Here is a 72,089-nt window from a genome sequence, read left to right as displayed (position 1 = left end):
AATATCACTCATTATCAGAGAAACGCAAATCAAAACCACAATGAGGTGCCATTTCATGCAGGTCAGAATGGCTGCTATCCAAAAGTCTACAAGCAATAAATGCTGGAGAGGGTGTGGAGAAAAGGGAACACTCTTACACTGTTGGCTGGAATGCAAATTAGTACAGCCACTATGGAGAACAGTGTGGAGATTCCTTAAAAAACTGGAAATAGAACTGCCTTATGACCCAGCAATCCCACTACTGGGCATACACACCGAGGAAACCAGAATTGAAAGAGACATGTGTACCCCAATGTTCATCACAGCACTGTTTACAATAGCCAGGACATGGAAGCAACCTAGACGTCCATCAGCAAATGAATGGATAAGAAAGCAGTGGTACATATACACAATGGAATATTACTCAGCCATTCAAAAGAATGCATTTGAATCAGTTCTAATGAGGTGAATGAAACTGGAGCCTATTATACAGAGTGAAGTAAGCCAGAAAGAAAAACACCAATACAGTATAGTAACGCATATATATGGAATTTAGAAAGATGGTAACAATAACCCTGTATGCGAGACAGCGAAAGAGACACAGATGTATAGAACAGTCTTTTGGAGTCTATGAGAGAGGGCGAGGGTGGGATGATTTGGGAGAATGGCATTGAAACATGTATATTATCATATGTGAAACGGATCGCCAGTCCAGGTTTGATGCATGAGACAGGGTGCTCAGGGCTGGTACACTGGGATGACCCTGAGGGATGGAATGGGGAGGGAGGTGGGAGGGGGTTCAGGATGGGGAACACGTGTACACCCGTGGCTGATTAATGTCAATGTATGGCAAAACCACTTAGCCTCCAATTAAAATAAATAAATTTATATTTAAAAGAAAAAGTGGGTTCTTCTCTAGTGGAGCCTCATTCTGGCTGACACATTGAGAGACCCTGAACTGAGGGTCCAGCCAAGCTCTTCCCGGATTCCTGGCTCATAGAACTGAGAAAGTAAGGTTTTGCTTTCTGCTTGTTTGTTTGTTTTTGGCCTTACCGTGCAGCATGCAAAATCTTAGTTCCCCAGCCAGGAATGAAGCCCATGCCCGCTGCATTGGGAGGGCAGAATTTTAACCACTGGACCTTCAAGGAAGTCTCATAATGTTATTTTAAGCTGTTATATTGGATACTCGTTATGCAGCCATAGAAACTGACATGGCCCCCTGGTGTTGAGTTCCACCTCAGCCACAAGCCCACTGACCATGCACCATGCCAGGCCTCGAGTTCCTCCTCATCTCAGGGAGTGATGGTTTGTCTCATTCATCCACTCGACAGCTATTTACTGAGCATATACAAATACATATGCACTATATATATATACACACACGTGTATGTGTATATACGCACATAAACATGCATTTGTGTGTATATAGATGTACGTGTGTGTATGTCATGTCCTATCAGTTCTGTTTCTTTGGAGAAATGCAGCAGCAATGGCAGACACGTAAATGAGTCATATGGCAGGTTGCAAGAAGTGCTCTGGGGGGGGAAATAAAACTGAGGTTTGTGGATAAGGAATGCTGGGAGGTAGGAGGGAGATCACAGACGGCCTCAGTGAAGATAAGACATCTGAACAAGAGACCTGAAGGCAGTGAAGAAGCAAGAGCGGAAGGCGAGGGTGGGATGATTTGTGAGAACAGCACTGAAACATGTATATTACCATATGTGAAATAGATGCCCAGTCCAGGTTCGATGCATGAAACAGGGCACTCAAAGCCGGTGTACTGGGACATCCCAGAGGGATGGGATGGGGAGGGAGGTGGAGAGGGGTGTCCGGGATGGGGGACACGTGTACACCTGTGGCTGATTCATGTCAATGTAGGGCAGAAACCACCACAATATTGTAAAGTAATTAGCCTCCAATTAAAATAAATAAATTTTTTAAAAAAGAGCTGCAGCTATCTGGGGAAGAGCACTCCCAACAGAGGAAGCAGCAAGTGTTCCCTTTTCCTGAGCCAGGACAGGCAAGGGGGCAGTGTGACTACAGTGGAGAGAGGGAGTGAGAGGGGGCACACAAAGTCCTCCAGGTCCCACAGCTGACAGGTAATAGAATGAGACTGGGCGAACCTGAGTCCTGAGACTGTCTTCATCCGCATTGTTCCCTCCTTCTCCTTCTGTTGCAATACCCTGCAGGTAAGAGGTGTGTGACGATTATATTGCGGGGGTAGGGGAAGATTCCAGTCCTTCTTTATACATATACACAGACACTTTCTTCCCTGCCCTCCATTTAAGCCTCTGTTAACTGACTTGCCCAGGTCCAGTGTACAACTTATTTGTAGTGTCTGCCGGCCAGTTCAGAGCCAGTGGGGGGACTTTGAATTTTCCTCCTTGTGTGTTAAACAAGAGTCAATTCTTTAGTGCCAAGTTGCCTCACAGGTACCTTGATGTTTTTGCTTGATTTGAAAGACACAAATCTTGCAGTCAAAAGTGATGTCTAGGGACTTCCCTGGCTGCCCAGGGTCTAAGACTCCAGGCTCCCAGTGTGGGGAACTAGACCCCACATGCCACAACTAAAAATCCCACATGCTGCAACTAAGACCCAGCGCAGCCAAATAAATAACTATTTTTAAGTATTTATTTAACTTTGTTTATTTTTGGCTGTGCGTGGGCATTCACTAACTGTGGCGAGCAGGGGCTGCTCCTCATTGCGGTGCGCAGGCTTCTCATCGCAGTGGCTTCTCTAGAGCACAGGCTTTAGTACCTGTGGCACTTGGGCTTGCTTGCCCCACGGCATGTGGAATCTTTCCCGGCTAAGAATCAAACCTGTGTCCCTTGCATTGCAAGGCAGACTTCTAACCACTGGATCACCAAGGAAGTTTCTAAATATTTTTTTTAAGAGATTTCTAGTATGGTGAGTTTGTGCAAGAATAACAATGTAAAACTCCACTCAGGAATTTCATATTCAACAGAAAGCCCTGAGCCCCTCATCATGAAACCCACCCCATTGGACACATTTATTTATCTCTATCCTTCCCCTAGGAGGGCAAACAGACCTCCACCCTGCATCATTTTCTAACCGACCACCTTGAGGACTTAAGGTGTCGAATCTGCCTCCAAGTACAGAAAACTTCAACCCAAGTGACATTAACTGAATAAAAAAGCAGAAACCCACATGTACAATAGTGGAAGAAGAGCAAAAAGAGCCAAGAGATAGTGACACATATTTGGAACCTGACAATTTAATACAAGAACGGCACCAAGCAGAGTGGAAAAACCTGGAAATTATGTATCTAAGGAAAAGGCTGCCTGTGAGAAGCCCCCAGAAAAGCTCTGGAAAGAGATGTGCCAAGCACCCCAGGAGGCAGGACCAGGGGGCAAAGGTGTAAATGGGGGAGTTGGAGGTGTGTTGAGCAGTTTTTGGTCCCTCCAAGTACCCTCGAAGCTTGCACACAGTCAGCTGTGTGTGTGTGTGGTCAGAGGCTTCAGTTGCATCCGACTCTTTGTGACCCCATGGACTGTAGCCCACCAGGCTCTTCTGTCCATGGGATTCTCCAGGCAAGAATACTGGAGTGGGTAGCCTCTAGGGGATCTTCCCAACCCAGGGATCGAACTCGAGTTTCCTGCATCTTCTGCTTTGCAGGTGGATTCTTTATCACTGAGCCACCAGGGAAGCTTGCACACACTCAGCTGCATTTCTTCAAATCCCACACTGGTTTATTCTCTTCAAAAAAAAAAAAACAAAAACTGAGAAGTTGAGAGCATCCCATTCTGGGCAAGTGGGAGTGAGATACTATATTTAGAGAACTCCTTCATCCAATCCCCCTCCCCTATCACGGCTTTTCTCTCCCTGCAGCACTTAACTTGGCTCAGTGTATATCAATAGAATACATCACTGTGCAAAGAGGTGCTCTTGAACCTGGGTATCCCTTCTCTGTCGGTCTCTGCTCCCTGGCTCAGGCTCTCATGAAATTCCTTCTCCTTGGGCTGAAATACAGAGACCAAAACAAACCAACAACTACTGGCCAAGGAACAGGGCACAACTGCAGACAACTACAAGGAGAGGAGTGGGGGAAGGCGAGGGGAGGAACAAGGTGGGAAAGAGGGGAGAGGAGACGGAAGGAAGAGGAGCAATTGTGTTTGATTCATCTGTTTTCCTGGGTTGAAATTTCTGAAACTGTGGGGGTTACAACAGGGGAAATTTAAAAATCAATGAACTAATAATTGCACTCCTTGGTATTTACCCAAAGGAGTTGAAAACTTATGTTCACACAAAACCCTGTGCACCTAATGTTAATAGCAGCTTTATTCATGACTGCCCAAAGTTAGAAGCAACTGAAATGTCCTTCAGAAGGTGAACAGGACAAACAAAACCAGACAATGGAATATTATCCAGCACTGAATAAATGAGCCATCATGCCATGGAAAAAATGTGGAGGAAACTTAACCACATATTACTTGGTGAAAGAAGACAATTTGAAAGGCTACAAGCTGCATGAGTGAAGTCGCTCAGTCGTGTCTGACTCTTTGCAACCCCATTGACGGTGGCTACAAGGCTCCTCCGTCCATGGACTTTTCCAGGCAAGAGTACCAGAGTGGATTGCCATTTCCTTCTCCAGGGGATCTTCCCGATGCGGGGATCAAACCCAGGTCTCCCGCATTGCAGGCAGACGCTTTACCGTCTGAGCCACCAGGGAACACAAGCTGCATAATTCCAACTGTATGACATTCTGGAAAAGACAAAAAACTAAGGAGACAATAAACAGGTTGGTGATTGCCAGGGGTTGGGGGGTGGGGGAGGGAGTGGGGACAGCAGAGCACAGAGCATTTTTAGGGCAGTGCAACTGTTCTACCTGATACGATGATGGTGGATGCCTATCACTACACATTTGCCAAAATCCGTACGTGTCCAACACCAAGAGTGAACTCTAATGTAAACTATGAACTTTGGGTGATAATGTTGCATCATTGTAGGCTCATCGATTGTTTCAAACGGATCCCTCTGGTGTGGGACGTTGGTAGTGAGGGACGCTGGGCTAGTGTGGGGTCAGAGTGTAGACAGGAACTTGGTCCTTTCCACACAGCTTTGCTGTGGATCTAATACTGCTCTAAACATAAAATTCACACAGCAGAAATTAACATACCATTGTAAATCAACTATACTTCAACGTTTTTAAAGGTTATTAATTTTTCAAAAAAAATTAATGAACATTGGGAAATAACTTTAAGGGAAGAAAGTAAATGCAGAGATGGTTAGATAGCATCACCGACTCAATGGACATGAATTTGAGCAAACTCTGGGAGATAGTGGAGGACAGAGGAACTGGGTGTGCTCCCGTCCTTGGGGTCACAAAGAGTCAGACACAACTTAGTGACTGAACAACAACTTTTTAAATCATCTCGTATTCTCGCCAGTAGTGTAGAGCTTAATCAGAGCTCTAATTATCAGTGCAACTGGTGGGCAAGGACTAACCTGTTCATCACTGTATTTCATCATTTAAAGGCTCTCAATAAATGTTTGCTTTCTCCCATTTAACTGAGGAAGTTGAGGATTTGGGGGATGTTTTTGAGTCAAAAAGCCAGTCATTGGATTGTCATTTAGACTTGAAATAAGGGTGTGTTATCCACAGATGAGTCTGCAAACTGCCAAGGGGTGCAGGGAGGTTGGCAGTACCCAAGGATAGGTTAATGCATGCTGGCATTACCCACGGACATGTAGAGGCCTTGATATCTCCTAGAGCCACAACACCTGTCCTTTGTAAGATTCTGGCATTACCAGAGAACCCTGGTGAATGCAGCAGCAATCAGAAGCCATCTTACTTTGGATTTCTGGAAGTTAGGGCTTGGCCGTCAGGAGGAGAAATTCCTTAAGAAGGAGACAGCTGTTTCCTATGTGTGGCTGTCCCCAGGCCCCTGTGGCAGGGCAAGTTACTAACACAGAGAAATCAAATGCAACTGAACACACAGTTTGCAAATTCTCTGCCACCTGCAGTGCCTTCAAGTGCCTCTTAGAAGCTGTCCTGGGAAAGGGATCTGCCTGGCCAGGAGTGGTTTGGTGTACAACCTCGGTGCTCACTGAGCGGACTTTGGTTTTCTTGGAAAACTAAAAGACAAGCCTCTGACTGCTAACCATGTTATCTGTATAACTGGAGATGATTTCAGTGGTATTTCCCTCTTAAAAAAAGATAAATTGTGCCACTTGAGTGCAGCTGTCACTGATTGGGTCTATGTGAACAGGATAAAAGAGTTATGTTCCCCAGCAGCTCTGTGATAAATTGTTGAAGAGCCACAGCAATAAACAAGAAAAGCTGACCACAGGAATGTCCCAGACAGAAAGGAAAAGGCCAGCAAGGAGGCTCCCTAGGGGGCTGTCATGGTCTCTCGGGGACCATAGTCAGACTCTCTGCTGTGGTGCAGCCCACACACCAGCCCAGGACCACCATCCTCTGGTACCCTCCTACCAAGAGCACCCCAGACCCACCTTTTGCACTGAGCCATGAAAATCAGATTTCCTTTGGGAAAAGCAGGTGACTCCCACTATAAAATACTCTTAAAAATAGTAATAATAATCTTATTTATTTATTTTTGGCTTGCTGGGTCTGTTTCTGGGTGGGCTTTTCTCTAGTTGCAGCAAGTGGGGGCTACTCTCTCGTGGTGTGCGGCTTTTCACTGTGGTGGCTGCTCTTGTTGCAGGGCAGGGGCTCCAAGATGCATTTGGGCTTCAGCAGTTGCGGTTCCCAGGCTCTAGAGCACAGGCTCAATAGTTGTGGCACATGGGCTCAGTTGTTCCGAGGCATGTGGGATCTTCCTGGACCAGGGATGGAGCCCGTGTTTCCTGCATTAGCAGGCGGATTCCTCACCACTGAGCGACCAGGGAAGCCCTCCTTCCAAAGAATGTTCTTGAAATGAACCAAAGTTCACTCTGATATCTGGAGGAGGTGACCCCACACACCACACTCAGGTCTTTTCCAGGACTCCACATCCTTAAATACGAGAGGGTGAAGCCGCGAGCACCAGGGGCTGAGGTCGGAGAAGAAGATGGGAATCCAGGAAAGAAGCTTGTGCCCAGCACAGAGGAATTGGGGTTCCACCTGAGTCAACAGTGGACTCTGTGGGCTGCCCTCAGAGACTGCCCAGTGGAGGGCTTGGGGTGGGAAAAGCAGCAGGAGGCCCTTGCTGTAGCCAAGCTAGAGATAATGGTGGGGTCTGCTGGAGGTGGGGGCAAGACAGCAGCGGAGGGATTCTCAGAGGCAGAAACAACCAACTGAAAGGGAGAAATCTGGGCTACAGACCAGGCTTCTAGCTCTGGACAACTGGAAAGAAGGGGTGCCATTTTCCTCAATGGAAAAGGTCAGCCGGAGAAGGAGCAGCTATAGAGTGAGCTGAGAAACCAAGACATCCATTCTGGCCATGCCGAGTATGAGATGCCTGTGAGATAATCAGGTTAAGATGACAAATCGGTAGCTGGTTGTATGAGCCAGAAGTTCGGAAATCATTTTGGGCTAAAGACATTAACATTGGCATCAAAGACATAGTTTGTTGTTGTCGTTGTTTCTGTTTTGTTTTTTCTGTTTGTTTTCTCTCTTTTTTTTTTTTTTTGTAATTTGCCTGCACCAGGTCTTAGCTGCGGCACGTGAACTCTTAGCTACAGCATGTGGGATCTCATTCCCTGACCAGGGATTGGCCCCCTGCACTGGGAGCATGGAGTCCTAGCCCACTGGACCCCCAGGGCAGTCCCAAGGATGTAGTGTTTTTTAAAAAGATAAGACGGTACAAGAACACTTGAGAAGAAGAACCAGAAGAATGGAATGCCCAAGAGAAGAAAGGGAGCTTCATGAAACGGCCTGAGCAGAAATAGTCAAACAAGTAAGAAAAAGAAACCCACAAGAGTATGACATTCTGGGAATTGAGGAAAAGGGATTTTTCTAGAAGGAACTGGTCAGCTGTGTTGAAAGCTGGTAAGGTAAGTAAGATAAGGACAGGAGGTGTAATAGATGTAGTGGCCCAGAGGACATGTAGTAGACATGGTGGGGTACCTCCCAGTCCCTCCGTCAGGACAGAAGAGCTGAGGGGAGGGCTTTGTGCAAGCTCCCACCTCCCTCAGGGGAAGCCCACATGCCTTGGGGGAAGCCCACGTCCAATGTCTGCTTCAAGCAGGAGTGCAAACCCAGTCCTTGCCTCGACTCCAGCATCTCCAAAGTATCACCCCTCGGCAGAGCTCCCTGAGGGTTTGGCTGAGATGTGACCGAATCCGAGTTCAGCGGTTCCCTCTGCCCAGCCGTCCATTCCTCACCCCTTACAAAAGTTGTTCCCAAAATCATTTCCAGATGCCTTTCCCTTCTGGGTCCGACTAATAGGCAATTACAAGGCTTTACCTGGCAGGACCTGAGGAATGTTCCCTCCCTACCTGAGAACTGGTGACAGCCAGGCCTGAAGTCTCTGACCGGAGCTGCAGTCCGGGATTCGGGTCCCTGGCTGATCATGCTCTGACGCTCTGTGCTTGCAGCCCTGGCACCTTCATTCCTAGGTCTCTTGATCTGTGGCCTTCTTCAGGGGCCTCTGCTGAGGCCCCCTTATGAGGGAGGAGGAGAAAGCCTTGAGGTACGGTTGGCCACCGTGCCTTGCACCCAGTCGCCCTCCCCTCTCTCCAGGCCCAGATCCACAAAACTGCAGAAGCCTTTGATTCAGGCTCCCTCAACAGCGAGACAACCCCCACTGATCCATCTGACCTGGACCAGGGCATGTTCTACCGGAGGATATGGAAGGGGTGCCTCTGTGTATGCCATCGCTGTGAGAGATAGAAACCTCACTGGTACTCTCGTCTGGGGCTGTTGCTTTATCAGCTACCCCGATCCCTGGCAGCTGGATCTCCCTCTCCAGCTCAGCTGAGCCCTGGATGCAAACACTGATGATACCCATGGGAGCTGGGAGGATGCCCTTGGAAAGGACAGGAGAGGGTGGCAGGACCCAGAGCCCTGGTCCTGGCCTTGGGCAGGACAGACAGAAGAGAGCATGGGTCGTCACAGGCAGGCTCGCCGACTGGGGAGCAGGGAGGGAAATTCAGAAAGTCTGGCATCTCCTCCATTCCTAATAAATGTCATCAGCTAAAGGAGGGAGCAGAGGAGTTTGGGGGAGAAATAAGGAGACGTGAAATGATTCTCCGGGACAGTGATACAGTGAACTCACTCAGTGAGGGAGCAGGCTAACTGGGCAGTGCTGGGAGTGTACTTGAAAACCCAACTATCTGCAAAGTGCCTGGCTCTGCGATGGGCAAACAGCAGGTGCTTCGCTTCATTAGCTGGAAAAAGGGCTAGAAGAAGAGCCCTCCCGGGGGTGATGCTCACCTGTTGCTATGTTTCTTGTTTCCACAACAGTCCTGGGAGAAAATGATCCAGCAAGTAGAAGAAAGTGTGTCTGAAAGTGACTTAGAGGCACCCAGTTGAGCAGCCCACGTCCACAGGTGGGGAAATTCAAATATCAAATTGGTTTTCACAGTACAAGCAGTAAAACTGCCACACCTACTCACACATAACAGTTTGTATCAGAAAGTTCTCAAGTGTGAAATCTTGGGGTCTTTCTCTTCTTGACCCCCGGGCAGCTAATGAGACTCATCACTATGGTTGTTCTCTTGAAAGCCTGAAATTGCCCCAGGCAGGCTACCCTAAAAGGCCCTGTCATTTTGACCGTACTCGCCGCCCTGGAGGCTTCAGTTGTCCCTGAGGTCCTAAGCAGACGGAGAGGTAGAAAGGCCTCTTCTTGTCAGTCTTAATGATTACTGAGAAATAAAAATCATTGTCTATCCCATACATGCGGAGTCTAAAAAGAAGTGATAAAATGAACTTACAAAACAGAGACTCACAGACGTAGAGAAAAAAATGTATGGTTACCAGGGGGGAAGGATGGTGGAAAGGGCTTCTTAGGGAGTTTGGGATGGACATGGACAGGCTGCTATACTTAAAATGGGTAAGAAACAAAGACCTACTGCATAGGCACAGGGAACTCTGCTGTGTTATGTGGCAGCTTGGATAGGAGGGGAGTTTGGGGGAAAATGGATACATGTATGTTTGTCTGGGTCCCTTCACTGTTCACCTAAAACCATCACATTGTTAATCAGCTATCAAGTGCTCAAGTGTTAGTTGTTCAGTCGTGTCTGACTCTTTGCAACCCCGTGGACTATATCCCGCCAGGCTCCTCTGTTCTTGGAATTCTCCAGGCAAGAATACTGAAGTAGGTAGCCATTCCCTTCTCCAGGGGATCTTCCCAACCCAGGGATCACAGCACTGTTAAATCAGGTTAACAATGTTAACCTGTTAATGTTAATCATAACACAAATTTTTTTTTTAATTTGTAATTTTAAAATTAAAAAAAAATATCATTGTCTAGGTCCATTGAATTGACCATGATGAGTCAATCCAAACCAGGCACTTCTTGGAACAAGCAGTTGCAAAATGACTTCTATTGGATGCATCATAAAGACTTATGTAATTGGACATAGTCCATTATCAGCCTCTACTTTCAAGATAAGACCTCCAAACAGCATCATTTCTCAAGGAATTACAAGACTGAGGACATTAAAAAAATTGAACTGAAACTATTTAGAGCCAATAACCCGGGCACGGTCTCATGTAATAAATAAAGTCCATGCAAAAAAGATAAAGAGGCTCTTCTGCCTGGACACATCCCTTGGATGGCAGATCCAAGTCTCCTGTCCCTGGTTCTGAGCTATCAACTGATAATGCTGTATTGATTATCGCGGGCTTCCTATGTGGCACTAGGGATAAAGAACCTGCCTGCTAATGCAGGAGACATAAGAGACACAGTTTCAATCCCTGGGTCAGGAATATCCCCTGCAGGAGGGCACGGCAACCCACTCCAGTATTCTTGCCTGGAGAATCCCATGAGATTCTTGCCTGAGAATCCCACAGAGGCAGCTACTGGGCTAGGGTCCATATGGTTGCAAAGAGTCAGACATGACTGAATCGACTTAGCACACATGAATGCATTGAACAGCCTAACTGGTCAGCAAAGGTCACTCTGCTTTTGAAAGTTAGGCAACTGAAATTGTAACCTGATTATCAATCAGGGGTCTAAAAAGAAAGAGACATCACACTCCAACAGAGCAGTTGAAGAGCATCACAAGAGGGACTATCCTTAGCCGGGTGGACAGGGTAAGCGAAACCAACAGGAAGAATGCTGTAGCATGAGGGTGGTGGAGAGCTTACTAGCTCCAGGCCTGGAGGGGAATGGGAGGAACCATTATTCCAGAGAGAGTAAAGGGGTCGGCAGCAGGGTCTGTAGCCAACCCACGGAGACCCTCCAGGAAGGGATCTCACCTCAGTGTCCCCCATCCTCCAATCTCTGTCTGATGCCTCCCCCTGGCAGGACCCAACCAGAGTCATAAGGTAAAGGACTCCATTGCTGCATTTTATACAAGTGTATCCCAGGGCAGACCAGGGGGAGAGCGGATCTGGAGGGGCAAATGGAGGGCTCCAGTACCCCAGAAAAGCAATAGGAAAAAGAAGGAGCTCAGCTTGGTCCTCTGTGGTGACCCAGATGGATGGGATGAGGGTTGAGTGGGAGGGAGATTCAAGAGGGAAGGGACACAGGTACACATGTGGCTGATTCACTTTGTTGTACAGCAGATACTAGCACAACATTGTAAAGCAACTCTACCCCAATTTTAAAAAAGAAAATAAGAATAAGAACAGAGATAATAAAGGAGAAAATTTAGATATATGACAGTGGCATTTTTGCAACAAAGTTTTGTGGGCTGAATATTGAAAATTTCATAATCATTGCATTATATGTCAGATTTTTAAGATATTTAAGGCATTTTATACTATTATATGGGGACTTCCCTGGTGGCTCAGTAGTAAAGCCTGCCAACACAGGAGACCTGGGTTCCATCCCTGGGTTGGGAAGATCCCCTGGAGAAGGAGATGGCAACCCACTTCAGTATTCTTGCCTGGGAAATCCCATGAACAGAGGAGCCTTGTGGGCTACAGTCCAAGAGGTTGCAGAGTTGGACACAACTTAGCAATTAAAGCAGCAGCAGCAGATACTAACTCATAATTTGGCTTATAATTTTCATCAAGTTTTCATTTGGAATAGTTTAACTGATTAAGATAACTGTTAAAATGTTTGGGGAACACTTGTTTGTGAAATTCATGTTTTTGATATAATAATCATCTAGAGAGAATGTGAATATTTAGATAATTGTTAACTTTGAAAAAAAATAATTTAATGTGCATTCCTATCGGTATACAAGAATCCCTTGGACATTAAGATTTCTAAATGGGGTAAGTGCAATGTCATTATAAGCCAAGAAGGAGGTAAGTGTCAGGTGACCTTGAAAATCTCCTTTCCCAAGTTCCTAGCTGATTCTGTCCTGGGTTGGCCTTCAGAGCCCAGTTCCAGAGCCGTTTCTTAACCTGAGGTCTTATACAAGTTGTTCTAAGTAGAAGCACTGGGGCTTTCAAGAGCCTCACAGGGTAAAAAAAGACAAATAATCCAATTTAAACATGGGCAAAAATTCTGAACAGACATTCCTCCAAAGAAGAAACACAGATGGCCAAGATGCACGTGAGAAGTTGCTCAACATCATTAACCATCACAGCAACACCATCCAAACCACAGTGAGATACCACTTCACGTCCAATAGGATGGCCGTAATTTAAAAGACAGATGATAACAAGTGTTGGCAAGGATGTGGAGAAGTCAGAACTCCTGTTCCCTGCTGTTAGGATTGTAAAATGGTGCAGCCACTTCAGAGAAGAGTCCAGCTGTTCCCTAAACAGAATTGCCATTTGACCCAGCAATTCCACCCTTAGAGATATACCCAAGAGAAAGGAAGACGTGTGCCAATATAAAACTTTTACTCTTGCTACCCAAAAGAAAAAGAAGGCAGCTAGCAGTTGACCCTCAGGGCATGCTAGTGTTAACTATGACCTCACTTGCTCCTCACCACCAGCCTCAGATGGGTGCATTTCACAGATGAGCAAACTGAGGTTTGGTCCTTCCATTTCTGTGTATTGTCCAGTGTTCCTTAGAATCTTGGACTCTCAGTGCTGGAAGGAGTGTTAGACATGGCCTAGTCAAATCCCCCTCGCTTTAAATATGAAGAACCAAAGACTTACAGAGTCAAGGACCTGGCCAAAATGTTGGAGTCATCTTTTTCTCCTCTTTGTCTCTCACTCTTAAATACAATCTATCACCAGACTTGCATGGCTTACCTTCAGAACAGTCCAATGTGGAGCTTTTGGGGGAGGGAAGGGTGCTGTGCAGGGTCTTCGTTGCCTCTCATGGGCTTTCTCTAGTAGTAGCTAGCGCGGGCTACTCTTCGTTGTGGTACTCAGCCTTCTCCTTAAGGTGATTTCTCTTCTTGGGCTCCTTATGGTGGCTTCTCTTGTTGGGGGGCACAGTAGTTACAGCACACAGGCTCAGTAATTGCGACTCCAGAGCACAGGCTCAGTAGCTATGATGTATGGGCTTAGTTGCCTGGAGGCATGTGGGATCTTCCCAGACAGGGATTGAACCCATGTCCCCTGCATTGGCAGGCAGAATCTTAACCACTGGTCCACCAGGGAAGCCTTTTTTTTTTTTTTCCTTTTTTTGCTGCAATGTGCAGCAGTTCTGTCCACCCCAACCAGCTCTCCTTTAACCAATCACCTGGATTACTACAGGACCATCTCAACAGGTTTCTTTACTTCCTCTCCAGCCCACCACTCAATACTGTAATCAACATACAGAAACCAGAGTGATCCTTTTGAGACACAAGTTCATTCCTCTGCTGAAATCCCTATAATGGTCTCCATTTCACTCAGGACAAAACCCAAACCCTCCCCAGAGCCTGCAGGCCCTACAGACTACTTGCCTGGCTCCTTTCCTCTGCACCCCTCCCTCTCTGCACTCCAGCTCCTTCATCCTCCTTGCTGTGCCAACGACATGCCACACATGTATGTCTCAGAGGCTTCACACATGTTTCTCCTTATGCCCAGAACATTCTCTGTTTACACAGCCCTCTCTTCATGTCCTTGCATTTCTGCTGCAATGTCTCCTTTTTGGAGAGGTCTTACTTATCTCTGTCCCTTGTCTTGCTTGGTTCTTTCTCATAGCAGGTATCATTACTTGACCTTCAGTTCAGTTTAGTCGCTCAGTTGTGTCCAACTCTTTGCGACCCCATGGACTGCAGCATGCCAGGCTTCTCTGTCCATCACCAGCTCCCAGAGCTTTTACGTTATTTCAGTTCAGCTCAACAAATATTTGTTTACAGAGCTGTTTGTGTCCATGTTAAACTGCAGGCTCTGGGAGGTCAGAGACTGTGTGTCTTGTTCACTGCTAGATCCCCAGCCCTTAAGACAGAAAGCTTCGCGTTATAGTTGAATCCACTGCACCACAGGCAATGTTTTTTCTTTTTCCCCCACTGAAGTGAAATTCACATAACATAAGATTGACCTTGTGAAAGTGTACACTTGAGTTTCATTTAGTACATTCACAGTGTGGAACAATCACCACCCATATCAAGTTCCACTTTCATCACCCATACCTATTAAGTAATCACTCCCCATTCTCCCCACCCCCCAGTCAGCAACCACCAATCAGCTTTCTGTCTCTACAGATTGGCTTATTCTGACTGGAATGTGTATAAATGGGGTTACACAACATGTGCCCTTTTATGTCTGTCTTCTTTCACTTAATGTGAAGAATAATAGTCATATACACACATGCACACAGCACTTGCTCATTCACCCATTGATGAATATCTGGGTAGTTTCAGGCAATGCTTTTTGCAGGGGATCTGTAAAGATAAAGGTAAGACAGGAATTTAGTGCTTTCTAAGTAATGAAAGAATCTCGACCACAGTGAAGAATTAAAATAACACATCACTGGTTTAGCAGATCAGTTAGTTTTGGCATAGATTAGAGTGGTATGTTAAGTATGACTAGTGTGCTTATTTACCATCTTTGGAGCAAATTCCATTTCCAAAAACAAACAGACCTCATGTATTTGTCATCAAATACATTATATTTCTCCAGAAAGCCTCATTTCCTTTTTCATCTTAACTCTTGATAAACTTGAGAAGATTTGGCATGGCAGAATGGATACACGCGTATGCATGGCTGAGTCCCTTTGTTGTCCTTCTGAAACTATTGCAACATCATTAATCAGCCCTAGGCAATATAGAATGAAACATTTAAAAAAATAAAATAGCCTCTAACCTTTTCTGTATCTTGCTCTTCAACAGAGCGGTTGAAGCTTACAGTGTTTCTTATTACAGAAAATGGTAGCATATTTCCTGATGAGGGCCCTTCAGAGACAATTTCTGCTTAAGTCACACTGGTGGTGCGACAAGCAGCTGCATCTCTGCTGCTTCCAACTCGGGGAGTTCTTTTGGCTCCCCACCCCACCCCTGGGACCACTTTTCTCTCTCTCCTGCGTCTGTTCCTTGCTCCGCGCCTCCCTCCTCAGAGCCGCCTAGCCCCTGTTCCTTTGCTCCTCCTCTCCAACCTGCCCGCACCGTCTGGGTCCCCACGGTGCACCGGTAAGCTCTGCTGGTGGCATTCCTGTTTGCTGGCCACGCTTGCCAGGGCCTCGCAGCACGGGTCTTCCCTCTCCTCTCTCCACCCCATTCCTGGTACCAATTTTCTACCTTCCAGAAACACTGCAGTCCACAAACTCCTTAGGGGACTTTGTTCTTTATTCTGGGAAGTACAATACAAATTATTCAGACTTAGGAAAATCAAAGCTTTTCCTTCAAAGGCAATCACTTTATGCAGGTAAAGAGTGTCCTAAAAGATTGGAAACTTTGTACCTTTGACAGAAACTGAACTGCCTTTGCAATATATTTGGCTATATTCATTGTCACATCTGAGAATAACGAGATTTCCGATGGCATTTAAAAATCAACGCAGTAGGCTAATATTTTATTGGGACTAAAGAAATGCTAGTGGAAGAGGCTAGCCTGATATAGTAGAAAATTCTGAACATCCTATCATCCCTAATAAGAAACTTTGAATCCACTAGATGTTGGGTTAGCCAAAAAGTTCGTTCAAATTTCCCATCACATCTTATGGGTTAAAAAAAAAAAAACAAGCAAACTCTTTACCCAACCCAATACAATACAATCACGTGGAAAACTAGAAAGATTGTGTTAGAAAATTCCATGAAAGGAACAGAGGCTAAAAAAATATAATCACCAGTCTCAAAATTTCTTAAAGCAATGATTCTCCAAATGTGCTCATTGGACAGCAGCAATCACCAGAAAAACCTATCAGAAATGCAAACTCTCTGGTCCCAGCCTGACAGTACTGAATCAGAAGCTCTAGGAGTGAGACTTATAAATAACTCTCTGTCCTGACACAGGGACTCTGAGGCACACAAAAGGTGGAAGGATGCTCCCTTAAATGATGCAGCAATTGTTAATTTATTATGAAATTTGCAGATTTCTGTATTGTTGTGCCTTCTTATTTTGCAGGACTCACAAAGCACCCACTGTGGTGGAGATAGTGGATGTGAAACACCAACATCAGCAGAAGAGATTCTTTCTGACAGCTGAGGTCTGTGCTGCTGCCCGGCTGGCAGGTTTGTGTTCTTTGTGGTTTAACAGTCTTAGAGACAGATCTGCCGCATTCTGAGTACAGGCATTCTTCCTCCCATTAGCAGGGGTAGATACACCCTCGGAAGCACAAGAGTAGATATCTGTCCCTCCTCACCAGACTCTCTTTATGAATCTCCAGAGAGAAAGGACTGGGGCTTTTGGTAGAGGTAGAAATGGAGAAGGTGTCAGCTTTCGGTTCACATTACGCTCTATCTCAACTGGATTCCCCGCCGAAGAAGATCCTAAGGTGATGACTGACAGCATGTAGTTTTCCTGGCAGGTGCAAAGACAAGAGCAGGGAGAACATGACACAGGGAAAGGAAGATTTCCAGTGAACCAGCTTTCAAAGTGGATGAGCAAATCTTAATCCCATGGAGAAGCTCAAGAAAATGGTGTAGAACACATTCCTCAGAAGTATCCTGTCAAGGGATTAGGAAGCTGGGGTATTTGTACCCCCACGTATCATTCCTGACAACTTCTAGGCTGGATCCAACACAGGTATAGATGTGTTCCCCAATAGCAGATGTACACAGACAGGTCAAGGGATCCCCAAGGGTCATGGTTTACAACAGCATCGGTATACTCAAGACCAGGCAATAATGTCTGGTCCCAACTCTAAGATGGAAAAATAGGACTCAGGCCCTCTTAGGATGGAGTGCTATTTTAGTTTATTCCTGAAGCAGGAAATAAGCATTGCAAATGATCAAAATAAAAAACAGGTGGGTACACATGGCTCTCAGTGGCTTCCCTTATGAATCACTTTCATAATTCTGTGGTCTCAGCAGTTGCACCAAAAAGAGCCTACTGTTGTGGATTCATAACCTTTTATTACCTCCAACCCAGACACAACATATTCTATTAAATAATACATCAGTTATGATGCTCAACAACCATTTTTGGTGCGTTTTGAAAGAAAAAAACAACTTTTGATCAGTTAAATATATGCCCAAAGATTACCAGACAATGAGAAAAGCTAGTGGCATAAAAGAAAAGTATAAAGATAAGCAAATAGAGCAAATTGACTCGGGACAAAACAGACTATTGGAACAGAAAAGAATGTCACAAAAACCCAAGTTCAAAAGATTTGAGGTGCTTGTGGATCCATAAAACAAGAAAAGGTGCTACTTTAAAAAAAAAATCAGAATAATAACGTGCTTTCACAATTGCAGAAATAAAAATTTCATTAGAATTCAAATAAGTCCTCCAAAATCATGCGCAGAAGTACAAAGAAATTTAAAAATAGATAGAATAAGCAGATTGAGAGACACTGAGGGTCAATGAAGAAAGTAAAATGTCCTAGTAATAAGAAAGCAGAGAAAATGGAGAGGACAAAGTAGCTGAAAAACAGTACAATGGTGGGACTTCTGGTTCAGATGATCACAGAACTTCCGGTTCTGATCACAGTCAGGACAGCGATCCTTGAGAGAAGAGAAACAACTGAAATAAGCTCTGTGATTGCCCAAGCTGATTTTCCAGAGAGAACTGCCAGGCATCAGCAAAGAGAGGAGGAAGAGGAACCCAAAGCCCCTATGGGTTGAAGAGATGGAACTAGGAGCCCACAAAGACTGAGGCAGCTGGATTTCACAGGGCAGGATAACAGGGAGGAGAATTCTGACAGAGAGAAAGCTCTAGATATCTGCAAAGGGGCTCCCTCAAATGTTTGCTTAAGTACTGATCAGAGCATGTGTTATGAGAAAACTTGAGGCTATGGGAAGACCCACCCAAAGAAACAGTGAGGTCAATACCTCGGATTCATACAGAGTAGGGATAGTTCTCCCACCAGAGCAGAAAACCTGATGACTCATGGGACATCAGGCAGTCGGGCAAATTTAGGACATACTGAACACTTCTCCACTCCCACCTAAGAAAACCAAGCCTCAAAACAACCAAGCTCTTTCAAAATGCCTCAACTGCATCTCAGAAGAAAACTCAAGCATACTTACAGGAACACAGAAACTTCAAGCACCAAACAATATAAAATTTACAATATATGTCATCTGATCAAAAATTACCAGGCATGCAAAGAAGCAGGAAAATATAACCCATAATGAGGAAGGAAATCAATTTTTTAAAAAGCATGAATAGAATTCATAGGTTGGAACATTAAAACCATTCAAGAAAGTAGAAGGAAGCATTCTTATGTTAAAAAAAGAGATATGAAAGCTATAAAAATTCAGACTCATGACGATGAAAAATACAATGTCTGAGATGAAAAATATACTAAATTAACAGCATATTAGACTCTGCAGGAAAAAAAAAAGACCAGTGAACTTGATGACATAGCAACAGAAACTATCTAAAATGAGAGAAAGAGAGAGAAAAGATTGGGAGAAAAGTGAAAAGAATATCAGTATGCTGTGGCACAACTTCAAGCAACCTAATATATGTGTGTTTAGAAAGAGGGAGCAGTAAAGAAAAAAAATCTTTGAAAAAAATCATGCCTAATAATTTCCCAGGCTTGACGAAAATTATAAATACACAAAGATCTAGAAACTCAACAACTCTATTTCCTTAAGCCAAAGAGAGACACAGTTTTCAAATTGAAAGGGCCCAGTGAATTATGTCAAGCAATCAAAGTGTCCAGGTAGTCCATTAGGGCAAGAGCCAAACTGAAAGTAACAAGCAAGCCTTTATTCACTTAATTCTATGAGCCTGCCAAAGAGCCACCATGGAGGCTCTCCTGTGTTCCCTTTCCCCGCAGCACTGCTCAGGCCAGTCAGTTTCCCGACCCAGGGATCGAACCCAGGTCTCCTGCATGGCAGGTGGATTCTCTACCATCTGAGCCACCAGGGAAGTCCCAGATACAGCGCAGACAGGAGAAATGTCTCACTTCCAAGGACCCCTGAACAAAGGAGGTCAGGGAGGGAGAGAAAAGGTACTGAATCAAAGCAGAGAAAAGGTGACTTCCCAGGTAGTCCAGGGGCTAAGACTCCACACTCCCAATGCAGGGGGCCCAGGTTCAATGCCTGGTCAGGGAACTAGATCCTGCATGTCGCTACTCAGAGTTCCAGTGCTGCAACTAAAGATCGCGCGTGTCACAACTAAAAAGACCCCACGTGCCGGAACTAAAGAACCTGCATACTGACACAAGGGTCAAAGATCCATGTGCCGAAACTAAGACCCAGCACAGCCAAATCAATCAAACAAACAAAGTAGACGAAAGTACCTCAGCTGAGACCTCTGAACAGACATCCCTAGAATGTAGATATGCCTTTGAACTCAGCTAGCCTTGCTGAAGGTGGGGGGCTGGTATATGGAACTTAGCTTCCCTTTACTGAGGACCCCTGCCAGGCAAAGCTTTATTCTTGCCTGTGATCTGGACTGAAAAGTCACACTAGGATTTTGGCCTGGAAGCAGAATCCTCAAATGGGATGCAGAACGACTGAGAAATATTTCTGATATGCTGCTGGGTATCAAATCTGGAAATCAAGAGAGAGATCTAAGCTAATAACAATTTGGGGAGCTATCAGTGTATATGACAGTCAATAAAGTCATGGAGGGGAAGAGATCATGAGGGGAGATCGTTTAAAATGAGTAGAAAGAAGGCCCAGGACAAAGCAGTTGAGGACATTAATATTAACTAAAAAGCACTGGTGTGAGTTTGCAATGGAGATTGAGAGTGGCCAGAGGGATGGAAGAAACAGCAAAAGAGTGTGAAATGAAATGAGGCCTGAGAAGAAGGGAACAGGGAAAGATAGACAATGCTATTGAGAAGTCAGATAAGATAAAGCCTGGAAAGAGTCTTAATAGCTTTGAAGAAACTAGCTGGTGATCTTGCTGAGAACAAGGTAAGCACAATGGTAGAAGGGACAGCCAGACTTAGTATGTGGAGGAATACCTGGGAAGTAAGAAAACAAAGACAGTGTGGATAAATGTATCTAAGTTCAGTCCAGCCACTCAGTCCAGTCTGACTCTTTGTGACCATGGACTGCAGCACACCAGGCGTTCCCTATCCATCACCAACTCCCAGAGCCTGCTCAAACTCATGTCCATCCAGTCGGTGATGCCATCCAACCATCTCATCCTCGGTTGTCTCCTTATCCTCTCACCTTCAATCTTTCCCAGCATCAGGGTCTTTTCCAATGAGTCAGTTCTTCACACAGGTGGCCAAAGTATTGGAGTTTCAGCTTCAGCATCAGTCCTTCCAATGAACATTCAGGACTGATTTCCTTTAGGATGAACGGGTTGGATCTCCTTGCAGTCCAAGGGACCCTCAAGAGTCTTCTCCAACACCACAGTTCAAAATCATCAATACTTCAGCGCTCAGCCTTCTTCACAGTCCAACTCTCACATCCATACATGACTACTGGAAAAACCATAGCCTTGACTAGACGGACCTTTGTTGGCAAAGTAATGTCTCTGCTTCTCAATATGCTATCTAGGTTGGTCATAAGTTTTCTTCCAAGGAGCAAGTGTCTTTTAATTTTATGGCTACAGTCACCATCTGCAGTGATTTTGGAGTCTACGGAAATAAAGTCTGTCACTGTTTCTATTGTTTCCCCATCTATTTGCCATGAAGTGATGGGATTGGATGCCATGATCTTTGGTTTTTGAACGCAGAGTTTAAAGCCAGCTTTTTTACTCTCCTCTTTCACTTTCATCAAGAGGCTATTCAATTATTCTTAATTTTCTGCCATAAGGGTGGTGTCATCTGCATATCTGAGGTTATTGATATTTCTCCCGGAAATCTTGATTCTAGCTTGTGCTTCATCCAGCCCAGCGTTTCTCATGATGCACTCTGCATATAAGTTAAACAAGCAGGATGAAAATACACAGCTTTGCCCTACTCCTTTCTCAATTTGGAACCAATCCATGATCCCATGTCTGGTTCTAACCGCTGCTTCCTGACCTGCATACAGATTTCTCAAGAGGCAGGTAAGGTAGTCTGGTATTCCCATCTCTTGAAGAATTTCCCACAGTTTGTTGTGATCCACACAGTCACAGTCTTTGGCATAGTCAATAAAGCAGAAGTAGATGTTTTTCTGAAACTCTCTTGCTTTTTTGATGATCCAACAGATGCTGGCAATTTGATCTCTGGTCCCTTTGCCTTTCCTAAATCCAGCTTGCACATCTGGAAGTTCTTGGTTCACGTACTGTTGAAGTCTAGTTTGGAGAATTTTGAACATCACTTTGCATGTGAGATGAGTGCAATTGTGCAGTAGTCTGAGCATTCTTTGGCATTGGCTTTCTTTGGGATTGGAATGAAAACTGACCTTTTCCAGTCCTGTGGCCACTGCTGACTTTCCCAAATTTGCTGGCATATTGAGTGCAACACTTTCACAGCATCATCTTTTAGGATTTCAAATAGCTCAACTGGAATTCCATCACCTCCACTAGCTTTGTTCATAGTGGTGCTTCCTAAGGCCCACTTGACTTTGCATTCCAGGATGTCTGGCTCTGACTGAGTGATCACACTATTGTGGTTATCTGGGTCAAGAAGATATTTTTTTGTATAGTTCTTCTGTATATTCGTGCCACCCCTTCTTAATATCTTCTGCTTCTCTTAGGTCCATACCATTTCTGTTCTTTATTGTGCCCATCTTTGCACGAAATATTCCCTTGGCATCTCTAATTTTCTTGAAGAGATCTCTAGTCTTTCCCATTCTATTGTTTTCCTCTTTGCATTGATCACTGAGGAAGGCTTTCTTATCTCTCCTTGCTATTCTTTGGAACTCTGCATTACAATGGGTATAGCTTTCCTTTTCTCCTTTGCTTAGCTTCTCTTCTTTTCTCAGCTATTTGTAAGGCTTCCTCAGACAACCATTTTGCCTTTTTGCGTTTCTTTTTCTTGGGGATGCTCTTGACCCCTGCCTCCTGTACAATGTCACGAACCTCTGTCCATAGTTTTTCAGGTACTCTATCAAATCTAATCCTTTATATCTATTTGTCACTTCTACTGTATAATCTTAAGGGATTTGATTTAGGTCACACCTGAATGAAAACCCAGTAGTTTTCCCTACTTTCTTCAATGTAAGTCTGAATTTGGCAATAAGGAGTTCATGATCTGAGCCACAGTCAGCTTGCGGTCTTGTTTTTGCTTTATAGAGCTTCTCCATCTTCAAATAATGTAATCAATCTGATTTTAGTGTTAACCATCTGGTGATGTCCATGTGTAGAGTCTTCTCTTGTGTGGTTGGAAGAGGGTGTTTGCTATGACCAGTGCGTTCTCTTGGCCAAACTCTATTAGCCTTTGCCCTGCTTCATTTTGTACTCCAAGGCTAAATTTGCCTGTTACTCCAAGTGTCTCTTGACTTCCTACTTTTGCATTCCAGTCCCCTATGATGAAAATGACATCTTTTTTTGGGTGTTAGTTCTAGAAGGTCTTGTAGATCATCATAGAACCATTCAACTTCAGCTTCTTCAGCATTAGTGGTTGGGGCATAGACTTGTATTACTGTGATATTGAATGGTTTGCCTTGAAAACAAACAGAGATCATTCTGTCATTTTTGAGATTGCATCCAAGCACTGTATTTCTGACTTTTTTGTTGACTATGAGGGCTACTCCATTTCTTCTAAGTGATTCTTGCCCACAGTAGTAGATATAATGGTCATCTGAATTAAATTCACCCATTCCATTCCATTTTAGCTCACTGATTCCTAAAATATTGATATTCACTCTTGCCATCTCCTGTTTGATCACTTCCAATTTACCTTGATTCATGGACCTAACATTCCAGGTTTCTATGCAGTATTGTTTTTTACAGCATCAGACTTTACTTCTATCACCAGCCACATCCACAGCTGGGCATTGTTTTCGTTTTGGCTCAGCCTCTTCATTCTTCTCTGAGCTACTTCTCCAGTTTTCTCCAGTAGTGTATCGGGCACCTACCCATCTGGGGAATTCATCTTTCAGTGTCATATCTTTTTGTCTTTTCATACTGTTCATGGGTAGCTAAACTTGGCTGTAAATGACAGGAAAGAAAAACTACTTCTGGGGAAGTAAAGGATACATACTTTTTGAAGATGGGAGAGACCTGGGAATGTTTTATTGTTGATGAGAAGGAGTGAAGGAGAGAAAATGGAAGTCACGGAACTGTTTTTGTTCAGTTGTTATGTTGTGTCTGACTCTTTGCGACCTCGTGGATGGTAGCATATTGGGCTCCTCTGTCCTCCACTGTCTCCTGGAGTTTGCTCAAATTCATGTCCACTGAGTCAGTGATGCTATCTAACCATCTCATCCTCTCAAATAAGCCCCAAATTTCTTACTTTTCTTACTAGAAACTCAGCCTGATTTAAATTTATTTGAGGAAGATAAATCTTGAAAATATATCCAAGTTAGTCTCCGGGCCATACATGCAAATAAAGTTGGATTAATACTCAGTGCAGACATGAAAAGATGCTCAACATTGCTAAATATTAGGGGAAATGCAGGTTAAAATTATAATTAGGTTTTTCCCCTCACACCAGTCAGAATGGCCATCATTTAAAGCTCTTCAAATAAGAGATGCTAGAGCTTATGTGGAGAAAAGAGACCTCTCCTATAGTATTGGTGGAGATTAAGTTGGTGCAGCCAGCACGGAAAACAGTATGGGGTTTCCTCAGAAAACTAAAAATGCCAATCTCACTTCTGGGCATATATCCAGACAAAACTATTGGGCTGATCACAAAGTTCATTTTTCACTAAGACTAATCTTATGGAAAAACCTGAACAAACTTTTTGGCTGATGTTGGGAAAGATTGAAGGCAAGAGGAGGAGGGGACAACCAAGGATGAAATGGCTGGACGGCATCACCAACTCAATGGACATGAGTTTGAGCAAGCTCAGGAGTTGGTGATGGACAGGGAAACCTGGTGTGCTGCAGTCCATGGGGTGTCAAGGAGTGGGACACAACTGAGCGAGTGAACTGAACTGAATATAATCCCAAAAGATTCATGCACCCCTAGGTTTATAACTGTGAGGTAGAAATTACTAGGCAGTTAGTGTAGAACTCTGAGTCTTGTTTTCAGTAAGCATCCTGCTCCATTGTCCTGAATTCCTAGAAAGTGTCTTTCAGTTCAGTTCAGTTCAGTCGCTCAGTCGTGTCTGACTCATTGTGACCCCATGAATCGCAGCATGCCAGGCCTCCCTGTCCATCACCAACTACCGGAGTTCACTCAGACTCACGTCCATCGAGTCAGTGATGCCATCCAGCCATCTCATCCTCTGTCGTCCCCTTCTCCTCCTGCCCCCAATCCCTCCCAGCATCAGAGTCTTTTCCAATGAGTCAACTCTGCATGAGATGGCCAAAGTACTGGAGTTTCAGCTTTAGCATCATTCCTTCCAAAGAACACCCAGGGCTGATCTCCTTTAGGATGGACTGGTTGGATCTCCTTGCAGTCCAAGGGACTCTCAAGAGTCTTCTCCAACACCACAGTTCAAAAGCATCAATTCTTCAGCACTCAGCTTTCTTCACAGTCCAACTCTCATATCCATATGTGACCACTGGAAAAACCGTAGCCTTGACTAGATGGACCTTTGTTGGCAAAGTAATGTCTCTGCTTTTCAATATGGTATCTAGGAAAGTGTCTTTAGTCTGATAAATTATCAGCACTCAGATCCAGGGAAGGGCAGTAATTAAATTCTGTTCCACATGCTTGAGGGAAAAACAACTTGTGATCATTAACCTTAAGCCCATACATCAGGTTCATGGCAAAATGGCCAGAGGTCATGAAAAAGGGTGGCGACTTAATTCAAGGATCAAGAGAAAATGTTAAGTATCTTGACCTTTAAAAAATTGATTGGTTAGGAATAATGTGATTTAAGGAAGGATATAAAAACTGCTGTAAGTCCCACCATGGGGGGACCCTTTACCCCCTCTCAGTGTCCATGCTGAGAGTTTTGTACTTTCCTCCTCTTTAATAAATCCTATTCACTTGCTACTGTGAGTGTTTGCATGTTCATGGATTCCATTCTTCAGCACCTCAGACAAGATCTCAGATTCCCATCTCAATAGCATTATTCACAATAGCTAAGACAGCCTAAATATCCATCAACAGAGGAGTGGGTAAAGAAGATGTGGCATGTACATACAATGGAATGTTACTCAGCCATAAAAAAAAAATAAATAATGCCATTTGCAGCAACCAGGATGGACCTAAAGATTATCGCACTAAGTGAACCAAGTCAGAGGAAGACAAATATTGTATATCACTCATATGTGGAATACAATTTTTAAATTATGCAAATGAACTTATTTACAAAAATAGAAACAGACTTACACATGCAGAAAACAAACTTATGGACACATGGTGGGAAGGGATGAATCAGGAGCTTGGGATAAATGTGCACACACTGCTGTACAGAAGATAGAAAACTAACGAGGACCTACAGTATAGCAGGGAATCCTACTCAGTATTCTGTGGTAGCCTATATGGGGAAAGAATATGAAAAAGAATGAACGTATGTTTATGTATGACTGAATCACTTTGCCGTACACCTGAAACTAACATATTGTTAAAAATTGTTCATCTGAAGCATATAACATTCTACATCAACTATACCTCAATTTTTTAAAAAATATAACAAATAAGTAAAAGGAAAGAAAGACTATGCCACTCCCTTGGTTTCTCTTTTTTCTCTGGTTAGCCCTTCTGGGACGCATTTGCAGATTTTCTTTTCCTTTCTGATTTTACATGCCTGTTCCTCAGTTTTCTGTCATTCTCATTCTATAAGCCTTCCCTCTTAGGGACCTCATACACATGCATGGATTCATTTAGTAAAATATAAGGCGGATGACTATGAAATCTATTTTTCCAACTCAGACTTCTATATACAGCCATTACCTGCTCTAACAGGTCTCAACATAAACTCATGTTTTCCACCTTTTTCTTTATTCCTTTTCTATTTTATGTCTTGGTTATGGGCTCACCATAAAGTCATTCCTCAAGGTGGAAACTTAGGAGTCATCCTTACTGACAGAAATAAACAGTCTATAATTGGAATAGAAAATAGTTTTATTTGAGCCAAACTGAGAACTGGAAATGGAACAACAGACTGGTTCCAAATAGAAAAATGAGTACATCAAGGCTGTATACGATCACCTTGCTTATTTAACTTATATGCAAAGTACATCATGAGAAACACTGGGCTGGAGGAAGCACAAGCCGGAATCAAGATTTCCAGGAGAAATATCAATAACCTCAGATATGCAGATGACACCACCCTTATGGCAGAAAGTGAAGAAGAACTAAAGAGCCTCTTGATGAAAGTGAAAGAGCAGAGTGAAAAAGTTGGCTTAAAGCTCAACATTCAGAAAACTAAGATCATGGCATCTGGTCCCATCACGTCATGGCAAATAGATGGGGAAACAGTGGAAACAGTGGCTGACTTTATTTTGGGGGGCTCCAAAATCACTGCAGATGGTGATTTCAGCCATGAAATTAAAAGATGCTTACTCCTTGGAAAGAAAGTTATGACCAACCTAGATGGCATATTCAAAAGCAGAGACATTACTTTACCAACAAAGGTCCATCTAGTCAAGGCTATGGTTTTTCCAGTGGTCATGTATGGATGTGAGAGTTGGACTGTGAAGAAAGCTGAGCGCCAAAGAATTGATGCTTTTGAACTGTGGTGTTGGATAAGACTCTTGAGAGTCCCTTGGACTGCAAGGAGATCAAACCAGTCCATCCTAAAGGAAATCAGTCCTGGGTGTTCATTGGAAAGACTGATGTTGAAGCTGAAACTCCAATACCTTGGCCACCTGATGTGAAGAGCTGACTCATTTGAAGAGACCCTGATGCTATGAAAGATTGCGGGCAGGAGGAGAAGGGGAAAACAGAGGATGAGATGGTTGGATGGCATCACCGACTCAATGGACATGGGTTTGGGTAGACTCCAGGAATTGGTGATGGACAGGGAGACCTGGTGTGCTGCGGTTCATGGGATCACAAAGAGTCGGACACGACTGAGCGACTGAACTGAACTGACTGAGGACTATAGCCTGGAAGATGCAGATTCAAGAAGTACTTGAACTGTGCTCTGCTGGATGACAAGATAGGGGAGGCTTATAGAGGCAAAACCCACAAAATTATATAAGTTTGTTAAGAATTATAATTGGAACTGACAAAAAATATGGGTGCTTGTCAAGCAAGGATTGGTTGGGTCTGAAACGGTTGCCTGGTTACAGAGAAGAAGTTGAGACCAGAAGGCTCCAGCTGGCAGCTGCTGGCAGATAATTGTTTTGAGAATGGTCTGATGGTGTCTTCAAGTTAAGAAAATTCAAGTTCCCAGTAATGCTGGAACATGTCTGAAACCACATCCACAGGGACTAACCAGTTCCATTTTCAATGCTTGAAGTATAGCTACTCCATATTGAGTTTTAAATGCATTCTTTCCTTTAATGGTTAAAGCAGATGTACAATGCATGTTTAATAGGCCACAAAACAAGCTGTTCTGGTTAGCATAAATTTAAATCATGTGTAAGCTAGAATGACTTCCGCATTCCTCAATATGTGAACATTTCTTCCATCATCCTCAACTACAACCTCTTCTACAACTAATTAGCAAAAGAAGATGCTACTCCATGATATTCACTAGCTCCTTCCCTTATCCCTGACTCCAGTTCTGCCTTTAAAGGCCAACCCTTTCATCCAAGCCTTATTGTAACTGTATTTTTTTGAACTCTTTATTTTATATTGGAACAAAGCTGACTCACAATGTTGTGATAGCTACAGGCTCTGGTTTCTCTTCAGATCCTCTAAATCTTTCAGCTTTTTAAACATGTTGTGATAGTTTCAGGTGTACAGCAAAGTGACTCAGTTATACATATACACATATCCATTCTTTTTCAAATGGTATTCCCGTTTAGGTTGTTACATATGGAGAGCAGTATGGAGGTCCCCTAAGAACCTACAAATAGAGCTACCATATGATCCTGCAATCCCACTCCTGGGCATATATCTGAAGAAGAACGTGATCCAAAAGGATGCATGCAATCATACTTTAAGAAACCTTTCCTTCTCCCACTGTTCTCTCTAACTCATTCTCCACCCTGCTGCCAGAATGTTTCTACATGGAAAGTTGGAGCAAGTTATTTCTCCTTTTGAAGAACGCCTTTCGGATAATCTCCATAGCCTTCAGTCTAAAAATCAAACCTCTCAACTTAATAAAGGGCTAAAAAGAGAGAGAGAGAGAAGGGCTGCAGTTTCAGGTGTGTGTGAGATTTTGGTGGTGAGAAACTGCAGTCTGATCTGTTGGCTGCTTGAATTTTCGAAGAAGGTAGGAGTTGGGTGGGACATCTGTTGGAAGTGGGAAGCAGGGGGGCAGAGATGTGCAGTGAGGGCAGAAGGTTTAAATTTCAGCCCAGCTGAGGTTAGACAAAGAAGTTTCGATCTCTGGGGCTGTGTGATCCTTCAGAATAGCAGACTTGGGTGCACCCCCTGAGCCAAAAGAGAGGTAGCCAATGCAAGAAAAAACTGACCCTCCTCTGTCCCCTTGAAAAGCAGGAAATAAGTCTCCCATGTGAAAAATAGAAGTAGGACACCTTTATCAGGAGAGATGGGGAATTCAGAAGACAGGGAATCCAACCTTGTTATTTCTTTAATTTACTACCCAAGCCCAAATTCTGTTTAGATTAGTCACTAACTAAGCACCTAAAACCAAGTTTCTTTGTCCTGTTATTCCTCAGAGATTTATTTCTTTATTGAAAAAGTACAGAAGCTGCCTGCTTTGGCCACTTCTTAGAGTACATTTCTATGAGAACTCCGTGTGCATGAATTTATGTTTGTTTCTCTTCTCCTGTTAACCTGTCTGTGTCTATTTCATTAGTAATCCACCTGCAAGAACTCAAGAGGAGGATGTTTCCTCCTCCCTGACAGTTGGTAAGCCAGCCAGGAGACTGGCCAGACTGCCACCCTAAGACTGCTACAGCTGAGAAATCCTGGGACACATAACAAAGACCAGCTTGTGGCTCAGAGGGTAAAGAATCTGCCCGAAAGGCAGGAGACCTGGGTTCAATTCCTGCGTTGGGAAGATATCCTGGGGGAGGAAATGGCAACCCGCTCCAGTATTCTTGCCTGGAGAATTCCATGGACAGAGGAGCCTGGGTACAGTCTATGGGATCACAAAGAGTCAGACATACTGAGCAACTAACACACACGCACCCAGGTCTCTGCCTACAAGGTCTGGTTGAGGGGAAAGTTGTGGGAGTTCCCTTTCTCTCTTCTGTTTAGATTTGCAGGAGGTTTTTGAGCCAGTTCCTTATGACATAGAGCCTCCACCATTTGGTAAATGAGTATTCTTGCTTTATATTGATTCCTTCCTCCCAGATGGTCACTGTTTTCCCTTGTCTCTCTCTGTTGTGTCATTTGTCAGAAGGAAGAAGAAATACCGGCCAGAACATATGCATAGGACCCGTAAGTCTGCTGTTTAAGCAATACTAGAGGTCTTTCCCCCAGAATTACTTGGTCTGAGGTGGAATTATACACTCAGAAGAATGGAAAGCATCCAAAGTGTTTGTTAAATGTTTTATACAAACTTTTCAAGGGCACACAGCACTGAAGCTGAAAGCCTTAGGACACAGGGATCTCCTCATGTCTGCTTTAGTGGGAAATGTTTTCCCTATTATTAAAAGCAAATTAAAAATAGTGTGGTCAGGGACTTCCCTGGTGGTCCTTTGGCTAAGACGCCACCTTCTTACTGCAGGGGGCCCAGGTTCCATTCCTGGTCAGGGAATGAGAACTCTGCAACTAAGGGTTCACGTGCCACCACTAAAGATCTCACAAGCCTCCAAGGAAGATAGCAGATCCTGCATGCCACAGCCAAACAAATAAATAAATAAAATGTATTTAAAAAAAAAAACACATGGCACTAAAAAAAGATGGTGTGATTGGTTTGTCTGGGCAACCACTAAGCTAATAATGGAAGCTGCAGCCAATTCTTTGAAAATAGTCTGCAGGAATAAATGCTGCAGGGGGAAAAGAGTTATTAATAAAAGAAACAGTTCTTGCTTTGCAACTGGAATCTTCAGAAAAACAAAAGCAAGACCCTAAGAGCAACTCCAAGACTACTCAGAGATCTTCCTATTTGCCTCCAGACAATTGCAGATATTGTAAGAAATCCAGACATTGGAAGAGAAATTGTCCTGCACTTAAGAGGAAGGAAGGTTTAAGACCCCTCTAGGCCCCAGTACTCCCACGTTCATTTTTCTCCTCCTGAGGGACAAAAATTCCCTCAAATGACAGTGTCAGCTGATCCTCAATTCAACCCCGAAAGCCTACCATTAAGCTTAGAATAGAGGCTCCTAATTGGATTTCTTAATTGACACTGGTGAGACTTTCTCCCATCCACTCAAAAGCCTTCTCTCTACCTGTCACTTCTGAATCTATTCAGCAGCTGGAGTCTGCGGGCATTGCCTCATCGCCCATGTCTCAGCCCACCCTAATATCTTCAGGGCCTCACCAGCAAGCCTTTTGCTACTTTTCTGGCAGCCTCCAGATAGACTGTGGCTACACCTCCAGCTGTTGGCTTACCTCCTTTTGACAGACCTTTTCATCATGCTGCCATGAAAGCAATAGAGTGGCTACAGGCATTACAGGACAGCCTTTTGCCTCTTGGATGAGTCTGTAGCTTATCTCTCATGCCAAAAAGACCCTGTAGCATTAGGTAAGGCCCCACGCTGACCTGCGTGGGCACAGCTGCCACCTGGATTGACAAAGCTAGTACTCTAACCCTGCCAGGCTCCTCTGTCCATGGGAGTCTCCAGGCAAGAATAGTGGAGTGGCTTGCCATGCCCTCCTCCAAGAGATCTTCCCAACCCAGGGAAGATCAGACACAGACACACAGGTTCAATGCGTCTCTTACATCTCTTATGTTGGCAGGCAGGTTCTTTACGACTAGTGCTCCCTGGGAAGCCCCAGTACTCTAAGAAGAGGCTCCCAAATGCAGGTTTCTGTTGCCCACTCTGTGTCCTCTACCTTACAGATCATAGTGCGCAGCATCTCCCTACAGAGGGAACAAACCACCCATGAGCAGGCTCTTTTAACTCCCCCTTCCTTCATCTTCCATCTTCGTAATACTCAAAATTCAGCTATTTCATGCCCCTCCCTGGTGACGGAGAGCCCAGTTCATTCCACATGATTGCCTTGCAGCCACGAAACAGTCTCAAAGCCACAAGAAGACCTCTCAGACATCCCTCCAGACAACCCAGACTTCTCTTTTGTGATGCCTCGTACAAGTGAAATTTTCACAGAAACATAATAGCTAGTTATGCCATAGTCTCTCCACAAGAAACACTTGAAGCCACTGTAAAGCCAGTCCAGGCTGCTGAACTCATAGCCTTTACTAGAGTGTGCGCATTAGCGAAAGGGAAAACCGTCGCTTTCATCAGAGTCTGCCCTGCTGTTGGCTCAACTTGGAAATCCCCCGGATTCTTAATCTGTGCAGGCACTCCTACTGCTAAAGGGCATGTAATTGCTGCCCTATGACAAACCACCCACTTCCCTTCTAAAACTGCTACCAGTCACTGTTCAGCCCATACTAAGAAAACAGATTCTACATCTTTAGGGAACAGTTGAAGAAGGAAATGACAACCCACTCCAGTGTTCTTGCCTGGAGAATCCCAGGGATGGGGGAGCCTGGTGGGCTGCTGCCTATGGGGTCGCACAGAGTCGGACACGACTGAAGCAACTTAGCAGCAGCAGCAGCAGCAGAGTCCACCTGCAATGCGGGAGACCACCTGCAATGCAGGAGACCTGGGTTTGATCCCTGGGTCGGGATGGTCCCCTGAAGAAATATGGCAACCCACTCCAGTATTCTTGCCTGGGAAATTCCATGGACAGAGGAGCCTCATGGGCTACAGTCCACGGGGTCTCAAGACTCAGACATGACTTAGCGACTAAACTAGCACAGAGTTGACAGAGTAAAATGGACTTCCTTATCCTTTATCCACCCAATTTTTAAGCCTACCTTTATCCTTGACTGATATTATTATCAGTCAAATGTTCCACAGTCTGGAAAAAAAAAAAAAAGAAACAAAATGGTGCTAAATGGTTATCTGCTGGATTAGACACTAGGCCAAACAGACTTCCTTAGCTCATTTCCTTTTGACTTTGTGATTTGCATTTCTGTAATTAAAACCAAAGTTTCAGGGCCCTGATCTTGGTTTCTAAATACTATAACCCACTAAAAGAAGCCTGGGTCCCTTGGAGAGATGGCTAATTTCAGGGCTGGGGCAGGAAAAGTATAAGATGAGCCTAGAACATCTTATCCCTGAAAGTAAAGAAATGATTAAAAAAAAAAAAAAAGAGGTAGAAAAAAGGTAGATTGTATCCAAAGAAACAGGAGCCAGCTTGAAATGGCTCTCACTGGTCAAAACTGGGACAATCTGAGCACTAATAATGAAGAGGGTGAAGGGATTTCCCTGGTGGTCCAGTGGTTAACCGTCTGTCTTCCGATGCAGGGTATGTGGGTTCGATCCCTGGTCAAGGGAACTAGATCCCACATGCTGCAACAAAAGAGCCCATGTGCCACAACTAAGACCCAATGCAGCCAAAAAAAAGAAAAACAAAAAGTTTTCTTCGTGTAAAAAATAAATAAATAAATAGGGTGAATAGCTGGAGTACAGGGGATTTTTGGAGCAGTAAAACTATTCTGTATATTACTGCAGTAGTGGATAAATGACATTAACCATTTGGCAAAGCCCATACAACTATACAATACAGAGAGAGAATCCAAATATAAATGATGCACTTTATTATTTTTTTTTTAATTTTATTTTTAAACTTTACAATATTGTATTGGTTCTGCCATATCTCGAAATGAATCCGCCACAGGCATACATGTGTTCCCCATCCTGAACCCTCCTCCTTCCTCCCTCCCCATACCATCCCCCTGGGTCGTCCCAGTGCACCAGCCCCAAGCATCCAGTATCGTGCATCAAACCTGGACTGGCGACTCGTTTCATATATGATATTATACATGTTTCAATGTCATTCTCCCAAATCATCTCACCCTCTCCCTCTCCCACAGAGTCCAAAAGACTGTTCTATACATCTGTGTCTCTTTTGCTGTCTCGTATACAGGGTTATTGTTACCATCTTTCTAAATTCCATATATGTGCGTTAGTATACTGTATTGGTGTTTTTCTTTCTGGCTTACTTCACTCTGTATAATAGGCTCCAGTTTCATCCACCTCATTAGAACTGATTCAAATGTATTCTTTTTAATGGCTGAGTAATACTCCATTGTGTATATGTACCACAGCTTTCTTATCCATTCATCTGCTGATGGACATCTAGGTTGCTTCCATGTCCTGGCTATTATAAACAGTGCTGTGATGAACATTGGGGTACACGTGTCTCTTTCCCTTCTGGTTTCCTCAGTGTGTATGCCCAGCAGTGGGATTGCTGGATCATAAGGCAGTTCTATTTCCAGTTTTTTAAGGAATCTCCACACTGTTCTCCATAGTGGCTGTATTAGTTTGCATTCCCACCAACAGTGTAGGAGGGTTCCCTTTTCTCCACATCCTCTCCAGCATTTATTACTTGTAGACTTTGGATCGCAGCCATTCTGACTGGTGTGAAATGGTACCTCATAGTGGTTTTGATTTGCAGTTCTCTGATAATGAGTGATGTTGAGCATCTTTTCATGTGTTTGTTAGCCATCTGTATGTCTTCTTTGGAGAAATGTCTGTTTAGTTCTTTGGCCCATTTTTTGATTGGGTCATTTATTTTTCTGGAATTGAGCTGTAGGAGTTGCTTGTATATTTTTGAGATTAGTTGTTTGTCAGTTGCTTCATTTGCTATTATGTTCTCCCATTCTGAAGGCTGTCTTTTCACCTTGCTTATAGTTTCCTTTGTTGTGCAGAAGCTTTTAAGTTTAATTAGGTCCCATTTGTTTATTTTTGCTTTTATTTCCAATATTCTGGGAGGTGGGTCATAGAGGATCCTGCTGTGATGTATGTCGGAGAGTGTTTTGCCTATGTTCTCCTCTAGGAGTTTTATAGTTTCCGGTCTTACGTTTAGATCTTTTATCCATTTTGAGTTTATTTTTGTGTATGGTGTTAGAAAGTGGTCTAGTTTCATTCTTTTACAAGTGGTTGACCAGTTTTCAAATGATGCACTATAGTTAATAATAATGTGTCAATGGCTTCCCACGTGGCTCAGATGGTAAAGAATCTCCCTGCAATGCTGGAGACCTGGGTTTGATCCCTGGGTCAGGAAGATGCCCTGGAGTAGGGAATGGCAACCCACTCCAGTATTCTTGCTTGGAGAATCCCATGGATAGAGAAGCCTGGTGGGCTACAGTCCATGGGGTTGCAAAGAGTCAGACACGACTGAGCAACTAACAGTTTACTTTATCTTGTAGAATCATTATTTGTAACAAGTGTACCATACAAGATATTAGCAACAAGGGAAACTGAGGTGGGACGGAAGGGGATGGAAGGGAACTGCCAGTACTTTCTGCTCAATTTTTCCAAAAATCTAAAACTGCTCCAAAAAGTGAAGTCTAATTAATTTTTAAAGTTTTTAAATAAATAAGGATAGTAATAAACTATAAACATTAAATAAAATAAGAATCTATAAATCCATGTTGTTGCTGTTGTTGTTGTTCAAGTCATGTCCGACTCTTCACTACCCCACGGATGGCAGCACACCAAGCCTCCCTGTCCACTATCTCCCAGAGTCAGCTCAAGTTCATGTCCATTGAGTCAATGATGCTATCTAACCATATTGTCCTCTGCCACTCTCTTCTTTTGCCTTCAATCTTCCCCAGCATCAGAATATTTTCCATAAGTCAGCTCTTTGCACCAGGTGGCCAAATTATTGGAGCTTCAGCATCGGTCCTTCCAATGAATATTCAGGGTTGATTTCCTTTAGGATTGCCTGGTATGATCTTCCTGCAGTCCAAGGGACTCTCAAGAGTATTCTCCAGCACCACAGTTTGAAAGCATCAATTCTTTGGCACTTAGCCTTCTTTAAGGGCCAACTCTCCCATCCATACATGACTACTGGAAAAACCATAGCTTTGACTATCCAGACCTTTGTTGGGAAAGTGATATCTTTGTTTTTTATGCACTATCTAGGCTTGTCATAGCTTTCCTCCCAAGAAGCAAGTGTTTTCTAATTTCATGGCTGCAGTCACCATCCACAGTGATTTTGGAGCCCAAGAAAAGACAAGCTGTCACTGCTTCTACTTTTCCCCGATCTATTTGCCATGAAGTGATAGGACCAGACACCATGATGTTAGTTTTCTGAATGTTGAGTTTTAACCAGCTTTGCCACTCTACTCTTTCACCTTCATCAAGAGACTCTTTAGTTCCTTTTCACTTTCTACTGTTAGAAAGTGAAGTATTATCTACTTGAATGAGATGGTTGGATGACATCACCAACTCAATGGACATGAGTTTGAGCAAACTCTGGGAGATGGTTAAGGACAGGGAAGCCTGGTGTGCTGTAGTCCATGGGGTCGAAAAGAGTCAGACATGACTTAGCAACTGAACGACAACAATCAGTATATCTGAGGTTGTTGATATTTCTCCAGGCAATCTTGATTCCAGCTTGTGAGTCATCCAGCCTGGCATTTCTCATGATATACTCTGCATATAAGTTAAATAGGGTGACAATGTACAACCTTGCTGTACTCTTTTCCCAGTGGATCCATACTGATAATAAATGGAAAGAAGAGAAATCTCTCTCCGACAATGTGTCAACCAGTACTTGCATTTGGAGAGACAGTTGAAAACGACCATTTCCCAGCCATCAGAGTAGACTGGCTCAGGCAGAGATCATCAAAGGATGTTCTTTCTAGATGTAAAAATTTGCTAAGAGCTGAGTATTTGCAGGATCTCAGGGCATCTCTCCACAGATTATTGTGAGGAGGCAATAGGACATTGGATAACTTGACCATCTGCTTGACCAATACCTTGACCATCTGCTCAAAATTAGCATCACCAAACAGGCACTAAGGAACACAGTGTGGCTTCAGGTGAAACATCAGGTGACACAACACAATTTATGCAGTATTCCATTCAGGAATGCATTGTTATTACTGTTTAGTTGCTAAGTCATATCCGACTCATAACCCACCAGGCTCCTCTGGAGTGGGTTGCCATATACTTCTCCAGGAGACCTTCCCAAACTAGTGACTAAACAATAGATAAAATAATTAGTTGTATTTAAAAAAGTAAAGTAGGCGTTGTGAAAGACCAAGACCAGGTAACTGCTCCAGATTAAAGAAAGCTAAAGAAGTTCAAGGAAAAAGAAGTTTGTATGCATACTTGTGTGTGTAGCCAGAGATTACAAATATGGCAAAATATCAATTTGGTGAATCTGAGTAAAGGATGTACAGGAGTTCTTTTATTATTTTTGCAACTTTTCTCCAAGCTTGAAATTATTTCAAAAGTTAAAAAGACCATGCATGCATGCTAAGTCACTTCAATTGTGTCCAGCTCTTTGCAACTCGATGGACTGTAACCCACCAGGCTCCTCTGTCCATGGGATTCTCCAGCCAAGAATACTGAAGTGGGTTGCCATGCCCTTCTCCAGAGGATCTTCCCAACTCAGGGATTGAACTGGAGTCTCTTAAGTCTCCTGCATTGGCAGACACATTCTTTACCATTAGAGCCACCTGGGAAGCTCCAAAATACTACGCTTTATAGAAAAACTGCAAGTGTCACTGATGCCAAATCTCAGCCTCTGTATACACTGGCACTGGATTACATTCTGGAGACAGAGTTTGCAATGAAATAGAAAGAAAGGGCTTTATTGCTTTGCAGGGCAAAGGGGGCCACAAAGACCTAAAGCCCTCAGACTCGGTGCCCCTCCCTGGTGGAGGGAGATGGTGAGGAGTCTTATGGTGTTCTAGGAGTGGGGTGTGATTGTGGACAATCTTCTGACTGGTTGGTGGTGAGGAAATCGGGGGTCAGCATCATCAACATTCAGTTCCAAAAGGTCTGTAATCTGTGTGCTTGTGGGCAGTTTACGGTTAACTTCTTCCACCCAGTGGGGCTTTCAGTATCTGCAAAACAGCTCCAAGGCCATGGCTCAGAATATTATCTATAGTCTCTGAGGAAGAACTAAAGGTCTTTGACTTTAATGGCTAAAGTATTAATACTACTATTTTGTTTTGCTTGACTGTTTTCCTTTCTTTCTGCATTTTCTCACTTCTCTGGCCAATTTTATTCTTTGACCAAAGTTCTTCTACAGACAAAGGGGAAGGTGGAGAATACAGACGTGGGGGCTCTATTCTGGGAAGGCCTCACAGGGTCCTGCTCAGTTATCTAACCTCAGATGGATTGTTTTGACTTGAATAAAAGGGGTAAGAGAGGTTCTAGGCTAAGGTTACAGAGCTAGCACCACACAGGAAATTAGTTAATGCTTCACCCAGAGACAAACTTTTACAGCAAGTAAGGAGAAAATGAAGTGCACAAAGTAATACAGGGTGTCATGCCTGTGGTCATGTTTTTTAATTCAATTTTATTAAAATACAATTCAAACTTTACAGTTATTGTATTAAGATGGGAAAGACCATGAAAGTCTTCCGTGCCATGCAAGTACTGTCAACTTAAAGGTGAATTGTAGTTTTATAAAATATGATTGACCTTTCTTTAACAAGTGGAAAACATTAGCATGTCATGTGGCAATACTGAAAAACAAAGCATTAAATCCCCTAAAATTGTTTTTATTGTATAAAAATGAAAATCAAAAGAAACTCTATAGGTATTCACTAAATATAATTCTTGCATTTAAAAATGTATTTGAAAATATTTCCATTTGAATGTGATTCTCATTGCCAAATGTTATGTGCATCTAAAAAACCTCTATCAGTTCAGTCACTCAGTTTTGTCCAACTTTGCGACCCCATGGACTGCAGCACACCAGCCTTCCCTGTCCATCAGCAACTCCCTAAGCTCGCTCAAACTCATGTCCATAGAGTCGGTGATGCCATCCAACCATCTCATCCTCTGTGGTCCCCTTCTCCTCCCACCTTCAGTCTTTCCCAGCAACAGGCTCTCTTCCAAGGAGTCAGTTCTTCACATCAGGTGGCCAAAGTATCGGAGTTTCAGCTTCAGCATCAGTCCTTCCAATGAATATTCAGGACTGATCTCCTTGCAGTCCAAGGGACTCTCAAGAGTCTTCCCCAATATCACAGTTCAAAAGCATCAATTCTTCAGTGCTTAGCTTTCTTTATAGCTTTATAAAAACCTCTAGCTGCCCACAAAAGTGGAGGGAAGTTTTTCAACATATTTTAAAAGACTTCAAATGAAATATTTCCGTTCATGAGATGTTTTGGGCCCACTGTTCTATTCCAACTAGTTTGTAAAAACAACTTTTGAACAGCAGGAAATAAAACTTTTAATGTAAACTGTAAGTCAAAGAGTCATTGTCATAGATTTCAATGAGAGTATGATTAATAAATGCAACCAAGAACTTCCTTCTTCCTTTTAGATCCACATGTTCTCACCGGGTATTTTTCCATCTACAACCTCACTGAAGCAAACACTGACATACTTGGAATCAAACCTAAAAATTTATGAATCACAGAGTACTAATACGAAGTTTTTAAAAAATAGGCCTAACAACTAGACAGATTCACTAAAAATCACTGTGCACTTGGAATGAGTGAATTTCATGGTATTTAAATTATGTGTTAGGACTTCGCAGGCAAGCACACTGGAGTGGCAGCCCCCACGGCTTGAACCCAGGTCTCCTGCATTGCTGGTGGTCTCCTAACTCTGAGTCACTAGGGAAGCCCCTCTAAATTATACCTGTTGTTTACAAGGCCACACTCAAGAGCAAAGTTCTTTACAAAAACTCATTTTACCTTAAAATTAAATTGATTGTTAGAATTAACAGCTACATCTTTGACTGCTTATTTCATCACTCATCCTTTATATTTTCCCTTTTATTTTTATAATGTGCATAATCTATTATTAAGGTACTTAATCTTGGATTAAAAGTTTGGTGCTGCAGTCCATGGGATCGCAACAAGCGGGACACGACTTATGGACTGAACTACGAGGGCAGACGACCAAAAGAGCTTACAGACCTCTGTTCCAGACAGCATCCCAAGGCCATCCTCTGGATCCTCGCCAGTAGGTAACCACGTTCGCACCCAGGTCGTCCCCCCAAAAACGAGCTCTTTACATCAGTTCAGTCGCTCAGTCGTGTCCGACTCTGTGACCCCATGGACTGCAGCACGCCAGGCCTCCCTGTCCATCACCAAATCCCAGAGTTTACTCAAACTCATGTCCATCCAGTCGGTGATGCCATCCAACCATCTCATCCTCTGTCATCCCCTTCTCCTCCCGCCTTCAATCTTTCCCAGCAGCAGGGTCTTTGCAAATGAGTCAGCTCTCTACGTGCCTAGTCTTAATTCTGGACACACCTACCCAGATGGCAAACGACTCCAGTAATTCTTGCTTGGGAAATCCCATGGACATAGGAAGAAGCCTGGTGGGCTACAGACCATGGGGTCGCTGAAGAGTTGGACACGACTTAGCAACTAAATATCAACAAGCCTTGGCTCACAGAAAGAGAAAGTGAAGTCGCTCAGTCGTGTCCGACTCTTTGCGGCCCCATGGACTGTACCATTCTACCAGGCTCCTCCATCCACGGAATTTTCCAAAGCAAGAGCACGGGAGTGGGAAGCCGTTCCCTTTTCCAGAGGATCTTCCCGACCTGGAGATCGAACCCCGGTCTCCCGCATTGGAGGCAGACGCTTTCCCGTCTGCGCCACCAGGCAAGCTCTGCACAAAGGAAATGGCTTGACCCGCTAGAAGAGTCTTCATTCCTTCCCCACTTAGCCTCCCCGACACCGTTCCCCCAGGCTCCCCAGTCCGTGACGTGGCCTCCAGCCCCCCAGCCCGCCCCCAGGGCCAAGAGCGCCCAGAGTGCCCTCCCACTGCCGCTAAGAGGAAGGGCGGACAGCGGGCCTCGAGGTTTGCGCAGGCGCCCTGGCGACCTCCGCGTTCCCGCCCGGGGTCAAGGCCTCCAGTGAGGCGCGGTCTTCCCGGAACCCGGTGTTGCAAGGCTTAGTAAGCAGTCAATGCCGAGAACCAGGGGGCGGGCGGCGGAGGCGGGGCCGCCCCTCCCCCCTCGACACCACCACCCCTTCCCCCGACACCACCCGCCTCCGACACCACCCCCTCCAACACCGCTGTCCCGCGCGCGTGCGCGGACCGGGACACACGAGGTGAAGGCACGGCGCGTGCGCAGGTCGGAGGGCTGAGGGAAGGGCCGACGCGGAGTGGGCGGGGCCGGAGCGGCTGGAGGGGACACGGCGAACTAGGGGCGCTGGCCTTGGCGGGACGGCCTGGGTGCCTCAGTCTCCGTCGCGCCGCCGCGCGGTGCCTGCCGCGGTAGTGGGTGGCCGAAAGATGTGACTGGAGGGCTACCGGCGGCCCGCGGACGATGCTCGCTCTCCTGGGCGCGACGACCCTGATGCTGGTCGCTGGGAGATGGGTGCTGCCCGCCGCCTCAGGTGAGAGAGAGAGGGATCCCGGCGCTGCCGCGTCAGCTGGACTGCGGTGGCGGCGCGGGAAACGTCGGCCCCGGGGACGGGGGTGGAGGGACAGACGCCCTCATTGGGAGACCTCTGGTTGTCCGCGGTCGCAGTGCCTCATTGAAACGGACTCAAATCAAACTTCAGTTTCAGTCGCTCATTCGTGTCCGACTCTCTGCGACCCCATGGACCGCAGCACACCAGGCCTCCCTGTCCATCACCAACTCCCGGAGCTTACTCAAACTCTTGTCCATCGAGTCGGTGATGCCATCCAACCATCTGTCGTCCCCTTCTCCTCCAGCCCTCAATCTTTCCCAGCATCAGGGTCTTTTCCAAGGAGTCAGGTGGCCAAAGGATTGGAGTTTCAGCGTCGGTCCTTCCAAAGATGAAACAACAGAAAGTGATGTTCGAGATTCTTCCCCAGCCGCTTGCTCGGGGGCGCCCTCGCCTGTGCCTGCTGCCTGCCCCCACCTTCCACCCCCGCAGGGCTGGGTGTGCACTGCTTTGGTGACCAGTTTGTTTCCTTCCTAAAAGTCAGGCAGCTCCACTGCACAGTTAAATAATAAACAAGGCTTAGAGCTGTGCTGCTGGTTTCCTCTATTCAGTAGAGAGTTCTTGATCCCACGGGTAAATGCCCAGTAGGGTGTGCAAGGATTTCTGTGCCCTCAGGATTCAATCAGTCTAATAATAATAGTAAGACCAAGTGAAGTCTCTCAGTCGTGTCCGACTCTTTGCGACCCCATGGACTGTAGCCCACCACGCTCCTCCATCCATGGTATTTTCCAGGCAAGAATACTGGAGTGGATTGTCATTTCCTTTTCCAGGGGACCTTCCCGACCCAGGGATCGAACCCAGGTCTTCTGCATTGTAGGCAGACGCTTTACCGTCTGAGCCACAAGGGAAGTCCTAACAACAAAATCCCCCAACCAGAGATGGAACCCTCCTCCCCTGCATTGCAAGGCAGACTCTTAACCACCGGACCACCAGGCAGGGCCAAATAGGAAGGCTGGGAGCCACCAAGCTAATTTGCCACCTTTCTTAATTTAGGGGGGATACATGGGGGAAATAGCTATTGGAAGATTGACGTGGTAGTAAGAAGATATACCAAAGACAAACAGGGCCTCGCAACAGAGCAGAAATCTGGGAGTTGGTGAGGCCACCTGCATGCTTGCTAAGTCACTTCAGTCCTGTTTGACTCTTTGCAACCCCATGGACCGTAGCCCACCAGGCTCCTCTGTCTCTGGGTTTCTCCAGGCAAGAATACTGGAATGGGTTACCATGCCCTCCTCCAGGGGATCTTCCCAACTCAGTACCTTTACCTACATTGGCAGGTAGGTTCTTTACCACTAGTGACACCTGGTAAGCCTAGTGGCTTAAATGCTTATTTGCTTTGAAAATCATACTCTGATTTTCTGGGGTACATGATATCCTATCTATCTTGTCCTAAAAATATGTTGTTTTTACCAACAAAATGGGTTTATTCCAGAATAGCAGAGGAATTGCAATTTAGGGCAACCAAGTTTATAGCAAGGGCTTCCCAGATAGCTCACTGGTAAAGAATCCACTTGCCAGTACAGGAGACATGAGTTTGATCCCTGGGTGGAGAAGATTCCCTGGAGAAGGAAATGGCAACCCTCTCCAGTGTTCTTGCCTGGGAAATGCCATGGACAGACGAGCCTGGTGGGCTACAGTCCATCTAATCGCCAAGAGTCAGACACAACTTAGTGACTACAACAACAAGCTACAGCAAAAACCATAGCCAAGTCCAACAAGGAAAGGAGAACATTACTTTATAGAGCAAAAGAAGGAAGTTGGTGGGGTTTTAAAAGAAATTCCGTTGGTTGAAGGTGAGAGTTCGGGGTGGTGCTACTCTTCGCATTGTCTGTGTTGGTTGCTGGGAGAGGAGAGTTTTTCCTTTTGGGGTCTGGAATTGCTGGTGAGTGAACATACATGAGGGCTCCGGCTTCTGGCCTCCTGACTTCATTTTAAATGAGGTTTCCTTTATTATGTTTCACACCTACTTTTCAGACTGTCCCACAAATATTGTATATAATATATGGGTACTAGGGTCCTGGTGTAACCCCTAATAATTGCTTTGGAGTCTTTTGTTCATGAAAATTTTGCATTAACTTATGTTTGCTTTCATATCAAAAGAATTTCCCCAGAATTTTCATGTAAAATTAACATTCCAGGAAGCTGTTCATTAAGATCATAATTGTAATCTGTATTAGAGGAGAGCTAAAATAAACTTCATACACAACTGGCATTTTTTGCTCTCTTAACTACGTACCAGACACTACTCTGAGTGTTTTAAAGGTACAAACTCATTTAGCTTTCAAAATAAAGCTGAGCACCGTTATCCTCATTTTATAGAGAAGCAGGCTGAGGCCATATAGCTAGCCTGTGCTTTAGGGAGAAATCAGACCCTGAAAATCTGGCCCCAAAGCCCTGGGGCTTACAGGCTAGCTGTTTTCTGAAGACCACACAATTTAGTTCTTGATTATCCACCTATATGTTAAGGACTTAGTTCTCTTTCAATTAACTAATCTAGTTTTTTTCACAAAGGAAGAGTAATGTTCAAAACTAAATGTAATGTTAACTCTGACCTGAGATCATAATATTGCTCTGTGTTTCAAAGTAATCAAAATGTTTGTACTTTCAAACCTAGTAAATGCAGCTCTGAGATCGATCCTAGTCTAAGAAAACTGTCCAAAATATAGTAGGAAATTTATATTTGTATAGATGTTATGTGTTTGGGTTTACGTCAGACTTGAAAATGCAGTAAACTGTTTCTAGTCATCATTATGAATCTGAAGGGCTGGAAACAACCAATTGTATAAAAAGTATTGGATTACATACCCATTTAGGGCTTCCCTGGTAGCTCAGTACATAAAGAATCTGCCTGCAGTTCGGGAAACTCAGAGTTGAGTTCGATTCCTGGGTCAGAAAGATCCCCTGGAGCAGGGCATGGCAACCCACTCCAGTATTCTTGCCTGGGAAATTCCATGGACAGAGGAGCCTAGCAGGCTGCATGGGGTCACAAAGAGTCAAACACAACTGAAGCAACTGAGCACGCACGCATGCAGCTACCCATTAATATATTTTACATGCTAAAGGTTGAAGTAAATTATTATTAAAGGGCTATTGCTAATACTTTACTGTCTGAGCCACCAGGGAAGTCCAACAGAACAAAATCTATGAACTCTAAAAGCTTATTTAATAACTATTTCCAAGTCCCTGTCCACGCCTGATAGCTCAACTAGTAAAAAATCTGCCTGTAGTACAGGAGACCCCAGGTCGATTCCTGGGTTGGGAAGATCCTCTGGAGAAGGGAATGGCTACCCGCTCCAGTATTCTTCACTGGAGAATCCCATGGACATTTGTTGGTCTCATAAAAGCCAAGATGCCTGTAATTCCAGGGTCTCCTTCCATTAGAACAGAAGGATTTCATCCCAAAGGAAATGCCTGGCTGTACCCTGGGTATCAGATTTCCTTATCCTCTCTCAAGGCTGTAGACTAAAAATGCCATCAAACCTTTTATTAATGCCATAAACCCAGTCGCTCTCTTTTGGCTGCATAGAATCTAAAATTCCAACAGCTTGGCATGGGAATTAAGTTTAGAGTGGGATAAAGGGAAGTAATTCTATTTGGTAATGAAGTCTCAGAGAATACAAGTGTAAAATAGGTAATTGAGGGTGGAGAGACTCAATAAATACCTCCCCAAATTAAAAAAAATTCAGAAAATATTTTCTCAGGCATCTCCCTCTTTGACTCCGTACCATAATATCTCTAAATGGAAACCAGAGGCAGCAATCCATTTTTTTAAAGTTCTTTTTTTCAGTTCAGTTCAGTCGCTCAATCACATCCAACTCTTGGCAACCCCATGGACTGCAGCGCACCGGGCCTCCCTGTCTATCACCAACTCCCCGAGTTTACTCAAACTCAAGTCCATTGAGTTGGTGATGCCATCCAACCATCTCATCCTCTATCATCCCCTTCTCCTCCTGCCCTCAATCTTTCCCAGCATCTGGGTCTTTTCCAATGAGTCAGTTCTTCACATCAGGTGGCCAAAGTATTGGAGTTTCAGCTTCAATATCAGTCCTTCCAATGAACATTCAGGACTGATTTCCTTTAGGATGAACTGGTTGGATCTCCTTGCCGTCCAAGGGACTCTCAAGAGTCTTCTCCAACACCACAGTTCAAGAACATCAATTCTTCGGCGCTCAGCTTTCTTTATAGTCCAACTCTCACATCCATACATGACTGGAACAATGTATTTCTGTATGTATATATTTATTTTCATGTTTAACACCAGAAACATTTTATATTAGGGTGTAGCCGATTAACAATGTTGTGATAGTTTCAGGTGAACAGCGAAGACATTCAGCCGTACATATTCCCGTTCTTCCCTAAACGCGCCCCCCCCCCCCCCACATCCAGGCCACCACGTAACATTGAGCAGTGTTCCGTGTGCTATACAATAGATCTTTGTTGGTTATCCACCCCTATAGTAGAAAGTCTGTAAGGAGATAGCATCCTTGTCCTATGGCAGAACTACCGTAGGAAAAAGAATAAACTTAAAAACTGGTCTTTTAAAAATTGCAATTTATCATAGTGAAAGATCAGTCTTCTCTGATGAGGAAAAAGTTCTTCTGAACTCAACATTAGTCTGAGGATGCTGAGAAATGCTGATTAAGTTTAAAGCTGTACAGACCCTGCCTTAAGGAACTTGTGTTCTGGTTGGAGGTTGTGTTTAACATAAGCAGTTTTTAAAAAGATGTCTTCACCTTCACACATCAAGTTTTTAAGCCTACTAGATGTCAGTACTGTGCTGAGTACATCTGCTTCAGTGTAAAATTGAGTGGTGCAGATTCATGGTGCAGAGTGTGAAAAGAGAGCAAGGTTGCATTTGCTGCAATATTTGAGAAAGGTTTTCTCTTGGAGGGCAAGCTTGAGCTGGGTCTTGGAAGGTTTGAGTGGTCAGGAAGAGAAACGCTTTTTGGGTGGGGGGCCAAAAAGGAAGAATCAGAAGAGACAGAGAGAGCATCCAGCTGGTGGAAGATTTGTACTAGAAGTAGAAATATAAATATGGACATATCACCAAATCACTTTGCTGTACACCTGAAACTAACACAATACGGTAAATCAACTATACTTCACATTTTTTAACAGTATAGGAAATGAAATAGGTCTCTAGATGGAAGTCTGTAAAATAAACAGAAGGGCTCAGACTTCATATGTTAAGCAGTCAAGACCTTTTCAGGGTGCTAAAGGACCTGGCTGACATGATGAACTTTCATATCTCTTATCAATTTTGTATGTGAATGTTTGGCTTCTATAAATAGTTGTCAGTTCTGAAACCACATCTGTTCAGTTCTGTGTCAGAGTATATCCCTGTCTGAACACAGTATATGAGAAAAACCAAGTTGAGGGTGTTAAACAGCCGAGCCCATGTCCTTTATGTCAGTATCACTTCTAAGACAAAAGAAAAATACTATTTTTATACACAGACTTTTCTTCCCAGTTAAAAGACAAGTACCTTTTTACAGTTCATTTTTTCCACCTTTATGGAGCTATAATTGACATATAATATTTGCTTTTTATAGATTTTAAAAACCTCAACCATTTTCCAGTTCTCTTGAATGCAGAGATAGAGGTAATTAGCAGTCTTCCCATGCTGAGAACAAGCACTAGGGTTTTTTTTAGATTTTTTTATTTACTTAATTTTGTTATATTTAAATGTATTCACTGTCCAGTCAGTGATGTCAAGGAAAGAATGATTTTTTAAAATATCTATAGCATGTATATACATATAACTGTATGGTATGTCTGTCTAACTGTCTTCTGTCTTATTATCTTGACAGGGGAAGCAAATCTGAAGCCTGAAAATGTCGAGATCCACATCATTGATGACAATTTTTTCCTGAAGTGGAACAGCAGCAGTGAGTCTGTCAAGAATGTGACTTTTTCAGCAGATTATCAAATGTACGTTACTCTATACTCAGGGATCTGCTGAATAATTTTTATCACTTTAACACCATAAATTTTCAAATTTGGGAAACATTTGGTGTTTCCTCTTTTTTTAAAGAAAATATATGGCAGTTTTGCATACTAAGTATAACTTCTTTGCTACAGTTAGAGACTTAGTCTAAGAGTGAGAGTTCAGATTTCATCTTTGGGTTTTGAAGCAAAAGATTTGGGGGATTGTGCTAGCCATACGCTCTCTGTTCTGGACGCTTCAGCTTCTTAAAGCAGAAATTAGGGTCTGACCTAGAGCATACCCTGAGAATATGGGAGACTGTCCCTAAAAGCCTAGCCACTGTCTTGGAATCAGCCACCAGGTCTTCTGTGGTCAGGTTTTCCTCTTTCCTCCATCACGCACAGTCTTAGTTCTGGACACCCTGGCTGAGTATCAGTGTGCTGGGCCCTGAACTTCCTCAGTGTTTCTGGAGGTTCTGCCTCCTCCCTAGGGCTAACTTTCCACCTAATGATTGCCAAGAGGGTAGGCAGACTGGGAGTTGACAGCGGAAAGGATTTCTGAAGCAAAGAGGAAGTATAGCACTTTGTTTTGGGTCCTAAGACCCTGTCTGCTCACTGTGACCCTTGTCCCAAGCGTAGGCAGGAAGTCAGGCATGAAGAAACAGGGTGTGGGGTCTCTAGAACCAGGGTTCCGCCATTTCAACCACAGCCCGGCTGTTCTCTGCATGTGTGCGTGCTCAGTTGCTCAGTCCTATCCGACTCTTTGCAACTCCATGGCCTGTAACCTGCCAGGCTCCTCTCTCCATGGGATTTTTTTTTTTTTTTTTTTTTCTCCATGGGATTTTTGTAGGCAAGAAGACTGGAGTGGGTTGCCATTTCCTTCTCCAGAGGATCTCCTTGACCCAGGAATTGAGCCCGCATCTCCTGTCTCCTGCATGGGCAGACAGATTCTTTACTGCTGAGCCACCTGGGAAGCCCCAGCTGTTCTCTAGTTGATTGTGAATAAGCTGTTAGTGTGTGTGTGGGTGTACAGCTGACCCTTGAGCAATGGCGGGAACAGGGGTGCCTAACCCGCTGCTCCTACCCGCTGCCGCTGCTGGCTGCAGTCAGAAATCTGAGTATAACTTCACAGTAGACCCTTCATATCTGCATCCGTGGATTCACCCACCCCAAGATCTTGTAATGCTGTAAAGTGTGTATTTACTGAAAGAAAGCTGCGTGTAAGTGGGCTCACATAGTTCAGACCCATGTTGTCAAGGGTATATATGTATACACACACTATATATTGTTTTCCTCACAATGGATCGTGTAAAATTTTTCATCTTTTTCTTTAAATTGAACTTTGAGTTTTGTTACCAATTTTGTTCTTTGCCTTAGTTCTTATTAAACAACTATTTTTTAGGCATAATAGAGATTATTTCATATTCCTTTATTTTAAATGGCCGTTGTATTAAAAGAGCAGAGTCATAGACCGTGGTCTCGTGTTCATGTCCCTTCACACATTCTGTTGCTTTTACTAACTGCTCCAGTTCATGACAATCTCTTACTCTTTGTTCTAACTTTGGTCCAGGGCACTGTTTCAGTGTGTTCTTAGTCGGTCCTTTCTCTATTCTGTTCTGCTAGCTTTATAAGCACTTGCCTTGTAAGAATATGCCAGGTTACAAGTTTGGAGAGCCAGTTCAGCAGTTAGTATGGGATAGTATAGTATGGGCTTGAGCCAGGCTTGTTGTTGAGTCGCTCAGTCAAGTCCAACTTTTTGCAACCCCATGGACTGCAGCACACCAGGCTTCCCGGTCCTTCACTATCTCCCAGAGTTTGCTTAAACTCATGTCCATTGAGTCAGTGATGCCGTCCAACCATCTCATCCTCTGTCACCCACTTCTCCTCCTGCCCTCAGTCTTTCCCAGAATCAGGGTCTTTTCCGATGAGTCGGTTCTGCATGGGTTTTAGTCCATCCTCTGCTACTTACTCTATCAGTTTCCTTATCTGTGAAGTAAAGATAAAAAACTAATATGACCACATGTAATTTATCTTTCAAACCAAGATACTTCTGAGAGTGAACAGAAGCACTTGATTTTAGATAAGCTGCAACAACAAATTTAAAGCAGGACAGTGCCAGGCAGACTGGTCTGGGACACCCCAGTGATGAAGCATCTAAGACAGAAGCCTGTTGCAAGTGTTGCTAATTGTGTATAAAGTGCACAGAACAGTGGTACAGAGTATGTGATCAACTAAAATGAGGTTAATAGCAGCAGCAGACAAATTTTTCAGTACAGTATTTCTCAGAACATAAGACACATCACTGGTGATGAATGATGCACAGACACATGAATAAGCTACTGGGATGCTAGTGCCTGTAGAATATACACCACCTAGGCTGGATCATGGAAAAAGCAAGAGAGTTCCAGAAAAACACCTATTTCTGTTTTATTGACTACGCCAAAGCCTTTGACTGTGTGGATAACAATAAACTGTGGGAAATTCTGAAAGAGATGGGAATACCAGACCACCTGACCTGCCTCTTGAGAAACCTGTATGCAGGTCAGGAAGGAACAGTTAGAATTGGACATGGAACAACAGACTGGTTCCAGATAGGAAAAGGAGTACGTCAAGGCTGTATATTGTCACCCTGCTTATTTAACTTCTATGCAGAGTACACCATGAGAAACGCTGGGCTGGAAGAAGCACAAGCTGGAATCAAGATTGCCGGGAGAAATATCAATAACCTCAGATATACAGATGATACCACCCTTATGGCAGAAGATGAAGAGGAACTAAAAAGCCTCTTAATAAAAGTGAAAGAGGAAAGTGAAAAGGTTGGCTTAAAGCTCAACATTCAGAAAACGAAGATCATGGCATTCAGTCCCATCACTTCATGGGAAATAGATGGGGAAACAGTGTCAGACTTTATTTTTTTGGGCTCCAAAATCACTGCAGATGGTGATTGCAGCCATGAAGTTAAAAGATGCTTACTCCTTGGAAGGAAAGTTATGACCAACCTAGGTAGCATATTCAAAAGCAGAGACATTACTTTGCCAACAAAGGCCCGTCCAGTCAAGGCTATGGTTTTTCCTGTGGTCATGTATGGATGTGAGAGTTGGACTGTGAAGAAAGCTAAGTGCCAAATAATTGATGCTTTTGAGCTGTGGTGTTGGAGAAGACTTTTGAGAGTCCCTTGAACTGCAAAGAGATCCAACCAGTCCATTCTAAAGGAGATCAGCCCTGGGTGTTCATTGGAAGGACTGATATTGAAGCTGAAACTCCAATACTTTGGCCACTTGACGTGAAGAACTGATTCATTGGAAAAGACCCTGATGCTGGGAAAGATTGAAGGCGGGAGGAGAAGGGGATGACAGAGGGTGAGATGGCTGGATGGCATCACTGACTCGATAGACATGAGTTTGAGTGAATTCCAGGAGTTGGTGATGGACAGGGAGGCCTGGCGTGCTGCGATTCATGGGGTCGCAAAGAGTCGGACACGACTGAGCGACTGAACTGAATTGAACTGAAGGCATCAGTGTTTGCGTTGTTATTTAGTTGCTCCGTCATGTGTGACTCTTTGTGACCGCCTGGACTGTAGCCTGCCAGGCTCCTCTGTCCATGGGATTCTCCAGGCAAGAATACTGGAATGGGTTGCCATGCCCTCCTCCAGGGGGTCTTCCAACCCAAGGTTCAAATCCACGTCTCCCGCATTGTGGGGGGCAGAGTCTTTACTGTTGAGCCACCTGGAAGCCCTCAGTGTTTTTGACTGACATCTAAAATGTATAATGGCGGGGCTGCCCTGGCGGTCCAGTGGTTAAGAGTCCACCTGCAATGCAGGGGACACTGGTTGATCCCTGGTCTGGGAAGATTCCACATGCTGTGAAGCAGCTGGGTCCATGCACCACAACTACTGAGCCCACACTCTAGAGCCCGAGAGCCACACCTACTAAAGCCCACGGGCCAGAGCCTGTGTTCCACAACAAGAGAAGCCACGGCAATGAGAAGCCCGTGCCCCGCAGCTGGAGGGCAGCCCCTGTTCTCCACAGCCAGACAGAGCCCACATGCAGCAGCAAAGAGCTGGCACAGCCAAAACTTGTAAAACGCTTTTTTAATTATAAAATGTATTATAGGTAGCATGGAGTTTTCATTCAACAAATACCGATTGCCTTTTATGCCGAATACTTTCCTCAGTACTTGGGATTACGTTAGTGAATAGGAGAGACAAAGATGGCATGAAGTTTTATTATGACACTGGTTTCATGAAATGAATTTTCTATTGATTGCATATTTATTTTCAAATTATATTTCTGCTCTGATCTAAGTACTGTATATGATAAAGTTTTTTTAAAAGAAAATGTAAAAGAAGCTGCAGTAGCCCCCTTACGTGCAAAAGCAATTATAATAGAGCAAGTAGCTGTGTCTCCCGAGCAGAAAGGACGGACGTGGAGTGAGGGTGGGTTGAAACCATATCAAGGCTTAGTTACAAACTTTTTATAACGTTTTCTGCTTATAATAAGAGCTCTCCAGGTAACAGGAGAAGAGATGCGTTACTGGCTTTTTGCCTGGAGCTCATTTTATTTGGACCCTCTGTGCCCCTGATTGAAAGAAGTCTGTGTACCCTTCCCACTTCCCGGACGTCCTTATATCTCCTGATTTCTCTAGAACTGTATTTTCTAATAAATGACATGGGGGGAGGACTGAATTTTGGTTTAGATGTTTAAAATCTGAATTTTAAAAAATAGATTCTGATGTGGAGGAGTTTCTCAGGAAGATTTGCATGTGAATTAAGGTGTTAATACTGCTTGTGAAAGGGAAGCCACAGCTGCTTGACGCAGGTCATTCTGTTTGGGAGCACTTCTCACCGCTGTGGTTTTTCTGACTAGATCCAGACTTGTCCACATGTTACATATACAATCTCAGGAAACAGACGTTTCTGGGCAAAGGATGTCCTGAGTGAGGGAATATCATGTATGCCACATACGCAAACAACTGGCAATCAGGGTGCCAGTCATGATTTCCAGAAGCTTCATGAAGGATTTCTATCCAGACGAGTTATCTTTCCGAACAGAATTGTAGAAATGCCACAGCACTTTTGTGTACTCCACTGTTGTGCTGTTATTTGTTAAGTTATTTTTGATAATTTAATAAAAGGTTGTGAACATTAATAAATAAATAAACAAAGGTGTTACTAATGCCAAGTCTACTCTCAGGGTTCAAGCAGGTAAAGTTAGAAGAGCAGACTGGCCAGGAATGAAGTGTGCCCATAGGGTAGTTTTTATTATTGGCACCTTTTTTAAAATGCTTCTTTTTTTGAAAAATAAGGTAGACTTGAGTTGGAGTCAGCACACAAATTATTTAGATATCACTCCTAGTTTCTATTGCTTTTAGTAAAGAACATCCTTAGCTTTTTAAACAGTTTTTATTTATTTTTGGCTGCACTGGGTCTTTGTTGCTGCACACGGGTTTCTCCAGTCGCGGCCGGTTGGAGCTATTGTTTTTCCAGAGCACAGGCTCTAGGTGCGAGGTCTTCAGTCGTTGTGGTGCATAGGCCCAATTGCCTTGGAAACTTCCCAGACTAGGGATCGAACCCATGTCCCCTCCACTGGCAGACAGACTCCTAATCACTGGACCACCAGGGAAGTCCATCCTTTAGCTCTTTATTAAAGACACTTTGCTGCTGCTGCTGCTAAGTTGCTTCAGTCGTGTCCGACTCTGTTCGACCCCACAGACGGCAGCCCACCACGCTCCGCCGTCCCTGGGATTCTCCAGGCAAGAACACTGGAGTGGGTTGCCATTTCCTTCTCCGATGCATGAAAGTGAAAAGTGAAAGTGAAGTCGTTCAGTCGTGTCCGACTCTTAGCAACCCCATGGACTGCAGCCTACCAGGCTCCTCCGTCCATGGGATTTTCCAGGCAAGAGTACTGGAGTGGGGTGCCATTGCCTTCTCCAAAAGACACTTTAGCATCTTTAAAATGAGGTCTATAATATATAAACATGAGCTTATGCTAGAACTGTGCATTAGGCTTAACAAAAATGTCTTCTCAGAGGTTAGTTTCCCTGTTTGATATGAGGCAGACAGGGCTTTCCAGAGGCAAACATTTTGAAATCTAGTATTTGTTTTCTGTTGCTCACCTTCACTTCAGCCTCTCCTCTTTGTGGCAGCATGGCCTTTTTGTTTTAGGCACCGTGTGTCAACTTGATTTCTTCATGTGCTTTTAAAAAAAAGTCTAGTATCAGTCACTTAAGCTCGCTTCATGATGGACTGAGTCCCCATGGAGAAGTTTGTTAGCTTATGTTAACAGGTTAAGTTCTTTGTTTCTGGTGGTGTAATAGAAGGAATTACAGAGATCAGTATGCAGAAGGGATGGTTTGGTTTTAAGGAGAGCAGAGGAAGTTCTCAAACCATACTGATTCTGAGGTCTTGCTTAGGGCTAGTAAATCTCTTCCTAGGAGGAGATCAGAAGGGAATCAAATCCACTTTACAGATTTTCAGTGGGGAAGAGAGGATCCAGAATAGAAAGCAGTTGGCCAAAAGTGACACAACTGTTTTTAACAAAGCCAACACTAAGTCCTCTTTCGTCTTAGGGGTTCTTTCTCTGCTTCTTTGAAATCCTAATGCAACCACCCACAGAATTACAGAACTTTATTAAGTTGACTGTATGTTAGAATGATTCCACTGTATAAATAATAACTTGGCTGTGTATGCAATGAAAAAGAGTAGTAGAATGTTACACACAAAAATATTATCAAAACATTAACTGAAGTAGAGTTACTAGAAGGAATAACTACTTGCCTTAGCTTAGAGGCTTCCCTAGTGGCTCCAATGGTAAAGAACCCGCCTGCCAGTGCAGGAGACACAGTAGACGTAGGTTCCATCCCTGGGTCAGGAAGATCTCCTGGAGGAGGAAATGGCAACCCACTCCCTTATTCCTGCCTGGAGAATCCCACAGACAGAGGAGCCTGGTGGGCTACCGTCCATGGGATTGAAAGAGTCAGACACGACTGAGAGACTCACACACACACTGGCTTTATAATGTTAATGTCAATAGAAAACATGTTTGTCACTCTTGTATTTATAATGTTCATTCATTCCTTTGCTTTTTTATCTTGAAGACTAGGAACGGATAACTGGAAGAAATTGTCTGGGTGTCAACATATTACTAGTACCAAATGCAACTTTTCTTCAGTCGAGCTTGAAAATGTTTTTGAAAAAATTGAATTGCGCATAAGAGCAGAAGAAGGAAACAACACTTCCACATGGTATGAGGTTGAGCCATTTGTACCATTTCTAGAAGGTAAGAAAAAGTTGCCAGCTGAATTATATTGAATTCTTTATTAAATATTACCAGCACAGCTCACTTCCCAAGCCCATTCATTTGCATAATATAAAATCTCCCATCTTTAAAAAAATCAAAAAGAACAAAGATTCCCTTAAACTGGTATCTCCTTCCTGCTATGACTTCATTTTCCTGCTTTCCTTCTAGTGGTGGTTCTCAGAGTGTGGTCTCCAAGAGATCTATCAAGTCAAAACCATTTTCCTAATGGAAACTTACTTAATAAAACTTACTTGCCTTTTTCATCTTCATTCTGTCGTGGGTGTACCCTGGAGTTTTCTAAAGGCTGTTTGATGTGAGATGGCGACTGACTGGTGATGCAGAAGTAGGTGTGAGACACAGCTGTCTTCCTTATTAGGCCAGACATTAAAGAGATTTGAACAAAATGTTCAAACTGCTCTTCTAAGTTTTTTGGCTTGTTTGTTTTGGAAAATACAGACATTGTTTTATCATACAATAGGTTTCATCATTACTGTTTTTTAATGAATTGATAGATATTTTACATTTTTGTCAATTTTGACATCTGATATGCTGAACATTGAAAGACACAGCCCATGTAAACAAGAACTCTTTAGGACCCTCGATTTCTCTTAAGAGTGTAACGGATCCCAAGACCAGAAAGTTCAAGAACCACCACCCTATTCCATAACTCACACAAGGATGATCCGTATCCCTTCTCTGTACATGTACACTTTCCCTCCCACTCCCTCTCCAGCCCTCCGCGTTGGAGCTTTGTTCCCCATCACTACACTAAAACCACTTGCCAAGGTCACCGTGACCTCGACAGTGCCGGGTGGATTCCCAGGGAGTGAGTGTCACTCCCTTCTGAAACCCTTCCCTCTCAGTTCTCGAGGGCACTGTGCTTTCCAGGCTCTCCTCCTGCTCCTTGGTTGCTCCTTTGCCAATTTCTTCTTGTCTCCCAGACCTTAAAATGTTGGACGGCAGCGGGCCTCAGTCTGCAGGGCTCCGCCATTGAACCTCCTCTCTCAGTGCAGCCTCCACCAGGAATCGTAAGGCTTTCAACACCCTCTGTGCTCTCAACTCCTCAGTTTACGTCCCAGCGCCATCCTTCTCCTACCTCAGCGAGCTGCGTCACCAGCTCTCCAGTCAGCATCTCCTCTTAGAGGTCCGAAAGTCATCTCAAAAACTCTTTTTAAATTTTATTTATTTATAGCTGGCCATGCTGGATCTTCGTTGCCTCTCATGGGCAGGTGGGGGTACTCTTCAGTCGCAGTGCTCGGGCTCCTCATTGCAGTGGCTTCTCTCGTTGCAGAGCACAGGCTCTAGATGCTCAGGCTTCAGTAGTTGCCGCACACGCGCTTATTTGCTCCAAGGCGTCTAGAATTGTCCCGGACCAGGGATCAAACCCATGTCCCCTGCTTTGGAAGGCGGATTCTCAACCACCAGCCCCAGGGAAGTCCCTCGTCTCAAATTTAAAATGGCCAGAGTTCTAGCTTTCCCCCCTCCAGACCCACTCTTCTTGCAGTTTTTTCCATCTCTGTTAATGACGTCACCTATTATTTGCTCAGGCAGGAGCCCTGACATCACCTTTGATACCTCTCTCTCATCTTCCATCCAGTCCATCAACAGATTCCGAGCGATCAGACCGCTTCTCACTTCCAGCCCGGCTGTCAGCCCTCCCTGCTGCTCTCACCTGCCCAGGAGCTTTCCTGCTTCCTGACATGCTACCTGGGGTGGTCTTTCCCAAATGTAAATCAGGTTCTGGCGACCTTACAGTCCCAGACTACAAGTTCTGCCTGTTAGCCAGAGTCTAGCTGCATCTCGCATCTTATTTTCTACCACCCAGGCACTCGAGTGCCCCCTAGTGTCTCTTGAAAACGGTGAGCACGTTCCGGAGCCCATGGGGTGCTCTCAGCCTGCCTTGCTTGACCTCACCGTATTCAGACCTCACCTCGATCAGGCCTCAGCTCAAACATCTCAGGGAGCCTTCTCCTCACTGACTCACCTAAAACAGTCGTTGCCACCCTTCTCTGTCCCTTTATATCGCTTCATTTCTTCTTACAGCATGCATGACATTATAACATTATATATATATATATATATTTGGGATTTTTGGCCACATTTCTCAGTAAAGTGTAAGCTCCATGAGGGATTTTCTCCTTTTTTAGATGCCAGGCACATATTTAAGTGCTTAGAATTATTTATTGTATGAATGTTTTGACTTGTATTAGTGAACTTACATAGTAAATGTTTTGATTTTCACAGCTCAGATTGGTCCCCCAGATGTGCATTTAGAAGCTGAAGATAAGGCAATAATACTGAGTATCTCTCCCCCTGGAACAAAAGATAGTATCATGTGGGCTATGGATCGTTCAAGCTTTAGGTATAGCGTCGTTATCTGGAAAAACTCTTCAAGTCTAGAAGTAAGCATTGTTTTTATCTTTGTTTGATGTGAGAGAAGAATGACATGAATTAATTGTAAAATTTGACTTTTTTTAAAGAACAGACTTCTCTTTTTTTAAATTATAGGAAAGAACGGAAACTGTTTATCCCGAAGATAAAATTTATAAACTGTCACCAGAGATTACTTATTGTTTAAAAGTTAAAGCAGAACTGCGTTTACAAAGTAGAGTTGGTTGCTATAGTCCAGTGTATTGTATAAATACCACAGGTAAGAAGGAAGTTTTGCTTTCAATTCAGTAACTATATATATAAGTTGTTTGTTGTTGTTCAGTTACTAAGTTGTGTCTGACTCTTTGCAACCACATGGACTATAGCCCACCAAGCTCCTCTGTCCTCCACTACCTCCCTAAGTTTGCTCAAATTCATGTCCATAGAGTTGGTGACTCTATCCAACCATCTCGTCCTCTGCTGCCCTCTTCACCTTTTGCCTTCAATCTTTCCCAGCATCAGGGTCTTTTCCAGTGAGTCAGCTCTTTGCATCAGGTGGCCAAAGTGTTGGAGCTTCAGCTTCAGCAACAGTCCTTCCAATGAATATTCAAGGCTGATTTCCTTTAGGATTGACTGGTTTGATCTCCTTGTAATCTATGAATTAATTGGCAACCTTTTAATTTTGGCATTTTTCCCATAGTTGCTGAATTTTTTGTGTTGGTTTAGTAGACATCAAAACAAAAACATTCTCATGTTGATGTAGGCAGAATCCAAAGCAATATTGTAAAGCTATTATCCTCCAATTAAAAAGAAATACCTTTTAAAAAAAAAAGCACACATTTTAACAGCATTTACACAAGCAAGAATGTTATTTGGGATTTTTGTCTCAAGTAAACAGTAATGAAAATTCTGTGTAAAAGTCCAAGTATTTTCTAATGACAGAAATTGTTTTTACTTGTTCAGAATCCATGAGAAGGGGAGATAGTCACTAGAAAAGCAGTTAGTATTCCAAAAAGCATACGTTTATAGGTGAAAAGTTAAATTATGAAAGCATCCTGATACATTTTATCTGTGGCATCTTGCCAGCAATTAAGGTTTAAGGGTAGGAACTTGAATTTATTGTTTTAATTATAAATTTAGTATGCTTTGTTCTTAAAATCAAGCAGTGTAGAAGGGAGTTAAAGGAAAGATCTCCTCTCCTGCTTCCTGACCCCACTCTGTTCACCAGAGACAAGCATCCCCAGCAGTGTGCACACAGTGTTCCCTGCGTTTCCTCAAGGCTTATATTAGCATATACTCAGACTTACAGTTTCGGGTTGTTTTATCTTTTAAATTAAGGAATAAAGTTCTGTGTACACTCTTCTGTATTTAAAATGGATAACCAACAAGGACCTACTGTATAGCACATGGAACTCTGCTCAGTGTTACGTGGCAGCCTTGATGGGAGGAGAGTTTGGGGGAGAATAAATACATGTGCATGTATCTCTAAGTCCCTTTGCTGTTCACCTGAAACTATCATAGCATTATTAATCTGCTATACCCCAAACAAAATTAAAAGTTTTAAAAAATAAATAAAGTCATGTCAGATATATTTTAAACTTGCTTGCTTAACCCAATATATTGAGGTTCTCTTTTTATGTCAATACATATAGATCTATCACATTCTTTTAAATGGCTGTATAGTATTACCTTGTGTGAATACACACCATTATTTAGCTATCCTTTTCTCTTCTTGCCCATGCTGTTAAGAATTCTTGCCATCTGTTCTCTCACTAGAGTAAATGTGTGTGCTTTCTTGTGTGTTCCTTGTCTTCTAGAGAGACATAAAGTACCTTCACCAGAAAATATACAAATCAATGCTGACAACCAGATCTATGTTCTTAAGTGGGATTACCCATATGAAAACGCAACTTTTCAAGCTCAGTGGCTCCGGTAAGTTCTTTCCCATAAATGTCCTTTTGCAGTTTATTTTTGCCCAGTGTGTTAGGTTTCTTTTCACTCTGCTTCAGCCACCTGTTGTTCTTTGCACACATTCGGCCTGATGGAAAGGTGGTTATGATGCATTGGAACTGGGGTGTTTAATTCTAGTCCCAGCTCTGCCAATAACCGTCTGGAGTGTCAATGAGACCCAGTCACTTCTTTTGGCCTCAGTTTCTTCACTTCTGAAATGGGTGTATTATAATATCTAGTATTCTTAGTAATGTTAGTTGTTCAGTCACGCCCGATTCTTTGTGACCCCATAGACTGTAGCCCGCCAGCCTCCTCTGTCCATGGAATTCTCCAGGCAAGGATACTGGAGTGGGTGGCCATTCCCTTCTTCCAGGGATCTTCCCGACCCAGGAAATGAGCCCACGTCTCCTGCATTGCAGGCAGCTTCTTTACTGTCTGAGCCACCAGGGACTTACTGGCTTTTTTTTTAAGGTGTAATTCTAATTACATGTGTATTTCCTCAGTCTGGAATATTTGACAGATGACCAAGATATTTTCTTCAAAACCCACTCCTTCCATGAGTCTTTGAAATTATCTCAGTCCAGTCACTCGGTCTAGTTCAGTTCAAGTCAGTCCTCCTACTGTCTTGATTGTTGTGGTGGCTTTGGCAGGTTCCTTAGTGATTAGTGGGAAACTGAGGAAGTTGGAGAGAACTGTGCTCTCTGTGCTTGAGTAGAGACCAGCCAGACAGGAGCAAAGCTCAGCACGACAGGAGTGGAAGAGGACCGGGTGTAGTTTATATTGATTGGAAAACTGGAGAGGATAAACGGAGAGGGAGAAGAGAAGAGGGTCATCAAGCGGAAGGTGAAATGAACTCTGGGGGAAAAGGGGGCCACAAAGACAGTTACCGAGGGCAGAGGAACTGCGGGACCAAAGGCGAGTGTAGGTCAGGTAGGGAAGAAAGAGACTAGAAAGACAGAGAAAAGGTGAGGGAGAAGGGAAGTCGATACTGCTGCAATTGATTCCTCTCCACTCTTCGGTGTTAGTTTTGAAGCAACAACAGTCTGGATAATAAATGCATTCGTGTGTGGAGTACAGACAATAAAGGTTGCAGAGGTCAGAAATGTAGAGGTGAGCACAGGACTGGAGAGTCCGCAGAAGCCATTTGGAAGGAGAGGTTTCGTGAAGGAGGTTTTTCAATGACGAGAGATGGCATTCCAGGCTGGGGCTACACACACATCGGAAAGCTTGGATATGAAGAGACAAAATCAGATCAGGGTAACGAGGAGGTATCCATTTCCCTTTGCTCTGTAGTAAACTAGCACAAACTCGGCAGCTTAAAAAACACGCCTTATTATCTCTCAGTGACTTCGGGTCAGGAATTCAGGTGTGGCTTAGTGGGGTCCTCTGCTTGAGGTCTCACAAGGCTGCGGTCAGGGTGTCAGCCGGGTCTGCTGTCTCATCCAGACTGTCTCGTGGTGTCTCCTAAGCTCACGTGGTGGTTGGTAGAATCCATTTCTGGCAGCTATAGAATGCATGGTGGCCTGCTGCCTCAGAGGCCGTCAACAGAGACAATCTCTGCCCCATAGACCTTCCTTTAAAGGCTCATCTGATCAGGTCAGGCCCAACCAGGATAGGGTCTCATGTGATTAACTCAAAGTCCACTGGCTTGGGACTTTGATTTCATTTGTAAAATCCCTTCACCTTTCAAGTAATGTAACCTAATCAAGAGTTCATGGATTCTGCCTGCCCGCAGTCAGGGGGAGGGGATGATGTCCGGCTCATGCACCAGAGGGTAGGAATCTTGGGGGCCAGTTTGGAATTTTGCCTACAAGAGGGGAAAACCTGCTTCGAGAATAGCAGAACACTGGGTCTGGGAGAGCAGCGAGAGGGAGCCTTGAGTTAACAGGATGGAGTAAAGTCAGGCTTCGCCTTAGACTCTGCTACAGGCATTCAAGAGCCACTGGGAGTCTGGTGTTGAGCGATGGGTAACATGAGGCCTGTGTTCGAGGAGCGTGACGATGGCCGTATGGTGTGTGGTTGGGGGACTGAAGACAGGGGAGCCCGCTTGCAGGCTGCCGTGGTTCCGGGCTTGAACTGACAGGCTTGGAGCTGTTGGTCTCAGAGCAGTCCATTAACCTATCCAGACCCGCTCTGACTGTTCAGACTCACTCTCAGAACCCTGGTGTGTGTCTTAGCACTGACCCATGGGTATGCTGGTACACGTCTAGCAGCTGGCCTTCCAGAAGGGAAAAGTTTTACTTTGGTGTTTGCCGGGTTTTATAACACAGCTAATCCTGCTGTGGCCACTTTGAGGCTCCCAGCAGCGTATCTGTCCACTGGACATGGAGTCGGGAAGAGGCACAGTAAGCCCTCCACCATATTCCACTGTTCAGACACGATAGATGTAAATAGCATTGAGCATAGATAAAATGTAGGGAAAACAATTAGGAGAAGATGAGTTTTGTATTTTTATCACTTTAGTTTTTAATACAACATATTTATTTATAAGTTTACGTAACTTTTAACAGTGGCTGCATTTAACAGCTAGCTGGTTGCATTCCTGAAAATTTAGCAGTTGTTTTTGTGCACTGGCATGAGCCAACCCTTCACACTACTTCCTTATTGCACGCTTGAGCACGGTCTTTGGTTTTCTTTTGTGAACACATCTCTTCCAGTGTCCTGTGAGTTTCCCAAGGCTGAGGAGAGTTTACCTCTGTGACTTCGGCCTCTAACAGAATGTCTGACCTATTACAGGTGCTCAGTAGATGTTTACTGAACTAATGTGTTTAGAATGAAAAATATCTTTTTGTCTTAAAGTGCCTTTTTTAAAAAGATTCCTGGGAATCATTCAGACAAATGGAAACAAATACCGAACTGTGAAAATGTCACAAGTACCCACTGTGTCTTTCCTCGAGAGGTTTCCTCAAGGGGAATTTACTATGTCCGTGTACGAGCATCTAATGGAAATGGTACCTCTTTTTGGTCTGAAGAGAAGGAATTTAATACTGAAATGAAAAGTAAGCCAGTAGTTTTTATTTTACTTTGTGATTCTCCAATTATGAATTCTTACAATTGTTTTGTAGTCTGATTTGAACTTTGTGTCTTTACACATTTTTTTCCCCTAGCTATCATATTTCCTCCAGTCATCAGCGTGAAATCCGTTACTGATGATTCACTGCATGTCAGTGTTGGTGCTTCAGAAGAGTCTGAAAACATGTCTGTGAATCAGCTCTACCCGCTAATTTATGAAGTAATTTTTTGGGAAAACACTTCAAATGCTGAGGTAAAAAGACTGTGTAGTATAGGTTTATAACTTAGAGTTATGACTATGATTTGGGTAAGCAAAGCTTGAAGTTAAAATTGCAGGGAAATTTTTAAACTTTTAGGCTATATGATTAACTCAGATATTTTCCGTAGGAAGAAATTGGCATTTCATGTTTTACTTGGTAAGAGTTACGGTCATCTGCATCTGGGTCCCAGTTAGTTGCTGTTGGTTTGGGGGAGTTTCTTGGCCTCGCCAAGTGGCATGCAGAACCTTAGTTCCCTGATCAGGGAAGGGAACTCGCCTGCCCTGCCGTGGAAGCATGAAGTCCTAACCACTGGACCACCAGGAAAGTGCCCCCAGCTAGTTTCTAAACCTCAGATCCTGAGTTCATTTGTACTCAGTCAGAACCTCTGAGGGTAGAGCTCAGGAGTTTTTATCATGACCCTCAGGGATTCATGAACCAGAGTTTCTCAACACTGCTGACATTTGGGTTTTCGGTCAGTTGCAGGAGCTGCCTTGTGCATTGTAGGAGGGCTAGTAATGCCCTCCCCACTCCTCACTAGGTGCTGGTAGCCCTCCCTCCCAGGTGTGACAACCCAGACCACCTCCCTGCAGTGCCAGACATTGAGGCACCTCCACGAGGACAAAGACTGGCTTTTAGGGGACAAAAGACTCTTAGCTGTTATTATGCTTTGTCAGACCCTAAAATTCAGAAACCACTGACAGGCTAATGCACATCAGATAATCCACATTATTCCTAGATCACTTTTCCCTGTGGAATTACCATCAGGGAATCAGCCTTTAAAAATCTGGTACAGTTAAGTTGGTGAATTTTGTAACTTCATTTTCTGTTGAAAATCTAAGAAAAGTCCAGTGATTTGGATACTTTGATTTTAACTATCTGAAAACTCTGCACAGTTTAGCCTTGTTGAGTATCGTGGTTCTAAGTCCTCCCTAGATCTGGAAAACCTAAATTTGTGTCTCAGACTACCAAATGGTGTAAGCTTAGGCAAGCTGCTTATCCACTGAAACTCGTTTCCTCTTCTCTAAAGTGGCAGGGGTCATAGCAACTTAATTTTTTTTTAAACAGATTTTTTTAAGGTTTAAAATGAGGTAGTATTTATGGAAATACCTACCGCATTGCTTGACAAATAGAGATTCAATAACCTTTGTTTGCCATCCTGTCTTATGCTGGGTAAGACGTCAGTAATTACAGTCATAATAACAGCTCATACGTCAGTAATTACAGTCATAATAACAGCTCATATTTATTGGATACTCATTATGTATGGGGTGCCGGGGCTAAGTATTTTACATGAATTGTCTCAATCGGTCTTCCAAACAACCCTGCCAGACAGTTGGATCGATTAAATTACTCTTCAGCAAATACTTAGGATGGAGTATCCATTACTGCTTCGCTGATGCTGGGCCGTAGGCAGTGAAACATGAGTGGATGTGGTATGACTGAGGCCCTAAGTGCGCCTGTGGGGTTTGGCTTGGCTCTTGCACTTCTCACATTTGCCAAGAGGAAAGCAAGCTCCAAAGAATGCTCAAACTACTGCACAATTGCACTCATCTCACACGCTAGTAAAGTAATGCTCAAAATTCTCCAAGCCAGGCTTCAGCAATACGTGAACCATGAACTTCCAGATGTTCAAACTGGTTTTAGAAAAGGCAGAGGAACCAGAGATCAAATTGCCAACATCCACTGGATCATGGAAAAAGCAAGAAAGTTCCAGAAAAACATCTATTTCTGCTTTATTGACTATGCCAAAGCCTTTGTCTGTGTGGATAACAATAAACTGTGGGAAATTCTGAAAGAGATGGGAATACCAGACCACCTGACCTGCCTCTTGAGAAACCTATATGCAAGTCAGGAAGCAACAATTAGAACTGGACATGGAACAACAGACTGGTTCCAAATAGGAAAAGGAGTACGTCAAGGCTGTATATTGTCACCCTGCTTATTTAACTTCTATGCAGAGTACATCATGAGAAACGCTGGGCTAGAAGAAGCACAAGCTGGAATCAAGATTGCTGGGAGAAATATCAATAACCTCTGATATGCAGATGACACCACCTTTATGGCAGAAAGTGAAGAGGAACTAAAAAGCCTCTTAATGAAAGTTAAAGAGGAGAGTGAAAAAGTTGGCTTAAAGCTCAACATTCAGAAAACGAAGATCATGGCATCTGGTCCCATCACTTCATGGGAAATAGCTGGGGAAACAGTGTCAGACTTTATTTTGGGGGGCTCCAAAATCACTGCAGATGGTGATTGCAGCCATGAAATTAAAAGACGCTTACTCCTTGGAAGGAAAGTTATGACCAACCTAGATAGCATATTGAAAAGCAGACATTACTTTGCCAACAAAGGTCCGTCTAGTCAAGGCAATGGTTTTTCCAGTGGTCATGTATGGATGTGAGAGTTGGACTGTGAAGAAAGCTGAGCACCGAAGAATTGATGCTTTTGAACTGTGGTGTTGGAGAAGACTCTTGAAAGTCCCTTGGACTGCAAGGAGATCCAACCAGTCCATTCTAAAGGAGATCAGCCCTGGGTGTTCTTTGGAAGGAATGATGCTAAAGCTGAAACTCCAATACTTTGGCCACCTCATGCGAAGAGCTGACTCACTGGAAAAGACCCTGATGCTGGGAGGGACTGGGGGCAGGCAGAGAAGGGGACAACAGAGGATGAGATGGCTGGATGGCATCACCGATTCGATGGACGTGAGTTTGAGTGAACTCCGGGAGTTGGTGATGGACAGGGAGGCCTGGCGAGCTGGGATTCATGGGGTTGCAAAGAGTCGGACACGACTGAGCGACTGAACTGAACTGAACTGAACTGAAGCAAGCTCCACATGGTCTGTCGGCCAAGGCGGATGAGAGGCTGTAGAGCACACCTGAACGTGGTCCACGGCCTCAGAGAGAGCTCCCCGGGCCGATCAGCGCATGATCTGCTCATGAGTAACAAAAACAAATACGTCTGTATACATGTATATGCATGGCTGAGTCCCTTTGCTGTCCACCTGAAACTCTCACAGCACTGTTAATTGGCTATACCCCAATACAAAATAAAAAGTTTAAATCTTTTTAAAAAAGAAAAATATGTTTTGAGCCACAGCTGTTTTGTTACACAGAGTTGCACAGTGTTATTTTGCTGTACTTGCTGTGTTTTGTTACACCACAGTAACAAAACAATAGCAATAGCTAGCTGATTAATACAAATAGGAGTAGTAATTGTCCTCACTTTATAGATCTGGGAATAGGGCCCAGGAAATTAAATAACTTGCCTAAGGCTACATAGCTATAAGTAACATCTTGATACAGGCAGTTTGAGACCAGAACCTCCCCACCCCCGCGCCCCGCACTTAATTGTTCTGCCTCTAACCAGAGGTAACACGTGGTAATTCAGCCAAGTCGATATGTACTGATAAAATAACTTCAAGTTGTCTTATGGTATTCTTTTGGCAGGAGCATGTTTCACTTTTGAGTTTGGTAATGGCGTATTGTCCAAAATAAATTTATATTTCTTAAAATATACCAACCAAGTGTTTGGAAGAGGTTAATCTTAGAATGAATATTTAAGGAATTCAGAAAACAGATATTCCCTCTATGATTTCTTGGGGTTCTAAATTTTATCGATGATTTACTTATTTTTTTTATAGAGAAAAGTTCTAGAGAAAAGAACCAATTTTATCTTTCCTGACTTGAAACCGCTGACTGTGTATTGTGTCAAAGCCAGAGCACTCATTGAAAATGACAGGCGGAATAAAGGGAGCAGTTTTAGTGATACTGTGTGTGAGAAAACAAAACCAGGTCAGGATCTTTTATTATACTTTTTCTTTTTTAATGTTGCTAGATTTAATTAAAAAAATAACCAATTCATTGAAAACTGTAAAATGTTTGTGTTTTGCTGCGAAAATATAGAGAATATTTTCTTAATGGACTATGTAAGTCAAAATCAGACCTTCACACCTTCACAAAACTTCACACTGAGTTTTAGAAAATATTTTTAATACTCAACTTAGTTCAGTGGTTTCTGCATGCTTTATATTTCATGCATAGCCACATAATTAATTTCTTGCATTACTCTTAGAATTTAATGAGACTGCTATTTTTATATAACCTTTGATATAATTATCATGTGGAAATCCCTTAGTTGTGAATTTTTTATGTTATTGGTATTATTTAACAATGTAAATTTCCTTTCACATGGCTGTATTTCTTTCACACAAACTGTCAGCAGTCTTAATGTATTTGTGTGTCAAAACCTATATTGATGCTAAACACCATTTATTTCTTTTCAGGAAATACTTCCAAAACCTGGCTTATAGTTGGAACTTGCACTGCATTGTTTTCTATTCCTGTGGTCATTTATGTTGTGAGCGTCTTCTTGAGATGTGTCAAGTATGTGTTCTTTCCATCAAGTAAACCTCCTTCCTCTGTTGACGAGGTAGGTTACTTTTCTTGGTCAACAGCTAGCTGGATTTTTCTGAAAATGAAAGGGAAATATATTTGATTGCAACAGAATATAAATGTGTTCCTGATATTCAAAAAATAATACAGACGGACCTGGGTTTTTTTCTTCAGAGTTTTAGAAAATTGACTTCAGAAGCAGCCATGTAACAGAGTAACGTGGAATAGAAGGATGTGTCCTTAATCCCGTGTTTTTCTGGCAGTTTGGCTGCTGGGGCACTTGTTTTACCATCTATATTCCCAAAAAGGTTAAAACATTGTCGCCAGCGCAGAAACTTTATTCTGTGGATGAAATCACCGAAAATGAGACAGAGAAACGCGCGTTTCCTCTCGCAGCACCTCGGTGTTTTGGCTGGCACGTCTGTGTGGTTTGCACAGTTCGTGGAAGCACAAAGCGATGACCGTCAGCGTGGACGCTGCCCGGGGTGGCGTCTGCACCTGGAGTGGCTCCCACGCTGCCTGCCTTGCTGCAGGTTCTCAGGCCGTGGAGCTGGAGGCCAGAAGGTGGCTCACTGACGGGCTGTAGTGTATTTGCACTGACTGGCTCTGAACTTGTGCAGCTCAGTCATGAGCACTTGCACAAGTGCCCATAGCTGTACAGCAGCACCAGCAGTGCCATCCCGTAGAACTGTGAGGAGCGAGGGCGGGGGACCAGAAAGACCCACCGCTGCGCCAGCACTCTGTCCACGTGAGCTGTCTCACCCTCTTATCCCTGAGTTTTCTAGTGTCATTTCTATGTGCTCTTCTATTCAGAGCTGTTACTTAAAGAACTTTAAGACTAGCAAGTTACTCTTAGCGGAACTGGGAAAAAGTTAACTCTCCCTTGTGCCTCTTCTGGATGTTTTCGGATTGGATACCAGCATTTTATTATTTCACAACAAAATGTCCCCCATCCCAGTGCCCTCCCGTTCCTTCCTTACCCACCACGCTCTTCCACCCTGACCCCTCGTAGCACAGTGGACTTTCTTAGAGACTGTTTGGATAATTTCCCCAAAACAGTACTGAGATGTGCGTGACCTCACTGGTGGTGCCTTTATTCTAAACACGATAGTGCGGTGGATATGCTCTTAGCTCGCTTTTAATACGCGTGTCAAAAGATAGGATTTCTAGATAAAGGATTTAAGAAACTGAAGCTTATTGGAACTCGAAAACCACTTTTTGTTCTTTTAAATAATCTGTTTCTGTTCTTTCCCTTTTGAATTAGTATTTCTCCGATCAGCCACTAAGGAATCTACTCCTTTCCACTTCTGAGGAACAAACGGAAAGATGTTTTATAATTGAAAATGCAAGCATTATTACTGAAATAGAAGAGACTGATGAAATTGATGAAGTTCACAAAAAGTACAGTTCCCAAACTAGTCAAGATTCAGGAAACTATTCAAACGAAGATGAAAACAGTGGAAGCAAAATAAGCGAAGAGTTTCCGCAACAGGACAGTGTGTGACCAGGAATGACCCTGAAACATTAGGGAGTCTTGCAAGAGTCAGAGTGGGAGCCTGGGCTTTTTGCTCTTCTCAGTAACTGTCAAAAGAAGATTGTCCGTGTCGGGGAAGAAAAAGCGTCTTCAGATCGCAGGTCCAAAAAATACAGGCAAGCACTTCACTATTTAAAATGAATTTCAAGAAGTTTTCTGCGTCCTTTGCCACGTGTCAAGTCTTGAAAGGCCTGTCATTGGACCTGCCTTGGATGAGAGGCGTTAAGTCCAGAAGATACCCTCTGTCTCCCTCACGCTACTGTAAGCAGCCCTGTGCTGGCGTGGGGTTTGGGGGTGCTTGTGTTCCCATCAGCTGGTGCTGTCGCTGTGTAACGCTGCGCTGCTCCCTCTCCCCCACAGCATTATAGTTCACTATTTTTCAGGAGATATTCAGAACATTTGGTCTTCTTCAAAGAAGAACCTGAATACCACCATCACTTGATTTTCTGAAAAAGTAGCTTACTCTGGAAAACAGCTGCAGATGCCAGAAACGAGGTTCTTATAGATTTTTCAGGGGGATTCTCTCTGTTTATACCAATCACATTTATACCAGTTGCAAGAAATGTGGGTTCAGTCCTTGGGTCGGGAAGATCCTCTAGAGGAGGGCATGGCAACTCACTCCAGTATTCATGCCTGGAAAATCCCATAGGCGGAGAAGCCTGGCGGGCTACAGTCCATGAGGTCACAGAGAGTCGGACACTGAAGCGACTGAACGTGCATACACGCGTACCAATTACATTGGCCTCTGCATCACAGTTACCCATCCCTTCTACAGTTTAGAATTAAAACCATGTCATCTTTTACTATATGTACATTAAGGCTTCCTGTTTCAGAACATTAGGACACTAGCTTCTGATTAGAAGGCATAATCCCTAAAATTACAGAGAAATGGGGAACAGGCTGAGTAGAGAAGTTACTGTTATCTCTTAGGATATGGGAGTGTGGAACGTTAGTGGCAGTGTATGTAAAGTCTTGGGATCAGAAAATGCTACTGAGAAACAGTAAGTAGTGTGAGTCAGTGGGAAAGAAGCAGGTGGCTTTAGTGAAAAATAAGAATAATGTGCATCGTCAGCTTCTGATTACTAACATCCTGAGGGGTGGCATTTGTTTTCACGGCTCATCTGTGTCACTTCTTAACATAAGCTGGCCGGCTTCTGTCCACTGTGGGGCAATATTCACAGGCATGCAGGTATCGCTTCCGCTCAGCCTGCATGCACTCAAGGAAATGCAAGTTATTTATCATCAGAGTGTGGGAGGAAATGAACTAGGAAGGAAACCTGAGTTTTTAAAATTATGTAAAACCTCTCAAAGGCATCTATAATTTATGTTTAAATGATTTTGCTGTTTGGGCTTATTCATGGAGTTCCTGCAGAGAAAGGAAGTGTAGGAATTCTGGCTACCTCTGAGGCCAAGTTCTCAGCTTCAGTCGTTGCAGCAGGACTGAGGAAAGAGAGATGGCACCACCCAGCACATCAGGTCTGGCTGGGCTCATTTAGACTGGTCCGCAGGGTCTTCTGGGTGGAAGAAGAGGTTGAAAGCAGCTGCGCTGAGAAGGGCTGTGGCGCCCCGCCTGTCCTCTCCAGAGCACCTTGGGCTCCGCTGGGCCTCCATCCAGCTCCTCAGGGAGCGCATGGTCAGGAGGCCCCAACCAGGGCGTTTCTCTGCTGCAGAATCCTTCCAGAGTCCCAAACGCACCTCAGATCCTCTGACCAGAGGCATTTGGTTTAAAGCAGATCAGGACTCGCCCTTCGCTGGGAAAGGCCCCGTCCGTCCTTGGGAACTTGTCACTGTCGAGAGGACCCTGCCCCCGCCGGCTTCCGCGCTGGGTCAAGGCGGCCGGCCTGCCCTGCAGTCGGGCCTGGGATTTTCCACAGGAAAAACACTGCTTCGGACTGGGAACAGTGCCTTTGTGGGACGTGGCAGAGGGAAAACTAGGGCATTATAAGGCAGAGATGCTGCTAAAGTCGCTAGGTCCCTGGATGTAGGAGTATGTGTGTCTGGGGTTTAAGATCCCCTGTGGTTTTCAATAAACAAGCATCTGAGCGGCCTCGAACAAAAACCCCTCCGTTTTGCCGCATCTTGCAGACCTGAAAATGCAGTTCCATCCCATTCTTCATTGTGGTCCACATGTAGCTTAATCAAGATGTGCTTACTTGTAAGATGGTAAGTATTTTTTCTGAAAAAATAGTTTGCTTGCAAACACTATATACTTGAGAGCAGCAATAAACTTCCTCAAATCTGTGATACTGATAACTCTTGGAGAGGCTGGATATAATGTAAGCATTTATGTAGAAGATTTGTGTCATTGCAGCCAGAAATCAGGTATTCATATGTAATGTAGATTAATATATACATAGTGACACGGGTCTGTAAACATACATGTTCACATATGATGCTGGCTACTGTGCCACTGCTGCTGCTCCTGCTAAGTCACTTCAGTCGTGTCCAACTCTGCGACCCCATAGACGGCAACCCACCAGGCTCCCCCATCCCTGGGATTCTCCAGGCAAGAACACTGGAGTGGGTTGCCATTTCCTTCTCCAATGCAGGAAAGTGAAAAGTGAAAGTGAAGTTGCTCAGTCGTGTCCAACTCTTAGCGACCCCATGGACTGCAGCCCACCAGGCTCCTCCATCCATGGGATTTTCCAGGCAAGAGTACTGGAGTGGGTGCCATCGCCTTCGACTGTGCCACTAGTACATCCATAAACACTTAGCATAGGTTCTAGTTAGAAAAGGGTAAATGCTGCTCTAGAACTATGAGCTTCTAAATCTTGACCAGAAATTTGCAACATATAAAGTTATTTCTATATATTTAGGGACTTCTTGGTGGTCCAGTGGCTAAGACTCTGAGCTCCCAATGCAGGGGCCCTGGGTTTGATCCCTGTTCAGGGAAACTAGATTCTACATGCCACGACTAAGACTCGGCACTGTCCAATAAATTTTTTAAGTGTATATGTGTATATATATATATATATATATAGTTTGTATAACATCTTTTCCCCAAACCTACCTTCAAAGCAGCCTCAGATTGCTTCTAAGAATTTGGAAGTGTCCAGCTTTTCCTACCTCCTCCCCATCCCTGTAACCCTTGGACTACCTGACACGTTTGTGTTTGTTTCAGCTGGTGTCTGTCTGCCCCTCGCAGGGGACCAGAAGCTCTGTGAGCTCAGGAATATACACTTAGCACTGTATCCCCAGTACCTACCAGGGTGCGGTGCTCACGCGGAAGAATTGCATAGGAAATAATTGTCAAGTGAGGGAAACCTAGAATTTGAACCAAGTGGGTGTTTCCGTTTGTCTGTCTTATTGAGGCAGAGGACACGGCCATATTTCCAGTGTTTCTATGAAAACACAGCGAGTGTTGCCAGTGTTTGTGTCTTATTTCGTGGGTACTTTGTCTTAATGCCCACTGCCATTGTTTTTTAAACATTTGTAACAGTTTCTGTAATAAACACTGAGGCCAAAAGTCTTGGGTTCCATGGTGGTTTTGATTGAACGTAAGCATCACGGGTGCGGTGGCTGCTGCCTTTGTGAGGTGTTCATAACAGAGGGGGCTGGTCCCATGCCGGGTGGGCCGCACCCAGCGTTGGTGTCCTGAAGGGGCCACCCCGGCGGGGAGCTCTCGCACAGTCTTTGCTTTATTTTCACAACCTTGTGTTTAGACTTGGCCGGACACAGCCTTGAGCCAGTGGGTCTGCAGTTGTAATGCAGACCCTGCCCCCTCAAAGCATGCTGTTCCCTTTGACCAACGTTTCTTCTCCAGGTACGCTCTTGAAGGAGACTCCGCAGTCCCACATGTAAATTGATCTGAAGTTAAACACCATTGACATTCAGGCTGAGAACCCTCATGTGTTTTTAGTAAGCGTCCTCAAATACTTTCCCAAAATGTACAGGGAAGTGAATGTTAATAATTTCATCTCTGATGCACAAGAGACGCCCTGTTACTTAACACTAGTGACAGATACTGGTAACATCCAGTTTTTTTTTCTTCTGCATGGTAGCTCATGTCAACAGCTCATGGTAGTTGACCAACCATGAAAAGAAAGAGTGGGCAGAGTCGATATTCTGGCTTAGAAAAAGGTCTTAGGAAGAGGGAGAAAATGGAAAATTAGGTCTCTCAGTGGCTTAGAAAAAGGTCTTGGGAAGAGGGAGAAAATGGAAAAATTAGGTCTCTCAGTAGCACTTTTAAATTAAACATTTCTTAGTCTTCCCTGGTGGTCCAGTGGTTAAGACTCCAAGCTCCCTGTGCAGGGGGCAGGGGTTCAATCCCTGGTTGGGAAAGATCCTGCGTGGCATAGCCCCAAAAA

The 72,089-nt window shown here is 43.9% G+C and overlaps 1 protein-coding gene across 1 annotated transcript; it reads left to right on the top strand.

Annotated features, from left to right (window-relative positions):
* The first annotated feature begins 40,642 nt into the window (after positions 1–40,642).
* IFNAR1 (interferon alpha and beta receptor subunit 1) lies at positions 40,643–71,248 on the top strand. Its single transcript, XM_019976958.2, has 11 exons — positions 40,643–40,970; positions 46,856–46,976; positions 54,066–54,247; positions 56,513–56,670; positions 56,777–56,918; positions 58,456–58,570; positions 61,388–61,587; positions 61,696–61,853; positions 65,498–65,648; positions 66,140–66,285; positions 67,513–71,248. Exons 1-11 carry the CDS (start codon positions 40,901–40,903, stop codon positions 67,750–67,752), a joined length of 1,683 nt encoding a protein of 560 aa, XP_019832517.2. The 5' UTR covers positions 40,643–40,900; the 3' UTR covers positions 67,753–71,248.
* Positions 71,249–72,089: the final 841 nt, after the last annotated feature.

The sequence above is a fragment of the Bos indicus genome, chromosome 1 (genome assembly GCF_029378745.1).
Source record: "Bos indicus isolate NIAB-ARS_2022 breed Sahiwal x Tharparkar chromosome 1, NIAB-ARS_B.indTharparkar_mat_pri_1.0, whole genome shotgun sequence".
Lineage (NCBI taxonomy): Eukaryota > Metazoa > Chordata > Mammalia > Artiodactyla > Bovidae > Bos > Bos indicus.
This window is presented reverse-complemented; position numbering and strand designations above follow the sequence as displayed.

Bases quoted from the DNA above. Each gene is read 5' to 3' on its own strand.
- IFNAR1 (XM_019976958.2), top strand. From the start codon at position 40,901: ATGCTCGCTCTCCTGGGCGCGACGACCCTGATGCTGGTCGCTGGGAGA. The intron at 61,588-61,695 runs GTAAGCCAGTAG...TTTTTCCCCTAG, and splicing joins ATTTAATACTGAAATGAAAA to CTATCATATTTCCTCCAGTC. The intron at 65,649-66,139 runs GTCAGGATCTTT...ATTTCTTTTCAG, and splicing joins GTGTGAGAAAACAAAACCAG to GAAATACTTCCAAAACCTGG.